At 38.4% G+C, this 72,089-nt stretch overlaps 4 protein-coding genes across 11 annotated transcripts in view; 2 read left to right on the top strand and 2 right to left on the bottom strand.

Moving 5' to 3' along the window:
* The window catches only part of LOC110603890, a 5,020-nt gene extending 2,578 nt beyond the window's left edge, over positions 1-2,442 (top strand). For both annotated transcript variants that reach the window (XM_043951979.1, XM_021741878.2), the window contains exons 6-8: positions 817-888; positions 1,955-2,056; positions 2,139-2,442. In XM_043951979.1, the coding sequence (XP_043807914.1) occupies positions 817-888; positions 1,955-2,056; positions 2,139-2,279 (315 nt within the window). In that variant the 3' untranslated portion in view covers positions 2,280-2,442. The remainder of the gene's footprint in view (positions 1-816; positions 889-1,954; positions 2,057-2,138) is intronic.
* A 21,400-nt stretch (positions 2,443-23,842) lies between these two features.
* On the bottom strand, positions 23,843-36,715 carry LOC110604213 (jasmonate-induced oxygenase 1). 7 transcript variants are annotated; one of them, XM_021742351.1, is made up of 7 exons: positions 36,358-36,715; positions 35,567-35,672; positions 35,408-35,473; positions 35,142-35,195; positions 34,505-35,008; positions 34,017-34,338; positions 23,843-24,209 (listed from the first exon to the last, which is right to left on the bottom strand). In XM_021742351.1, exons 3-7 carry the CDS (start codon positions 35,443-35,445, stop codon positions 23,964-23,966), a joined length of 1,164 nt encoding a protein of 387 aa, XP_021598043.1. In that variant the 5' UTR covers positions 35,446-35,473; positions 35,567-35,672; positions 36,358-36,715; the 3' UTR covers positions 23,843-23,963. The 7 variants fall into 7 exon arrangements, with proteins under 7 accessions (XP_021598043.1, XP_021598044.1, XP_021598045.1 ...); XM_021742352.1 differs by lacking the exon at positions 35,142-35,195; XM_021742353.1 differs by lacking the exons at positions 35,142-35,195; positions 35,408-35,473.
* LOC110604215 (oxygen-dependent coproporphyrinogen-III oxidase, chloroplastic) lies at positions 36,685-40,623 on the top strand. The gene is made up of 8 exons (XM_021742355.2): positions 36,685-37,402; positions 37,483-37,558; positions 38,105-38,199; positions 38,742-38,825; positions 39,785-39,872; positions 39,960-40,084; positions 40,178-40,276; positions 40,381-40,623. Exons 1-8 carry the CDS (start codon positions 36,833-36,835, stop codon positions 40,447-40,449), a joined length of 1,206 nt encoding a protein of 401 aa, XP_021598047.1. The 5' UTR covers positions 36,685-36,832; the 3' UTR covers positions 40,450-40,623.
* Positions 40,624-41,869: 1,246 nt separating this feature from the next.
* LOC110604014 (ATPase WRNIP1) lies at positions 41,870-44,189 on the bottom strand. Its single transcript, XM_021742035.2, has one exon. The coding sequence runs from the start codon at positions 44,058-44,060 to the stop codon at positions 42,396-42,398; it is 1,665 nt and encodes a 554-aa protein (XP_021597727.1). The 5' UTR covers positions 44,061-44,189; the 3' UTR covers positions 41,870-42,395.
* Positions 44,190-72,089: the final 27,900 nt, after the last annotated feature.

Consider the following 72,089-nt stretch of genomic DNA (forward strand, 5'->3'; position numbering starts at 1 on the left):
CTTATATACTTCTACGAATGTTTTATCCGGCTGTACACAACGAGAGCAGAAACTCTCCTTTTATTTTGTTCATGAAAGATGCAGAGAAATCAATTGCAGGAAATCCAGACACATGCTCTACATTTAAAAGCAAACTTGAAAAGCTTCCTGATAATCTGGTAGCAATTGCTTCACACACACAAACTGACAATTGCAAAGAAAAGGTAATATTTTGGTCACAGATTAAACCCGGGGAGTGAGGGTGTTCCAAATGTATTTTGAATTTTATTTACCAATTTTCTTCTATGCTGAAGCACCAAAAATTTCAAATTTGAGGCATCTTGGTATTATTCTTCCTCAGAATTCAACTGAGAGAAAAATCGCAAAAGATATTGAAAAATTTGAAAAATGTTATTTATGAACGTGCATGTCGAAGTTCCTCTACGCATATAACAGGCAGCCTTCTGTTAAATATTGGGAGTTGCTAACTGAAAATAACTTAAAAGAAAAGTTATTCAAGTACGTGAACTGTAGATTCAATGTGCTTTATTCTTCATTGATGTAGGTTTAAGTATTCAAAAGGGAATTATATAGATGGGTGACCTTGGTCAAGAAAATTGAAGCGTTCTAGACTTCTAAAACAATTACATTTAACCTGTGGCGTTGGTGTTTAAACTCCCTTCTAATATATACTAAAACTTATTTACCCTTATTTTTGTGCAGTGAAAGTCAGAAGCCTACAAATTGAGCCTATTCTGTGATTTAAATTTGCTTTTAGTTTTATTATAAAAAATTATGATCCATTTTCAAACCCTTGAATTTGTTTTCTTCTTGCAGTCGCATCCTGGAGGTCTTCTTTTCACAAAATTTGGTAGCAATCAAACTGCACTTCTTGACCTGGCTTTTCCGGTAGTGATTCTTTCCTCTCCTCTCTCCTTTTTGGTTTCCAGTTGTAGACCTTTTCTTTTTCCACTGCAGGAGTCTTTGAACATCTCCTATTTGCACAAGATTTGCCTTAAAAGTTAATTTTTCTTTTTCTTTCTTTTCTCATTGGTTCTGATGGCATGTGGTAAATAGAAGTGGAGGTCTACAGGTGCTTTGCTGTGCAAACCGATGTAGTGATTTCATTTTTATCTTTTGGCTCAAATGTTTATTATCATAAGTATTTTACATTTCAATATACTCTGTTCTTTATGGCTATTGTTAAGCTAAAGTAGTTGATGTTTCAAGTAAGAAAGTGTAAAAGGATGACTCGATCAACAATGGTTCTAAATCTTCTAGGAATTTATTTTGCAATACAGTTCCATAAATGTTAAGTGTGTATTATACTAGAACACAATAAATTTTTGGTGTTGGCAAAAGTTGTGATGCAATGCAAATCAGCTACTATTTTTTTCCTTTTCTTTTCCTTCTTCTCAGGGCCTGTTTGCATTGCTGTTGGAGCTCCTGCTAAGAAAAACAATTTCTTAAATATAATTGTTAGAGTATTAAAAATTGATTAAAAAATAAATTGATATGTTTTAACCTTAAAAATACTAAGTTAACAAAACAGTTTTTCAAATTTCTTTTTTTCAATAGTATTTAAAATGGTATTTTTTTCTGAGAGCTGTCCTTTTTTCCCTAAAACTCAATGCCAAATAGGGTCTAACCTATTTTAGAGTTTCTCTCAACCTTCCAACTGTGGTCTGCTATTTCCATTTAGAGGGCCTGTTAAATGTTAATTCCAATGTGCGTTAGGTTTTTCAGATGTGATGCAAAAGACAGACTATGTATGAACCTTTTTCTCTGTGTCTCTTTCTCTCTTCATATAAATGCATAGCATACTTATATATATGTATGAATGTGTCTGTTTGCATGTGTCTGCATCTTCATGTGTGCATAGGTGTGATGTATACTGGTTGGTGATCAGGCATTAAAAGGTTATCATGTCACATATGCGTATAATGAGTGATCTCTTGCCATATGGTTTTATCAGGATAGCTTTGGAAGACTTTATGACAGAGGGAAAGAAGTGCCAAAGGCAACAAAAGTTCTGACTAAACTTTACCCGAATAAAGCAGTTATTCACATGCCACAGGTCTGTGTAATGGACACTGTACCATTATTACAGCTATTATATTGGGGTATGATATATTATTGAATTGTATAAAACATTGCAGGATGAGGTGCTTCCAGCATCTTGGAAGCATCAATTGGATCGAGATGTAGAAACCCTCAAAATGAAGGGAAATTTGAATCACCTTCGTGCTGTGAGAAATCTTTCATACGCTAAGCTATGGCATTTGATTGTTATTTCTTAGAACATTTTATCATTAATACAATATGTAAAGGGGCGGTTTGAAATTTGGTATGTGTAATACTTAAGAGTCAATTACTTGTCCATGTCTGGTCAGTTTGCCTCTGCTACTGAAACATTATGTTGGCTCACATCACTGGTCCTTATAATAAAATAATCTTCAATGACGTATGAATGTTCAGTGTGCACAGTAAAGGCATTAGAAATTGCTCCTTCCAGTTATCATTAACAAGTATATTGTGGCCTAGCAGATACCAACTATCAAATCTGTGAGGAGCAGCTTCAACTTAGATAACGTCTGGTTTTGATTGTCGATTTTAGGGGTCTGTTTTATATTCTTTTTCCTATGTTGTTTCTGGTTAACAGTTGAAACTTCCCATTCTACTCGTATGGCATCTTTGCTAGCTATAGCTAAAACAAGAAGAATATGAGCTGCCAGAGCCATCTGGCTTCTCGTCTATATTAACTGATTTTTCGGTTTGTCGTAAAAATCATGTTTATGCTACCGTGTTTCCTAGAATTGGTCTCTTCTCAAAGTTGGTCCCATATCAGTCATCCTGAGAATTCTTGGAATTTTTTTGTTTATAGCTGGTTGAAGTCCTTTTGTTGGTTGAGCAATGAAGCTTCTAGATTTCTGTTGTGGAACTAGAATTTCAAGATTGGAGGGCCGCGAGTAGGCTTGATAATAGTAATAAGAAAAAAACTTAGATTTCAAGGACTCAACAGATTTGAGGGCTTTGTTGAAAAGTTCAAAATTTAGGGTTGGAATATGTACTTTTGTATAAAATATATGGGTAGGAAATGAGAACTTGCTAAGAATGACAGTAACATAGTCCTGTCTCCTGTGATAGAAATAGGCCTTTGGAGGGATTAAAAAAAATGAGAAAGTTAGGTTGTAAGCTGTACATGAAATTGCAGTAAATTAAAGATTCATGTGAGAAGACTCTGGTGTTTCCTGTTGGATGGGCAACAGTGTTGAGAGTTGCAGAGATGGTCTTCTGGACTTGAGCATGTATCCTACTATTGCAGTGTTGCCTTGAGAAACTAAAGATTCATCTAAGAATCTGGAGTTTCATTTGTTGGACAATAGGCTAAATTTCTGCAGTCATCTAATGTTGAAGTGATAATCATAATCTAATTTTGGATAGTTGTATAGAGCTAGAATTCTTCATATGGCAGTCAAGTGCAATCAAATGTTGGAATTCAGCGACTGCTTTCAAGTGATTAGATTTCTCCATAATCTGTTTTCCAAGAAAATTGTCGAAGTTTCCTTTCAGTTTGAATGAAGTCCTTGTCCTATTCTGTTGGTAAAGTGAATGCTCAATGTTCAAAGATTTTTTTTATTATTATTGTTATTTCTCTTCATAGAGGAAAGCTTTTTATTGCAATGCGCTCTGGACCTGCTTTTATTTGCTTATTTTAATCCATATTTTCTTATTTCGACTATTTCACATTGATCTTTGTTTTGTAGTCTTCCTAGTCGAATATATATCCTTTTCTTTAGTTAGCAGACATGTGATTAGCACGTGATTGTTCTGAACATATAAATACTCTTGACTTTACTCTTGTAATTAATTCGATTCTTCCAGACGTAATAGCTCACTCTCAGTTTCTCTCAAACCATCAGTTTCACATCGTTCTCCGCTATTGGTGTTGTTGGACTTTGAGCAATGAAAGTGTTATGGTTCCGGGTTGTGGATCTGGTTATGGGTCTGTGGACTAAGAGTATGGGTATGACAGGAATTTGAGTGTTTGGGTTAAGAGTCTTTTTACGATCTCTGGTCATTAATAATTCAGGCTCTAAAAGAGGGAACATGAAACCTCTGAGACTTAAAGCGTTCAAGACTTGACTGATTTTGGAAGTTGTCCTCTTCATTGATGTTATTGCTTAAATACAGAAAGAAAGTATAACCGCTTCTTACATCAAATGAGCACTACTTCAAAATGGAAAAACACTCTCCTCAACTAACCACATGAAATAAGAAGTGGTTTTATATCAAAGGAGCACTACTTCAACATGGAGGAACACCCTCCTCAACTAACCACATGAAATAAAAAAGTGGAGGAATACCCTCCTACAAACAGGAAATCATTAAAACAATTAATTAAAAGATAGCTGAAAGATAACTGAAATATTTGACTAATGTAGAGGCTCAATATGCATCTGCTTTGACTTGTATCCATGACTGAATCGGATATAAATTTGCAGTGGTTTGGTAACAGAAATCTGATGGCTTGATCTTTGTTGGAATTCATTTATATATCTTCCGGTTGTTATCAATGTTGTTTTGAGTTGGCCAAGTGTTCATTTGAGGAAGCCTTTATGATTCTACTCGTACCTTAAACTTGCTTGCTGCACTGTATAGCATCATCCAAGGCTCCCCTCTTGTTCGGGATTTTTTTTCTAAACTTGCATTTCTTGATCAGGAATGATGGGTTTATGTGTATGCGTTTGTCATGCCCATTATCTTATCATCGAGTCACCAAATGATTATTTTTGTTGTCAACTTACCCACCAATCTTTATGCAATGAACTTTCTTATACATATTTTAAGGGTGTTCAGTTCATGAAATTCAATTAATGCAATTCAAATTCAAATTAACAAATTTAGTTAAATAGTTATATTGGACCGATTTGTATATTTTATTTAATTTATATAATTTTTTTATTGATTAATTAATAAATAATTATTTTATATTTAATTATATATTCTAATTTTAATTTTGTTTTTCTTTTTTTAATTTTTGTGTTTAATTTGAATATAATATTAACTATTTTTATTTTTATATTATTATTAGGATGTAATATTTTTATTTTTATTTTTATTTTTATTTTTATTTTTATTTTTTAAAAAATTAAAACTAATCATATTTTTCCACTTAGAATATATTTTGCTAAGACGTTATTTTATTTTTTTACAATTATTTCAGGTGCAATAGGTTTTTATTTTTGTAAAATTAAAATTAGCCATATTTTTTAAAGAAATTAAAATAATACATAAATTATTTATTTTTTTAATTTCTGTAAAATTAAAATTAATCATATTTTTAAGAAAAATTAAATTAATATATAAAAATTATTTTAATTTTTTAATTCATGTAAAAGTAGTCATATTTTTAAAAAAGTTAAAATAATATGTAAAATATATTTTATTTTTTATTTTATTTTTAATTTCTATGAAATTAAAATTAATTACATTTTTAAAAAAATTAAAATAATATGTAGAAATTATTTTAATTTCTTTATTTTCTGAAAAATTAAAATTAAAATTTTGAAATTAATTTTTTTTAGTTTATAAGATTCAAAAGTGTATAATTTATAAAATTAATTAAATGTGTTTTTGCTTTTTTTATTATATGAAATGTAATATTTAAATTTAATTATTTTATTTTTATTTAATTATTTAATTTAATTTTATGATATCTTTTATTTATATTTTTCAGTTGTGTTTTTATTATATTAATAAATTTATAATTGAGATCTAGATGATTTTTCATTATATTTCATAATTAATATAACGTTAATTATTAAAATTTATTTTAATGGTTAATATATGAATTGAATTAAATTTAATTAGAAAACTAAATAACTATGTGTTGTGATGGATGGAAATGATTTAGATCTAAATTTGACTCAAATTAACCATTCAACACTCTATATCGCCAACAAATATACCACCAACCAAAAATTTATTAGAATGCTGGCTTGTAAGTAGCAAAATGATAAAGGATAAAAAAACAATATTTAACTTAATTTTTTAAGAAATTTTATTTTTTTTTAGCAATCACTCGTATAAAATGATGCTTAAAAGATTATACTTATTAATGTTGTGCGCATGAACAATTCAAACAGAAATTAAATGTTTTACTTATGTAAAAGATTACATTATCAAGAAAATAAAAATTTGTAAACTACAATACTTGTGTCATAACTAACAGTTTCATTTTTATTTAGATCTTGAAGTACTTGTACCTATCATTAAGATCTTGTCATCCCCTCCTCCAATCATCTATTTGGCTGCCCTCAAAAACTCTCTGTTGGATGCCTAAATATCTGCCATGTAGAAATGAAGAAACAATACTAGATAAGAGTTTTAATAATGATGAAAAGAATATAGAGTATACTCAACCTTCAGCTCAAACTTATTCGGAACTCAATACAGTTAAGTAATTGAGAAGCACATCTACGGTAAAAAAAATTTGATATACCAAGATCTACACTGCTAGACATAAATTTAGATATTTCAAATATTTTGCATATTAAAATATTTCAAATAAAAATAACAACAAAAAAATCATAATTAGATAAAGAACATGCAAGAATTGATCCCGAAAGCAGCCCCAATTATCCTGAAATTCAATATCACTAATGTCATGGAACGATAATGGCATCACCTTGAAGCCCTTATCTGCATCATAGAGGGGATCATGCTCCATTGACTGATAAGTCAACTGCCATTAAAGTAATAGATAAAATTTTTTAGATTCATTTGCTAAGCAATAGCTCAGGAAAAAAAAAAAAAAGCAAAAATAAAAAATAAGAAGGGGAGGGAGAGAGTTCTACTTAATATAATTAACTAAAAGACAAGAATTAAATGTTGTAGCCCCAAAAAGTACCACTATTCTATATTAATCATCCTTGATAAGATGCATGTTCGGTGAATAACTAATTAAAACAAATAATTTATGAGAGAGAGAGTTCTACTTCGGCTCAACCTTCAAATTGAGGAGAAGGCTAATTATTGTGTCACTCATCAATAGATAAAAAATTGTGTGCGTGAGAGAGGGAGTTTCATTAAATAGTTTACACGTGTATGACTTTATTTTACCTCTTTAGAATCATACCAAATTTGCTTCTTTATGACTGATAGCGGTTGTCGAAACCGTCAAAAATAAATCTATTTTCAATTAATAATTAAAAACTGTAGATAATGGCAATAGGGTTGAACCACAGGAATTTAACACTACGGATCTTCCTAATAATGATTTGGACAAATAAATAATAAAAGTAAAATAAAAAGAGAGGGTTTGTTTGGATGATAGAGAACTAAAATTAAAACTAAGTAGAAAAAATCAATAATTAAATAGATGAGTAATTCAATGGGAGAAGGATTCTAGTTGAAGTATGGATCTATTTCAGTTGTTTAGAATTGATCATTGATTCTTTAATACTCCTATTTATTTCAATAAATTAGTTTAGGTTGTGGAAGACATTTCTCACAACTAAATTTCTTCTTAGTTTTAGTTTGACTAGGAAACGTTCGCTAATCAAACACTATTCTTTAATACTCCTATTTATTTCAATAAATTAGTTTAAGTTGTGGAAGACGTTTCTCACAACTAAATTTCTTCTTAGTTTTAGTTTGACTAGGAAACGTTCGCTAATCAAATACTAGTTAACAAGTTGCTAAAGAACGTTTTTGGGATTTTTTACTTTTCAACTGTTAACTGCATTAAGACTTAGAGAAACTTAATTCTAACATTGCCAACCGCGTAGTCAAGTTTAGATTATGCAACCGAATGTGCTTGTGTTCAAACAATTTAAGCAATTACGGACCTAAATTATTTAAACTAATATTTATCACTTATGAAATTAAAAGCAACAGGCCTTAATTGATTCTAATAGCAAAGCAATAATAGCATGAAGAACAAGTTGCATAAATATTGAAAAATAGGAGCTTAACAATGGAGTTTTAAATCTCTCAATTCATCACAAAACTAAAATTTTCCAATTTAAACTATAAAAGAAGATGTTTAGCCACTCACGATGGACAAAAATACACAAAAAGAAAGAAGAAAAGAGGAAGAAAGCTGCTGCCGAATTTCTGCAGAAATTGTGATGCCCCTTGCTAGTTTGTGGCTATCCCTCTTTATAGGTGAAGAATCCTAATCCAATTAGGATTTAGAATCCTAATTTGACTTGGTCTTTTGGAGTCTTTTATTCCTTCTTTGCCTTTGTATTTAATCATGAATAAATCTTCTTCTTGGAGAAAGTCTTTCTTAGGAGTGACTCTTAGAAATGTCATAGGATTGGTCTTGTGATATTTGAAGTAGGTTAGAACTCCAACACTTTTGAAATTCTAATTTTTTCCTTTTTCCTGCACTGCTGTCCTTGTCTGCGTCAGTTTGATTTGGACAGTTGATTTGGGCAAATCGCTTGCTCAAATCATTTCTGTGAGTCACTTCCAGGTTTCTGCTTCAGCCTTTTGCTTCAGTTTTCTGCGGGCGATTTGGCCAAATCACTTCGGCCAAATCAATTTTCCAGCTTTTTCTGCAATTTTTCTCCAAGTTTTCAGTTCTCTCATTTTGTGTAAAAACATCATAAAAACATGAATTAAACTAGAAAAATGTATGATTAAACAGTAATAAAAATAATAAAAATGTGGCTAAATTATGATTGATCAACTACATTAAATCTGATTCATTAGTAACGTTAAGAATAAAACCATTACATCTATGTTCTGCCTTCTTAACAACTTCATGTTATTTCACGCTTCTCAAATTCGGAAGTGAAAGCACATTAGAATAGGTTTTATATTTCAATCATTTTTGCAATCTACAGCATCACCATTTTTTAAACCAGTGTACTGATCCTTTTGATTTACTGTAATTCATATGTTGTAATACAAACTTTACTGATTAAAGGATGAAATTACAAGGAAACTGGAATTAGAAATCAAAACTTCCAACTCAAAACAAATTACCCATTTTATGATGAGGTAATCTAAGAAATTCTACAACAACATGCAAAATCGGTGTACAAACATGTGTTCAGCAAAGTATTTATAGTAATCAAACATGTAAATTTGAGGAATTGAAGGCACCTAGGTGCCCCATAATGTACCACGACTGGATAGCCTATATAATTTCCAACATTAAGTGATTATAGATTGTAAAGTAACAAGGCATATCCTTTTCAGTAATTTCTATCATCCGAGATGATATAGCAACAATAATCCAATAACAATTCAGCATAATTGGAAGGATCCAAGAAGGGGGTGTTCAAGTATCTACTCACACTGCCAATAAGATGAACATCCCAATTAGATGGAGATCTATATAACTCAAACCATATGTAGAAATCCGCAGGATTAAAGCTATTAAAAAGAACAAATAAAAAAATTAAGCAGTAAAAGACATTCTTCAATAGGGATTTTTTTAAACTTTTTCTTTGATTGTTATAGTGTCACCATCTCTTATAGATTACAGGCTAACTTATAGGATATTTGAAGATTCAATGGTTTCTTTCCTTTTATTTTAGACAAATTCCTCATGTCAATGTTTCATATCTTGAACCTTTATTTCAATTATATGTTTGAATTATGGATGTTACAATCTGAGGTCACAGTTACTTCAGTTCCTAGGAGAAATAAGTGATTTCTTTAGGATTACATAGCTTAGAGCTATGTTTGGAATTTGGTATCTTTTGAATACCTACTTCAATATTTTCAACAAACATGTCCTTGTTTCCTTATTCTCTATAGTTTATCTCTTCATGTCATTTCTTCCTTTTTGTTTGGTTTGAAACTGACCTGGAATTTGTTGCTTTCATTTTCTTATATATATCGCATATTATCTGAATTTTGTCTTCTCTACCTTTTCTATGAAATAGAATCTTCATTGCAATTCTGAGAAGAAAAAGAATTGTTCCAAAGTTAAACCCTTTGTTGATAAATAAGTTCTTGAATTTACTTATCAATTTTGATGACTGTCGGGCTTCTCCCACCCAGGGGTGAGGTCGGGCCCTAGAAAAGAACACAGGTCCAAAGCCCATATAGTCCTTCTCAAGCAGACCGGCCCAACATGGCATGTCCCAGCCCAACAACGCAAAGCAGGCTGAATTAGCATATGCATAGGTCCACCAGAAGATAGCTTAGCTCGATGACATGACAAAGGGTAGAAGAGCAAGCTCAGTCACCTTGCAGTCCTACTAGCATGCACGCCAGCGGAATTAAATGGCCACCTGACAGAGAAGGGTGCACTGGCATGTCTATACGTATGGGCCTGTGTGACAGAGATAGGTGGCACTGTAGCGGGGTAGCGGTTATATGTCACTAGAAGACAAAAGGAAAAGGAATAAAGGGGAAGGGACGTGATCTTTCCTAGCCAAGCTTACACACACTGTAACATCCTCAAACCCATGCTAGAGTGGTGCCATCATTAGGTATGAGTTAGTACACTAGAGTAAGTGGCATTAGGGGAGGTGCTAGCTTAACTCTAATCTGCTAATAACTGAATCATAGAAAACTCAAATAAAGAAATGGACGTATCCATAAATAAAGCAGACAGTGTGATTAGCGAGTCGGGAACGAGTCACTTTTGGGAGGTGCTTAGGGTTTCCCGACGTACTTGCTTGAGGTGTTTGTTTAAATCCGTCATGCTTGCTTAAGTAAAAAGGATCTGTCATGCTTACTTAAGTAAAAAGGACTTTTAAAGGCTAAATGTATAGTTTAGTAGGTCAATCTATGATTATTGAAAGTTTGAAAACTAAATTGAACCATTGCAAAGAGTTTAGTAGATTAAAGTATGAATATGGAAAGTTTAAAGACAAAATTCAGATTAGTCCTTCATGTTTTTCACCTCTTCACATATACCCTCCATGTGTCACCTAATTATGCATGAAAGAATGACCAAGCAAAATAGAAAAAGGGGTTGTCATCTTCTTTCATTCATGTTGCCGTAGGTCATCCATTTTCAAATAAGAAAACTTTACTTTTCTTTCTCCCACCAAAGCCAAGCCAAACCTCACCAAAACAACTTCTTCCTTTAACCAAAATTTACCCTAAGACCAAGAGCTAAAGGAAAAGCCATATATGGAAAGAATTGAAGAAGAAAAGTTTAGGGTTCCATATACATCAAGTTTGAAAATCAAAGGTGAGCTTTAAAATGTGTAGGAAATGGCATCTTCTCATTTCTTCATGTATGAATTTGAATTATAAAGCTTTAATTTACAATTTATTCAATCATTCCCTAAGCTATAAATTGACCTAGGTGAAGGAACATCAAAGGAAAAGGAGATAGCTAGAGATTAGAAGAGGAAAAGAAAAGAAGAAATTCAAGAAAGGTTTGGTGTTTCTTTAATTCTGTTTTCCTTGAATTTTCTCATGGACATATGAAGTTGGAGATTGATTTTACTTGCTGTAAATGTTGCTTTGATTGTATAAATATGTTATATGAATGTTATAATGGTGTTTGAAAGGCTTAGAGTAAAGAAACGTAACATGAGAGCTAAAAGTGCAAATCTGGCAGAATAGGTTTTAACAGGGCAGCTTGTGTTAACAAGTTCATAACTTATTGTCTATTTATTAAAATTAGGCCTAAGATATACCAAATGAAAGATTATAAAAATATCTAAAACTTTTATGAATTGAGAAAATTCTGAATCGGTAGGTAAAATGATGAAAATTTCAAGTAAACCTAAACTGGACACAGAGTTAGTGCATCCGGAATAGTGTGTATTGAGTATACCATAACTAATTATGTACTCAGTAAAATTTATTAAGACCAGTGCCAAATAAATCTTAAGAAATATACCTAAAACTTTATAGAAGACACTTAAGCTTGAATTTGTATGAAAATGCATGAATCTGATATGTTTTGTGATTCTATAAACAAGTACCAATACTGGACTGATTAAGACATTATTGAGCAGCTTGTAAAGAAAAATTTATAACTTAAGTTAGAGTAATCACATTTTCATGAACTATACCTTGTTAGAAATATAAGACATAAATGTACATTTCTTATGAAGAAACTGAAGTCAAATTGTAACTCTACACTGCTTGAAAAGTTTATGCAATATATAGCAGAATGTAGTTTTCTATATTGAAATGCTAAGTCAATAAAGTTTTGCACTATTTGACATGAGTTTTCCATATTGTAAACCTTGGCATATGATATATGTACTTTAGAAAATGAATTCAAATAGCTTCAAATGACATGCATTTACATTGACACATTGAATTAATAAAACTTGGCCCTGGTAAACTCAATAGGAGTCGAGGTTAGCTTAAGGGTATGGCATGCCATATAAACATACAGAGTTCGCAGTACTGCTACCGATACATGATTTATATTTGAGGTTACATATCTGGTACCTCATAAGCATGGCCACAGAGCTCTACTATCATAGTTTTGGCCCCTGAGCCTACCGTTCGGCACCCTGTGCCTACTGTTATAACTCCTTATCTACCTAGTCGATCCTACTATGTGTTTATAAGGGCTAAGATCTTAATTAATATTGATACTTGATTTTGTGAACTTATTAGTGAGTGTTAACATGTTTGCATCTACTAGCTTATAATTGTTTACCTGATTATCTGTATACGTGAACTTGTTTGCTCTATTTTGTTATTTGTTTGCAATCACCCACTGTGTAATACCTGGCTAGACTCCGGTATCGAAATTCTTACCGTCCGGTGGAATCTTGGATGTTGGAGATTTCTAGAAGAGTAAATTCATGTTTTTATAAAATGTTTTAATGTATTTTAAGGTTTTAAGTAAGAAAGAAATTGAATTTTTAAATGAAATAGACCATGGAGGGAAATCCAGGTTCGGCCGCCGAACTTGCATGAGTTTTGGAGGTATCTTCGGCTTCCGAAGGTGGCCTGGCTAGCCCCTATAAAAGACCCCATGGCCGAAAATGGGTGAGTTTTCTCCCCCATTTCCGGCCAGAGGTGAGTCCATGCCCTCCCATGGTTGGTTTTGAGTATTTTCCTCCAATCTTTCAAGTTTTAACAAGTGGTTGCTTGGTTTTTGAAGATTTTGGAACTAAAGAGCAAGCTTTTAAACTTGGAGACTCAAGGGGCTAAATCTCTCCCATCTCCAAGTTAGGATCTTTCTCCTCTCGATCTTTAAGAGGTAAGAGTAGATCTTTAGCTCGTTTTATGTTTTAAACCAGTTTTATGAGGTTTGTGGGGTAGAAATGCATGTTTAGGTTGTTATTGAGTTTATGGATAATGTAGGTTGTTTTTTATGTTTGATGTGTTGCTTTTGGGGTTTAGGATAGTTGAGACCCCTATATGCTTGTTGGTATGTGTATGCATGTTGTAGAATGGTTTAGGGCATGTTTGAATGGTTTGGGAGGCAAAATGTGCATGAAGAGGCTGAGTTCTGCCCTTTGGAAGAACTCAAGTTCGGCAGCCGAAGGCCCTTTCGGCCGCCGAACCTGCCTGTGGAGGCAAGCTTTTGGCTGCCGAACCCTGCCCCCGAAAGTGGACTTTTGGCTCTGGAGGGCAGTTTCGGCCGCCGAAGGTGCCGCCGAAAGTGGCTGAGTTTCGGCTCTGGAGGAACTTTCGGCCACCGAACCTGCCGCCGAAAGTGCCCTGTTTAGCCTTCCTTTGCATGATTTCTATGATTGTTTTATGATGTTTTAGGGGGTTTTTGAGGAGTTGTTTAGAGTTATGTTAGTGTATGTTTGGTCCCTCATTTGAGTCCACCTGTGTAAGTTCGGACCCGAGAAACCGAGGAACCGAGGACCCTAGCAGTGAGATAGTTGCTCCAGAGTCTTTAGAGCATCAGCCAGAGGTGAGTAGAATAACTCCTTATGTTTCAAAGTAAATAAATAAATCTTGACCACGTTCATGCATCACGAATAATATGAGATATATTAGGTTGTTTGCATTAGAATTCACGAATATGTTGCATTGCATAATATGATGTTGATGTGGGTGAACATTGGATGATCCATTAGCCCTCGTATGGAATGATATGATATGATAATGATACGGTATGAAGTCCAGGAAGACCCATTCTACGTCCCTGGCACTATGTAAGAGAAAAGTCCAGGAAGACCCATTATACGTCCCTAGCACTTTGGAATGTTATGACATGTTATGTAAAGGGAAAGACCAGGACCCATTCTACGTTCTGGCACTATGGAATATGTAGAGGGCTATTGGTGATAGGTTCATCCTTAAGGTGAATTGTTTGTGATGTGATGCATTTCATGAAAGCATTAATTTTAAATTAATGTTTTGCTATTCTGCTCACTGGACTCTTGTAGCTCACCCCTCTCCCTTAACCCCCAGGTTTGCAGGTACAGGGTAGACCAGGAGGTCAACAAGAGTAAAGTCTTGTTTATGTAATAGTTAGCAGTTTATGGACATGTATTGAATTATGTTAAAGTATTGCAATGTAATGTTAAAAGGTATATTGAGGATAGAATTGTGCTTGGCCCTAGTGTATATTAATTCCCTTTTTGTACATGATCTTAAATGTCTTAATGATGTTTAAAGATGTTTATGTAAACCAAGCTTATGATATGATATGTTACTCCATTGGAGCATTTGATGAGGGCTCCAGTGTGGGGTTTTATGGTTGAGTTGTGCATGCACAGGTTGAGCTTGGTAAAAGAAAGAAAAAGTTTAAAATTTTATATAAATGGTTGATCATGTATGGGATTAAACAGGTATGCAGAATGTATGTTAGGCTTGTTACGGGTCCCGGCGACCTTAAGTCGATTTGGATCCTAGCGCCGGTAGCGATCCGGTTTCCGGATCGTTACACATTGAGCATTAGCTCAGCGTGTTGGTTTTTACCTCACGCAGATTGTAGATAAAGTAGGCACAGTGGAGGTCATCAGAGATCTACATCAGATATCAAAGCCATTATCATAGCTGGTTGTTTTGAGTCTCTGAGATATAGTACAGTTATATTTTGGCATGTACATATTAAATAGAGTGAGTTATGAAAGTTATGTAAATCAAAGAATAGTAAGATGTCAAATATCAGTTAATAATTTTTCATGTGTTTTTCATATGTGCTACAGGTTAAAATATTGATGAAACAGATGAGACTCTGCTAAGTTTTTGGTTTAAAATCTCACATTTATTTTAATCACTTGATGAAATTTACATGCATCACCTAAAAACTTGATATTTACAGATAAAAGAAATTGTTTAGTTTGGATATTTCTAAACATGCATAGTTTGTGGCATTCCTTGCTATGTCTACACTTTGATAGAGTAAGGGGTGTTACACACACACTGTAAACCCTATTTTTTGGATCTCAGAACATCAAATTTGAAAATTTTTTTTCGTCATGTTCAACAAATTTTAAGTTATAAATTAATGGAATTTTAGGAGAAGAAACTAAAGTTAATATGTTTATCAAGAATGCAAGAGCCTGTAATGCATCGAAAAGTACTCTACGACTACTATTATGTCTTTTCTCTAACTTGAAGTCTGAGGAAAAGGTGGAAGGATATCAATTCTCCATTGAGAGAAAGGCCAAGGGGCCGAGATGCTAGTCTGAGTTACTGCTGAAGTATTAATTGCTCTTCAGAATCGTTGACAAGTATCACACTTTTTCACGAATCCTTCTATGTCTTTTTTCAGGGTGAGCCAATAATATCCCTGCCTGAAGATCTTGTTTGCCAAAGTGGTTGCCCCTTCATATGTACTGTAGATACCCTAATGAATCTCTTTGATAACATATGAAGCTTCCTCTGGTCCCACACATTGGAGCCATGGCATGGATTTCTCCTTTTGAATAGCACTCCATCTTTGTATAGATAATTCCCAACCTTGGAGATAATTTTCTTTGCTTCATTTTTATCCTCAGGCAATTCTCCTTGGTCAAGGTATCTTATGAAAGGATCCATCCAACAGGTCTCCATATAGAGCTGCATGATGAGGGCTGGCTTTTCAAAAACTGGGTTGTGATATTGTTCCAATCAATACCTCCTGTGGCAATTGTCCTAGCTCCTCGTGGGTTAGCCGGCTCATTAGGTCTGCTTCTTCATTTTGAGCTCGAGAAATGAGGTCTAAGAAGTGGGATTCCCTTTAACTCGAATTCATGTTAGAGACTGTGCTCCCGAGTCAAGTACCGCTTCATTGACTTGTCCTGTGCTTCGTACACTCCTCAGACCTGATTGACAACCAGCTGCTAATCACTGAGGATCTTTAGGTCTCTTATTCCCATTTCCATTGCTAACTGTATATCGTTAATGAGAGCTTCATATTCTATCATGTTATTGGAGACTAGAAAGTCAAACCATAATGCATACGATACAACTATCTTGTTTGGTCCCTCTAAGATTGCCCCCACCCCATTCTGAATTGGCCTAGTAGCCCCATCTACGTGCAGGTTCCACTGGTATATGTGATTGATTGTCTTCGCTTTCTTCTACTGTCTGACCTCTGCCTTCCGCTACCTTTTGGCCTGGATCCTCTGACTCATCTTTATTGAACGAGCAATCAGTAATAAAATCTGCCAAAGCTTAGGCTTTTATTGTCATCCGAGATTTGTACTGTAAGCAGTAGGGCCCCATTTCCACCGACCAAGCCAACATTCATCTTGACATTTTTGGCTTTTGGAAATTTGCCTCAGAGGTTTGGTCAGTCACTATAATCCTTTGGTGGTTCTCTAGGTAGACTTTGAGCTTCCGAACAGTCAACAATAAGGCTAAAGCGACTTTCTCAATATTTGGATATCTTATTTCTGCTCCCTTTAGCACCTTACCTAGAAAATGGGCTTTTGAACTCTGTCTTCCTCTCGTATCAGAACTGCACTGATCGCCTAGTCGGAGGCTGCTAGGTATATGTATAGGTCTTCCCCTTGCACAGGTTGGCTAAGAATCTTCGAGGATCCCAAGTAGTCTTTCAATTATTTAAAGGCCTTTTGACATTCTTCTGTCCACTCAAAGTTAGGTGACCTTCTCAATTTCTTGAAGAAAGGCAAACATTTCTCTGCCAACTTTGATATGAACCTTTTCAGGGCTATGATACTCCCCGTTAATCTCTGAATGTCCCTAATGCAGGTTGGTTAAGGCATGTCCATAATAGCTTAGACCTTCTTAAGGCTTGGCTCTATACCTCGGGCGCTGACCATATAATCCAAAAACTTTTCTTCCCTTATGAAGAATGCACACTTGGAGGGATTGAGATTCATCTAGTACTTATTAAAGACTGCGAAATTTTTTTCAGATCTTCCATATGTCTCTCGAACGACCTATTTTTTATTATTATATCATCTACATATACTTCTGTGTTATGACCTATCTGTTCTTTGAAAATTTTATTCATTAGCCTTTGATAAGTCGCCCCAGTGTTCTTTAGCCTAAATAACATCGCCGTGTAATAGTATCTGTCATCTTCAGTTATGAATGAAGTTTTTTCCTCATCAGCCTTATCCATTGGGATTTGATGATAACCTGACATAACTTCTAGAGAAGACAAATGCTTAAATCCGGTCATAGCATTGATCAATTTATTAATATCAAGGAGAGGGTAACAATCCAGGCTTGGTTAAAGTTCGTAAAGTCTATACACAAACGGTATTTATCATTGGACTTTTTTACAAGGATTGGATTTGCTAATCATTCAAGATATGCTACTTTTCTGACAAACCTAGCCTCTACCAGCTTTTCTACTTTTGACCTTGTTGCTTCTCTTTTCTCTGCTTCGAACATTCTCTTCTTCTACTTCACTAGCTTTGTATCAGGGGTATACGTTTAGCTTATGGTATATGATATGAGGGTCAATGCCCAACATGTCTACTGGTTTTCAGGTGAAACTATTTGCATGTCCTCAAACTAGGGCTTTGATCACCTCCTTTTGTTTAGAACCTAGGTCTGCATTCACGTTGAATGTTTTCCAGGAATGTTCCTTGCCCAAGATGAAGCTTTTGAGCTCTTCAGCAAGTTGGGTCCTTTGTTCTTTTTCTTCATCTCTTAGCTCCATTACTTCTCGGTGTACCTCCTCTTCCTCTTCTTCGACCATTATCGCCAAGTACACAACTCACGACTCATTTTGTTTTCCTCTTACCGTGGCTATTCCTCCTTCGATTGGAAATTTCATGAATATGTATCGAATGCTGGTGGCCACTTCAAAATCATACAGGACCGATCGGCCAAGAATGGCATTATAGATTAGCAGCAATTTAACCATAAAAAACTAGGCATATTGAGTCTGAGTTGTTGGAGGTGCGCCAAGAGTCAATAGCAGTTTGATTTTCCCTTCTACTTGCATTGGTACTCTGCCTATCCATTTTATTGGAGCTTGGTCTCTTACTACAAGTTTTTGTCCTGTACTACCATTAGGACTTCTACCATGGATATATTCAAAGGGGTGCTCTCTCTATGCAAAAGGGGTATGGGTCGATGATCGACTTCTCTGTGATGAGTATACTTGTTCAGAGCCTCAGGACCTCAATCAGGTCTTCTGTTTACATGCTCCCTTCTTTGGTCTTCAGAACATCTGCAAAATGTATCTCTTTCTCAGGACTCCATGAATCGGCTAGTCATCAGAGTGTTGTACTACCTAATGTACTTTTTTGAACACTACATCAAATCTACCAATGTATTGGGTGGTTTTCTAATTAAGGACCCAAAAAATTCTGCTGAGGTGGTCTCCTTCTGAATTGTTTTCATGACCTTTGGTTCGTCGAGATTAGGAATCTATAGGGCCTCGATGTTGAAACGAGCTACATATTCATGTAAGGTCTCATCCCTCCTCTATTTGACAATTTCCAGGTAATTGATCTTCCATTGAGCTAGGACACTGGCTATGAATCTTCCCATGAATGAATTTGCCAGGTTGCCAAAGGTTCTGATACTTATGCTTCCAGGTTGTTGAACTATGTCAAGGTTGCTTCGGTTAGTATGGTCAGAAATACCTTGCAGAACAATGCATCAAAGTGAGTCTGTAGTTTCATGAAGGTCTTGTAGTTGATCACATGATCCCCAGGATTCCTAGTGCTGCCGTATGTAGCCATGGTCGACATCAAAAATTTTTTGGGGATAGTTTATTCTTGGATATGGGTCATAACTAGTGATGATGTCCTCAAACTAGTTTGAAGCCCTGTCTGACTTTTTAACTCGACTAGCAGCTCTTCTTTCAACCTTTCTAACTTCTTCTTCACTTCTTCTGTTGCTTCAGAGTTTTTGGCTCTAACTGAGGACTTGCAGCTGGTTCCTTTCCCTTCGCTTTCTATTTCATATTCTTCCAGCATCATGCTCTTACTCATGTCCACGTCTTCTTCTATTAAACTCCTCACCACACAACTTCTAGACTTAGTTGGTGGTTCCCTGGATATTTCATTGTCCCTTCTTCTCCTGGCTCCTGCTGTGATAGTTATTGGCTCATGATTTTCCAATCCAAGGACAAGTGTTGATGTTGGTTCCTAGCTAGGAGTTATTATTGGTGTTGGGTTTGCGAGCATAGGCTGTATGAGGCATTATTGCTGCATGATTTGGTTCATCCATATCGTGGTTTGCTGCAACTGTACTGACATAGTTTGTAATTCTTGGTTGGACAATGGGGTTTGTGGGGTGGTGTGTATCAGTGCAAGTTTATTGACAGAGGGAATGGTGAATACCATTAATGTGGATGAGTGTGGAAACAGGGTCATCGAAAATCCCTGAGGACTGAGAGTTTCCGGAATTTGATTTTCATTCCCAACGAGAGTTAGTTTATTACTTTATTGGTTGGCTACGTGGATCTCAATGGATTTTATTTGAAAACTTCAGTGATATAATAATCTCCTTCATTTCCCACAGACAATACCAATTAATGAGTTAAAGATTTGGGAGATAACATGAGTGGGACAGTGGTATAATTCAGTGAGGAAATCAATGAACTGGGATTGGTTCAATAAGGAGTAAATGCTAGTAGTAAATAAAAGTAATGAAGCCAGGTGTTATGTTTGGGAAAGTTCAGGTATTTTCTCGGATGCAAAGTGGTGGTTTTTTGTGAGGTTAAAAAAGAATATCCTGTTCGGGTTTGGCAAGGGTATATATCCCTAGTCATTCTAACCACCTCTGCGACATGTCCCATCGAACTGGTCAAGAATGCTTTTTGCAGACTTTTTAGGCGATTCATTAATGATAGTTAATTAGCTAGTAAATGTTGAGTTAGCTAACCAATACCTTATCTGTTATGCGTGTCACTTCAATCCTGTTTATTGCATGCACATTTATGATTTTACAAATATACAAAAAAGAAGCCTGCATTCATGAGAGGTCGGCATCCAATGGGAATTTCTTTAAATCATGCTCAGTCTGAATCATAGGAGGGTCGTTTAGTTTTAAGGCTAAAAGATCGGGATATGTGTTTTGATCTGAATGATGTTTATATTTTATATGTTATTAATATCAACCTATGCATACTTATCACCACTTATTATATGATCTAACAACTCCGGAATATTAAATAATATTTTTATTTTAATTTTGGTAGGTATAACCATTTGTACATGGTTACATCAACCTGAGTATAAAATATATATCACTTGGCCATAGAGATCAAGTTGATTCTATTAATCAATTATGCCCACCTCAACATTCTAATTGTCTCCTATGTAGACAGTAAAATATATATACTGAATATACATTCTCATTCAATTGTCTGGTAAACCAGCTCAATATAATTATAATTATCTGGACATATACTTTAATAATTTAAGAATCTTAACTGAAAATATCTTCTTATTTTAATTATGGTAGGTATACCTATCTGGACGTCCATATAACCATTTGTATATTAAATATAAACCACTGGCCATATAGGGTCGATTCATTAATAAGGTATATCCGCCTTTTACATACTTCTTATGACCTTGATGTACAATAAACATATGCACTAAAAAATGGCTTCACATTTCAATTAAGTTTAGCAAACAAGCTCGACATATATAATTATAACTAAATGGATATATAATATAAGTATATGAGAATACCTGAAAACCTCTTTTTAGTTTAATTATAATAAGTATGCCCATCTTGAGATACTTATCACTATCTTAATATATAATATAACAACTTGATAATATTAATTGGAAATATATTTTTTTTATTAATTATAACAAGTGTACTCATGTTAAAATACTTATTATTACCTAAGTACATAATATAAACCACTCAACTATAGAAATCGGGTCAATTTTATTAATCAAGTATATCAATTTCAAAACACTTATTGCGACCTGCACAATTAAAAAAGGAGTATTTGTGATGGCAAAAGTTTTGTACTAATGATACTTTTGCCATTGCTAAAAGCTTTAGCAACAGATTCTTAGCAACAGATTTTGTTGGTCAAAATCCCTCATTGAAGTTAGCGATAGATGTGAGGACAATAAAATCTTGTTGCAATTGGAAACCAATTGAATTGCAATAACATTTTGAAAATTTTTTGGACAATTTTGTCCATCGCTAATGTGCTGAAAAGTCAACAATTTCGTTGTTGATGTTAATATATCTTAAATATTTATAAATATATAACCACACGATGGACAATGAGAATATTATGTGGTCATCCAGTTGAGGCTATCAAATACTTTTTATTATCTTAATGCAAAGAAGATCTGAAAGTATATTTGGGTTGGGGATTCCTTTTGGCTCTTCTCTTCTATAGCCATTGAGGATTGGTTTCTTAATGCTTCCTGTTTGACTCATAATATTGGATTTGGTTGTTCACAACCTATTCAGCTTCTATGTATTACTTTATGGTTTTCATGGTGTTGATGCAATGATTTGGCTTTCAATAATACTCGATGAATTGAGATCCAGTGAGATGACCAGACGGAGACACCTGGACAGTGGCTCAATTTGAAGGGTTGATCATTAATCCGTGATTTTGGTTTTGTATAAGTCCTTCATATTTAATCTTGAGAGAAGAGACCTGCAAAATATGAGAGGAAGGTCAGGTCTATTGGAATGTTCCGATGGAAACCTTCCATCGCTCAAGTTGGATAAAAAATTATTGAGATTCATTAATATAAAGAGAAAATAAATAATAATAAAATATTAAAGAGAAAAGAGGAAGTTTCTAAAGTGAGAAGAGAGAGAGTTCAGAGGGGAAAATTCTTCTATGAGTGTAACAGAGAGAGAGATTAACTTCCGTGATTTTGAGTTGGTTTTGGGGTTATATACCCTAATCAGTTCAATTGATGGCCTCTAGTGCCAAGTCCAATGAGATAGAACGTGACACCTTTTTGGCAGATGTGTTAGACAACTCATAAATGTGGAGTAGGTTTAGCTCATACCTTGTCTATCGTGTACGTCACGTTAGTTAGTCAGTTTTTCCGCATGTGCATTTAATACTTCGGAGGGGCCTAGAGAGGTCGACTATTGTATTGGAGGTCGACACTTTACTCTGATCTCATCAGGTCGTGTTCGGCTCACCCAACTTATATAAAGACAGGTTCCATCCGATCGCTGAGATCGGCTGTGCCTTTATTCAATTGCCTAATTGTAGTACGAGCTTTGAAGAGATTTGCCTGTCTACTATAGATTTTGAAGAGATCGATTAAGGTTTATACTTATCTTTAGACCGTATCAAATTATGCTCAGCTTGCTCGGCCTTCACTGAGGTCAGTATATCCATATTCAATTCCTGTTTATAGTACGAGTTTTGAAGTGGTTGGTATGTTCATTCTAGGCATTAGTAAAATCAGAGGTGTTGGTAGTCTGATTTTCATATTTCATAGATTGGATTTTTTGCTGTTCGGTTGGACCAGACAAAAAGATTCGTATGGGCCCTATTTTTTATATATTATCAACGCTCATCTCTCAATTGAATATAAGATACTCCAATTAAGTTCTCATATCAGTGTTAATGCCTCCACTTGAGAAAATTTCTCGTTTTAAAGGGTTATCATAGTTTGATTTCGGTATCTTGACGACCTCCAATTGATGAGTTTGTGAAATTGAATATTGATGGTGCGGCAAAGGGCAATCCGGGTCCAGGTGGTGGTGTGCTCCGTAATAGTAGAGGTTATTAGCTGAGAGGCTTTATGTTACGGCTGAGGATGTGTACCTCAGTGCAAGTAGAACATAATGTTTTGTCGTGTGGCTTAACTTTAGTTTGGAATCGGGACTATCGTTAGGTTCAAGTTGAAATTGATTCTAAATTCATTTTGAATATAGTTTCTATCGCCAAATATGAGGATAACCTGTAAGAATTTGATTTTACAATGTCGTGTGTTATTAGCTCGGACTTGACAAATTCGGTTGTTACATTATTATCGAGAGGCCAATATGGTTGGAGATAAGCTTGCAAAGCTGTGGTCAGTCCAGTACATTTGGTTTTTCTTCCCACACCGCCAATGCAAGTGTTAGGACACCTTCAATGGGATATGCAGGAAGGTTTTACTCTTAGGATTGTTCTGGATAATTGTGTTTTATTTTTATTATTTGGCTTCCTAACTTCTTTTGTATCCAACAAAAAAAATATTTATAATTAATATGTATAATATATATAGTATATAAATTTAATATAAAAATATATAATTATAGATATATATATATATATATATATATATAATTCAGAATATTAAGTGATTCATATGTACCATCTTTTTCTTTTATCAAGGATTCTACTAATTTATATACTTTAACAAATAACTGAAATTCAATTACTTAATATGATCAATGAATGCATCAAATTTCTCAAATTATATCTGATTAAATTCAAATATTAGACATTTTCCCCATTTTCATCATCGAGCAATTTTTATTCCGTTCAATTTTTTAGTTAAGGCCGGAAAGCGGTCAGCCCTACCCATCGCACAAAAGCTTATTGCAGGTTTGAAAGCATAAATTTTCAAGATCGCCGTACGCATGCAACTCATGAGAACTGGACTAACCATTAAAAAATAAAATGAAATAAGTTTACATTAATACAAATAGGATTATGAAAACTTTCATGATAATTCTTAATGTGCCCTATTAAATGTAAGGCCAATAATCTAACAATTAATTCGAAGTACATCAATGTTTCGTTTTCCTTCTGGGCCTTTAGTGTACCATGATGACACGTAGTCTTCATAATTAACCTCACGGTAGAGAGGGGAAGACTCGTTAACAAGCTGAAAAGCAGGGGATATTTTCCTAGTCTTCGCTGGGTCGTGAAAAGTCGCAATGGAGAGTCTTGGCCGACTTGAATTAGTTATGGCTCGATGTTGAGCACTCTTGTACTTCCCGTTAGTTATAATCTGCAAGCAACAGGGTCACATTAACAAGGTACCAAAAAAGAGTCGTCCATTTGTTTCAATAGAATATGGTTCCGCATATAAAACGAGTAAAAGCATTAAGGGTGATGATCAGTGACAATATGCTTGAATAGCTACCAGCCTACAAGTGGAGTGAACATCATATACAATGCTGAATTCATTTATTTTGGTAACAATTTGGACTTGCTAGAAGTCTTTTGGTTTGTAAATACTGTCTACGTCTTTTTAAAGCAATGATCCAGTAAAAAGTACTCAAAACCATATGTAAGGCCAAAACAAACTGAATTTAAATCAGCAAAACATATGAAGTATGTGTTATCACAGTTGAGCAGCTCAATTATAAAAGAAGATATAATACAAGATAGAAGAGATCCATTCATACACAAAGATATGTTCTTTTTTCCCTCCTATACAACAACAAATAATTCCTCCAAAACTACTGCTCTTGGACCAACCTTGTGACCAAACATGTCAAACACTAAAAGGAATGTGTTGCCACGGCACTAAAAGGCACTGCAGCTAAAGTCTAAAAGGAGATATCCATGGACAGGTCCAACAGGAGGTATCACTCTATAACAAATACTTGTTTCCCTCCTACTCAGAGCCAACGGCTACTCTTAGACTGACCTTGTTGACCAAAACATGTCAAATACTTAAAAGGACCAATCCCAAAATCCTTTTGCTTCAACTACACCCAAAAACAAGTGATTTGAAAATAAAATTTGCAAAATCAGATCTAATCATCAATTGAGAGAATTGCAAGGTGGCCTCCACAAGAATTCCGAGGAAATTAGCAATAAAGGATGAAATGATGTGTATTAGGGAAGAATTGGTTGCAAATACTGCCAATATCGAGATGCTGTTCTAGATGAATTAAAGTCTTTGTTGATCCATTTGGTGGGAAATAAGGGCAAAGGAGTTATGGATGCGGATGGAGAAGCCACAATGGTGAAAGTTGAGGTATTTTACCTATGCCTAAGGAGCAAGTAAGGGGGCATACGGAGCAAGGCAATAACTCTCAGCCTGTAGTAGCTGCAACTGCAACCAATCCAGGGTTCAAAGGTAATCATCTCCCTAAAATTAGGTTGATTACTTTTGATGGCAATGAACCTAGGGCATGGATTAGAAAATGTGACAAATACTTTGAAGTTTATAATGTTCCTAGGGAACAAATGGTAGGGACCGCAAGTCTTTTCTTAATTGAAAGGGGAGATGTATGATATCATAGCTGGAAAAAAGGGTGAAAATTATGATGTTTGGGAAGTATATGAGAAAGCCTTTGTGCAAGATTTGGAGAGCCAAGGCTGGAAGATGTGGTAGAAGAATTTATGAGAATTAGGCAAGAGAGTAGTGTTGGGGAATACCATGATAAGTTTGAGGATTTGAGGGTTAGAAGGGAGACTTTGAAGCCTGGATTGGAGGAACCCTATTTCCTGTCAGTCTTTATTGGAAGTTTGAGGGATAACATTAGGCCTATGGTGGAAAAAAGTAGGAAACCTAAACATTCTTTAAAACCTATCAATCTAACCCAATGACCTAAAAAGGGCACCTATAACCAGAAATACGCATCCTCCAGTAAAAGTACCCTGCCTAACCAAAACTTCTCTTGCGCACCTAAACCTCCCAATTCAGAAACACTGCAGCCTTGGGAAAACAAACTGTTTCTGTGACCAAGCCTGCAAGTACACAACCTGGCATGGTTCTACCTCATTTAACCAAAACCAAAACACCATGAACCTGCAGCCAACCCAAACTGAGAAGAGAGCTCTCAATCCCTGTTTCAGATGTAGAGAGATATTTTCCTGGGCACATTTGTAAAACAAACTCAGTTATGGTTGTGCAAGTTGAAGAGGCTCAGAAGGGGTGTGATGAAGAGGTGGGGCAAGAATTAATACCTGCAGAGCAGATGGAGGACTGCAGTAAAGAAATGACTTTATCTGTTCATGCATTGAAGGGAAGCCAAGGAGCTGACACTATTAAGGTGCTGGGAACTTATAGAAACAGACAGTTGGTGATTCTCGTTGACAGTGGTGATTCTCGTTGACAGTGGAAGCACCAACAGCTTCTTGTATAAGAGGATAGCTGAAGAACTAAGATTGCCCGTGATTGCAAGTCCCATTTCAGCTATCGCTGTGGCTGATGGGAGAAAAATATCCAGCTAAGGAATTTGCCAAGGTTTTGAGTGGAAAATTCAGAATTTCACCTTTTCATTTGACCTGAGAATTTTGGACCTTAGAGGGTTTGATATCATCCGTGGAAGGGATTGGATGAAGAGCTTCAACCTCATCCTCTTTGATTTTGAGGCAGCTAGAATCATCCACAAGAAGGATGGGAAATTGGTGACTTTTCATGGGTTGACTGATGCTAATCCTCCACCTTCATTGCTGCCTTGTGAGACTTTGTCACTGTTAATGCACAAGAAAGGAGCTAATTTCACCAGTCGCATTTTCTGCATTCAAATTTGGTATGCAGAAAAAGAAAATCAGCCTTCAACAAACTACGATGCTCTTCAAGTAGATTCATCTACTACTCTCTCCCCTCTACAATAATCGTTGAAGAAATATGACTGTATATTTGAGAAACCCAAGGGACTACCACCCTTTAGATCTCACAACCACACAATCCCTTTACAGCCCAACTATAAACCTGTGAATGTAAAACCATATAGGTATCCTAATTATCAAAAGGGCGAGACTGAGAAATTAGTGAATGAAATGTTGGCCCATTCTATTATTTAACCCAAGTAAGAGCCCATTTCCCTCTCCTATGTTGCTAGCGAAAAAGAAGAATGGGTCTTGGCGCTTAATGATGGAACAGTTAGGGGTAAGTTTCCTATCCCATTATTGATGACCTTTTGGATGAACTACATAGAGCAAAGTTCTCCAAAATTGATTTTAGGACTAGATACCATGAAATATGAATGGAACCTGCTGATATGGTTAAATAAGTTAAATAAACATATAATTTAAAGTAAGAAAATAAGAATGGAACCTGCTGATATAAATTATTTAACTTAAATTAAATAATCATATAATTTAAAATATGAAAAATTAATATGTGGAAAATTAAGTTAAATAATCAAATATTTTAAAATAAAAAGAAAATCAATATGTAGAAAGATTAAAATTTGAAAACTAAAATAAGAAAAATCAATATGTAGGAAGATTAAAATTTGAAAAATTAAAATTTAAAAGAGAAAGGGAAGAAAAAATTTAAATGAGAAACATGTAGGAAGATTGAAATTTGAAAGGAAAATAACTTAAAAAATATTATTTTTGAAATTGCTGAAAAGTGTATATTTTCACTTTTCAACTAACGAAAATGAATTGAAAAAAGAGAATAAAGGAGAAAGAGAAGGATATAAAAGAAATTTAATTCTGGTAAACGGCATCGTTCGTTAAGCCTGCAAACTGCAAAACTGCAAATCAGGGGCCGATGTACATCGGCTAACGGGTAATGGTCCCATTACATAACGGCCATTACACTATTTAAAACCATGGGTCAATCTTCTATTGACTATCTAGGACATGTGGTTAATGAGGAAGGGGCGTCCACTGGTCCTCCCCAATACTTAGACTTGTTTCAGCATGCTACACCGGTGTCAATACGACACGACGATCCGGAATACGCGTCGGACACGCGTGCATGCAGCTGGACACGTCAAGAAGAGAAATTTCTAAAGATGAAAAGCAAAAGATGAGGATGAAGAAGCTTTTCCATGATACAAACGAAACAATATTTCAGCAAATTGCAAAAGCCGGTAAAGCTAAATAGAACCATTATATCAGCTGAAAAAAAAGCATGAAGGACGTTCTTGATACACAAAGAAAATTGTTCATACGCTGGACACAGTTTTGAAAGTGCTGAAATAAAGTAGAAATAAAGATGAAGAAACAGAGGAAGATGAAGAACCAAAGGAAGATGAGTGGAGCTTGAAGTGGAACGAGGTATACAGCTGCATGCAATTAAGAGCCCTCAAACTTCCTTTTGTGGCTGCGAAAAATGATTAGTTAATTGTTTTTAAAATAATACATTATTAAGATGGCAGATGGCAAAATGAAAGTGCTTATGTAGCTCCTTATTTATTAGTTAAGTGGCTGCCATAGTGCCACTTGTAAATTTGGGTTTAATTTTGATTTTTCTTTACAAATATCTGGCCATTCAAATTCAAGTTCCAATGCATCATTTTCTCTTCCCATGCGTGATTGAAGACTAAGCTTCAAATTCTAAGTGCCAATCCTATTAACTAAAGTAATAAAAATGAGTTACTTCTATAACATTGAAACATGAAACATGAAACGGCAGTAATATTAATGTATAATTAGAATATTTAATAGTGTTGATTTACTTATGTTTTATTTGGTTGTATTTTGGATATTGATTATATATAGACAATGGTTATTTTTGTATATTTTTATTATGTCTTTTATTTTAATTTATTTTATAAGCATATTCGAGTACACATGCCTGAATTCAAATTCATATCCCATATCTTCTATTTAGAAAGTTCATGAATCCGACACATGAATATGCATCCATCTTCGACGCTGATACCCGAGTAATACAGTAGGTCCTGAAAAAATAAAAGCTATGGTCTCTTGGCCGAATCCGACACATGAATATGTATCCATCTTCGACGCCGGTACCCGAGTCCGAGTAATACAGTAGGTCCTAAAAAACATAAAAGCTATGGTCTCTTGGCCAACATCTCAGAATGTTAAGAAGTTGAGAAGTTTCTTGGGAATTGCTAGTTATTATAGAAAGTTTGTTAGAAATTATGGACTTATCGCTAAGCATCTTACTGATCTGCTTAAAAAAGATGGATTTGTGTGGACTGGTGTAACTCAGTAGGCCTTTGAGGAACTCAAGAAAGCAATGGTCTCTGCTCCTATCTTGGTGCTCCCTGATTTCCAGCAGCCTTTTACAGTGGAAACTGATGCAACTACTAGATGAATGGGAGCTGTTTCACAGCAAAATGGGCATCCTATAGCTTTTATCTCAAAGACTTTTGGACTTGGGGCTCAATCTCTGTCAGTCTATGAGAAGGAATTGCTTGCTATAACTTTTGTTGTCTCTAAATGGAGACACTATCTTGAGCAAGGAAATTCTGTATTAAAACTGACCATGAAAGTAAAATTTTTGTTAGAATAGAGGTTACACGCTCGATTGCAACAGAAAGACATCTCTAAATTGCTAGGCTTGGATTGCAAAATCATCTATAGGAGAGGAATAGATAATAAAGTTGCTGATGCATTATCTAGAAGGCGTTGCTCTCTGTAATATCCGGCTAGACCCCGGCATCGAAATTCCTACCTTCCGGCGAAATCTCGGATGTCGGAACTCTAGGTAAAACATGTTTTTATAAAATATTTTTACATGTTTTATGGTTTTAATGAAGACAGAAAATGAGTTTTTGAAAGAAAAAGACCAAGGAGGAAAACTCAGGTTCGGCCGCCGCTGAACATGGGGAGCTTGCGGAAGCTCTTTCGGCCCCCGAAAGTGGTCTGGCCAGCCACTTATAAAGGGCCCCTGTCTGAAAATGGGTGAGTTCTCTCTCTCCATTTTCGGGCAAGGTGAGTCTCCGCCACCCCCTTGATGATCTTGTGTTTTCTCCTCAAATCCTTCAAGATTTTTATGAGTTTTTACCTTATTTTGAAGATTTTTAAGCTTTGATCAAAGTTTTGGAGCTTGGAGACCTTCGAAGCTCGTTCCTCCACATCTCCAAGTTTGGGATCGCATCTCCTCTCGATCTACAAGAGATAAGTGTAGATCCTCATCTTTTTATATGTTTTAAATAAGTTTTAAAAGGGGTTAAGGGTATATGATGCATGTTTTAGAGTAGATCTAAATGTTAGGGTTTATGTAAGTTTGATGAGAAATGTATGTATAATGTGATGTTTGTTGGGGTATAGGCTAGTTTTATGCCCCTAGATGCTTGAAAATGTGTTTATGCATGCTTTTGTGTAGGTTGGTGTGAGTTGAGAGGTTTTGGGTGGCTGGTTGTGCATGTGAGGCTCGGGTTCTGCCATTCTGGAGAACCCAGGTTCGGCCGCCAAACCTGCCTGGAGGCAGCTTTAGGCCGCCTAAACTCGCCCCCGAAAGTTTGGACTTTCAGCTTTGGAGGGGAGTTTCGGCCGCCGAACCTGCCTGGCTTTCGGCTCTGGAAGGACTTTCGGCCGCCGAAGGTGCCTGACTTTCGGATCTGGAAGGGGTTTCAGCCGCCGAAGGTGCCGCCGAAAGTCCCCTGTCCAGCCTTCCTTTGCCTATTTTCAATGCATGTTTTGTGATGTTTTATGGGGTTTTTGGGGAGATGTTTAGTGTTATGTTAGAGTATGTTTGGTCCCTCATGTGAGTCCACCTGTGTAGGATCGGACTCGAGGAACCGAGGTGTTCAACAGTAAGATAGCTGCTACAGAGTTAGCTCAGAGTCAGTCAGAGGTGAGTAGAACTAAAACTAATCTTTTATTTCAAGAAATCAAATGCCTCAAGCATGTTCATGCATCATATATATGTAATAGGTTGGTTGCACTAGTTTTCACGAATATGTTGCATTGCATAATTGGTTGTTGATGTGGATGGACAACAGGACGACCCATTAGCCCTCTAGATATTATGTTATGTAAAGAAGTCCTGAGGAGCCCCATCGAGGGCCGAGCACAGAGTTTATGTATGTAAAGAAGTCCTGAGGAGCTCCTTCGAGGGCCGGGCACAGAGTAGAGGGATTTTTGGGTCAGTCCATCCGTGATGTGGATTGTTTGTGCTGTGATGCATTACATGAAAGCATGTAATTAATGAACTGCTTTTTATTGTTATGCTCACTGGGCTTTATAGCTCACTCCTCTCCCCTAATCCCCAGGGTTGCAGGTCAGAGATAGCACAGAAAGTCAGCAAGGGTAATAGCTATGTGTATGTAATAGTTAGTAGTGGACATGAGATGAAATGTAATGAAATGACATGTAATGTAATGTAAGGTATTGAACAGTGATGTAAAGAGGATTAGTATTGTGCTTGGCCCTAATATATGGTTAATCCCTTTTGATACATGATCTTTATGAAATGTTTTAAATGATGAGATGTGAACCAAGCTTGATATATGTAATGTTGACCCAACTAGAGCATTTGATGAGGGCTCTAGTATGGGGTTTTTATGTATACAGTTATGGTGCATGCACAGGTCAAGCTTGGTAAAAGAAAAGTTTAAAGTTTTTATGAAAATGTATGATCATGTATGAGATTTTATCAGGTACACAGAATACATAGTAGGCTTGCTACGGGTTCCGGCGGCCTTAAGCCAACCTGAATCCTAGCGCCGGTAGCGGTCCGGTTTCCGGGTCGTTACACTCTCCACATCAGCAAGTAAATTCCCTCACTTCTGCACCTCAGCCTACATGGATACTCTCAGTTTTGGAGAGCTATGATTAGGACCCAAAAGCTGCTAAAATAATTACACTTAGCTGATGCAGCTGCAGATAGTCCTTTTCAACTGAAGCAAGGACTACTGTACTATAAAGACAGAAGTAATGTGGGGATTTCAACTGACTTGAGAAAGCACCTAATATCCTTGTATCATGACTCAGGCTTAAGAGGTCATTCAAGGGTTAATACAACCTACCACAGACTGAGGAAGCACTTTAATTGGCCTGGGATGCAATTAAAGGTGTTGAGATGGGTGAAACAGTGTGACCAATGTGCTAGATGCAAGGGAGAGCATTGTGCTTTACCTGTTTCTGGTTTGATGCAGCCTTTGCCAGTACTCTCTCAAGCTTGGCAACATATTTCAATGGACTTCATTGAACAATTGCCAAAAGCTAATGACAAGGATACCATCTTGGTTGTAGTATGCAGATTTTCTAAGTATAGACATTTTCTTCCTTCAGCAGATCCTTTCTCTGCTATAACTGTGGCAAAAAATTTACTAGATCATGGCTACTATCCTCCTATGCTCCCTGCTATTCCCGCAGATGGGTTGACAGGGGGTCATTACAAGAGCTCTTCAATAGCATACAACAGATGAATGAGATTTTGAAAAGCAATTTGAGGTAGCCAGAAATAGAATGAAGCAACAAGCAGATAAAAGAAGATCTGAAAGAGAATTTCAGGTCGGAAATTGGGTGTATCTTAAGCTTCAACCATATAAACAGACTTCCTTAGCTCTCAGGAAAACTCTAAAGCTCTCAGCCAAGTGTGGGCCTCTAAGGGTTGTAGATAAAGATAGGAGTTGTTACCAATAAGTTGGACCTTCCCCTTCTTCTATTCATCCAGTCTTCCATGTTTCATTGTTAAAAAAGAACATTGGAGACAATGTGGTTCCAATGGTTGAGCTGCTAAGCACGCAAGATAATGAGATGATTGTCGCTCCACAGGAGGTCCTACAAACTAAAGTAGTAAAAAGAGGAGGGCAGCAAGTCTCTCAAGTGTTGAACAAGTGGCAAAATTCGTCTCCTAAAGATGCTATACACATGGTTTCAAATCACGGTCCTAGTTGCAGTGACGAGTAATGGAAACAGGCCTATAATGGTTATAAAGTACGCAAATTTTTTAAAAAGATTTGCAAAGTTCATGAAATTAGCAAATATTTGAAGATATAATCTAAAATTATACATCTTGATAACAAGTACAAATATATCTAATAAACACAAAATCTATAATTTTAAACATCATACATAATAACTAACCTCAATTACCATTAAAATGAGCATTTAGCATTTACATTATGCAAAATCATTTAAATTATTTGAAGAAATTACATTTTAATTTAAGGGCATGTTCTTTTTTATACTTACTACCTATTTTTCATAGATTTTAATCTTGCAAATTTTATATTTATATTTTATAATTGATACTTAATACAAACCGTGAAATAACGGCCTTAATGGCCATAGCTCCTTTGAAAATCTTGAAATAAAGGCTGTTATATAATGTAACGACTGTTATTTAAAACCATGGCTACATAGGAGGACAAGTCTTTTACCCTATCTCAATTTGCAAAGTTCACACATTCCTTGGGACAATAATGTGCCAAAGGGAGTGGTATTGTTACATATAGAAGGAATAGATAAAGGAAGAAACCGTAGTTGACTGGTGGGAACAATTGTCTTAAGTGATTCTTGTACATAAACAAAAAAGGTCAGCTTATTCAAGGCGTTCAACGATCAATAAAATCAACTACTTCCCCCCCCCCCTCTCCCCTTCCTTTCCATTAAACTCAGCAACCATCACTGAGATCTCAAATCTGTTAGAGTTCCACCTAACAGAACTGTATATATTGCCCAAAAGCAATAGAATCAACTACCTTCAAATACACTAGGTGAAAAATATCATTTTATCCCTATCACACATACCCTATAATCTATTTTAACCATCTCAATAATCCAACCATTATGCTCCAAACCACATTAAAACTAACAATCAATCTCCTAGATTGTTGCACTCTATCATTGACCTCCACAACCAATTATGCAATGAAGACAATAGGGGAGACACAGAAGATAGGAAGAATAAATATAATATGTCATACTACTAAGCCTCCCACCTTTTTAGTAGTAATGCCTCTTTCAGAAGTCAGCCAAGCTAATTTCAGCCCTAATGTTTCCATTTTTGAAATCCACACACTCGTCCCTAAATTTAATTCCCACAACTTTGCACAGAAAAAACTCCCAAAGCTATGCTCGAGAAGAAAGGAATTACCCCTCCTCACAACCAATTACATGAAGGCAAAACTCTGTTAACCGTACCAAATGGATAATACCAAAATAATTCAGATGATGATAAAGGTTGAAAAAGTAATACCTCAGTTTGATCAGAAAGAATGACAACAATGGCATCACATAAAGGCTGCACGGTGAACCACTGAGATTCCTTCAAAACCTGAAGACCCTCAACTTGATCTTGAATCAAAAGAGTGATGGCACCCATATCAGAATGAGACTGAAGTCCTAGTGTAAGGTCAGGTTGAGGACAAGGGGGGTAATAGCTGATGGTAATATTCTGATAGAATTCACCAACCGAATCCTCAATGCAAGATGATGGTAGTCCCACACTTTCTGAGATGAGGCCCAACAACTTCTGAGCTAGCACCTTCATTTCATCACTATACTTCCCCACAACTTCCCTGTCATTTATCAAATGGCTATCAAATTTGAACTAAACTCCAACTTAAAGTCCAGATAGCAAGCAAGTAGAAAAATAAATATAAAGGCATCAACAAATGACATAACAGAAAAGAAAAAAAAAGAGAGGGGAGGATCAGTGTCCAGGGAGGAAAAGGTTGCAGACACCTGTAATTGGGAAGGAAGTTAGGCCAACGAGATGGATTACGTCGGGAAAGAGGTAGAGTGTGATGGTCGAAGTAGTCCCTCCAATCCAAGACACTGCAATTGTCAACAAGCATCTTGCTCCCGTATCCTTCGGACGCTGCAGAAGTGGGATCACATGCATACTTGAGCTTGTCTTTGAAGGGGCAATCATTGAAAAAGGATAAGCCAACACTTCTTATCTGGTTCATTAATTCGATAGGAACCCCATGGTTGGTCACATGGAATGCCCCCCATTCCCTGCAAGCCTCACCAATTGCCTTTCTAACTAAATCTCTGTGATTCAAATCGAACCCAAACAGGTCAATCACTGGAATATCCATAACACCAACACCATTTTCTTTCTTAACGATGGGCCGGTTCTCATGAGGCTGGATATATTGGGAAGGGATCTCTGCTAGGCCTGCTTGTACTAGGCTTTGGACTCTCATTATGGTGTTTCTTCCTCCTGCCTCCATTTGTTTAATTCTAGTTCAAATAGAAAAGTATAAATCATTAGAAGTCGTTTACTTGTGGAAACAATTTTCCACTTTCTAGTTCAATTTTTCTTTTCTATCGGAAAAATTACTGCTCAAAAGAAAATTTTGGAGAACACTTTTACTTTAGGAAACCTTTTTGTTTGTTGAGTTCAAAAACCTTTGCTGTGGTCTGAAATCTGAAAATTAGAAAATTGTCTCCATAAGCAAAACTAAATTAAATAATTCACTTTGAAGAACACTTTTTTATATCATTAAAAAGGATAATTATCTGCTGCAAAAGAAATTTAAAGGGGAAAAAAGTTTGGGCACTGCTCACAAAAATGATAACATCTCCCTGGTAAAAAATTCAAAACTGCAATTCACATTTTTTTCATGCAAATATACAAACTTAGCTTCCCATTGATGTATGGACGACCAGCTAGCCATGCAAGTGCAGTTTATTCAAAGAAGTCGACTGAGAAAATCAGTCAAAATACTGTATTAGACAGGTTGGCTCCTCTAAGTAAATTAATTAATATCTCTTCACATGAAATTCTTATTCACAAACCTTTTGTTGTGTAGTAAAGTAGAAAGAAAAAGCTTTCAGCAGTGTGAGATGCACCAGCAAGTTCTTCCCCAACTCATACAGATTTCACAGTCAAGGCAGGCAGAACCTGTCATACATAAGTATGGCTTTAGAAACTATTGCATAAAATGGACATATAGATGTGATAGTATATCAGACAAAATCGCCTCAGTTTAAGTATACAAAGGAACTGTTTAAGAAGAATGGCGGGAGGGGGGTTCTGCTGCATAGTTTTGGACCTATAGTACAGGTTTAAAAAAGTCCCATAAGAATGCCAATTGTTAATTAATTTTTACCTATACGTCTGCTTAGTTTACTGAAAAAGGAAAGCATGAATAAGAAAACAAATGTAAAACACAACAAAACTAGAATAGTGAATCAGAGGCTTCAAACTACAATGTAATGCTCTGTCAGCTAAGATGGATGCTCGTGAAACCACACGAGTTATCAACCCCAATTAGCTAAAGATGTAAGGAAATCAATTTAAATTTCTCATTTACAAGCTGTATCATTCCAAAATTCCACTCATGTTGCTTCCTTAAAAAATATTACAGAAAAACTCTCATATTCGACGGCCTTAATTGAGAAGGAAACAATAGAATCACCAATACAGGCTATATTTCAACAAAATACAAGCTAAATTGACTTTATTTTCACAAGATTTAACATGTAAAGCAGCTTATATTAGATTAATCTCACTGTAACAGAGGAGCATTTATAGATCTGGGTTAACCGACGATAAAAGGCTCAGAAACCTCGCAATAGAAACAAACCATTAGTTCCGTCTCTTTTGCCGAAGCTCCGACTTTTAACCCAAAGTAGGAAATCAAATGTGACTACCCTGAATTGAATAATTATGAAGAGTGATGGCCAGCTAAAGAGCAGAGAAGAGATGGAGATCAAGGTCGGCCGATGGAGGTAATCTCAGATGCAGGTCGAGATGGGCGCAGCGAGTAATAGATTGTTTTTTGACCAAACAGAAAATGGTTTTGCGACGCGTGGGGTATTTTTTACTGCCGTACATTTACAGTGGGCGCGTGAGTGATGGTCAAAAACGGGGATCCTTATCCTGGTTCCGCAGCTCTTGCTTTCTTTACGCAAACCTAAACCAGACCATCCCACTATTATATCTACTCTTCTCCTTACTTGTATATGGTTGACGATTGACATTGTCTGCCGCACTGGTATAAGATAGATCCAGTCCAAGGAGAAGAAAAGCTTAAAGCAGTGAAATTGATTGCATTACAAATGCAAATGCCTCCTACAGCCTCATTCTGTTCCACCTGTCCCTTGTCCCTTTTCTCTCCTTCTTCTGTAACTTCTCCTACTCCTACTTCTATTTGCTGTTTGGCCAAACTCACTACTAATTATTATCCCAAGCAACTGGTCTTGCCCTTCTCCTCACGTTTCAAATTCCATACATCCTCTAATCAACAAACCTTCATGATTCGAGCTGCCGTTTCTATCGAGAAGGAAACTCCAGAGACCCAGCGGCCCCAAACATTTCTCCGGGAATCTGAAGGTGGAGACATCCGAGCGCGCTTCGAGAAGATGATAAGGGACGCACAGGATAGTGTGTGCGAGGCCATTGAGGCAGTCGATAAAGCGGGTAAATTCAAGGAGGACGTCTGGTCCAGACCAGGGGGTGGGGGCGGCATCAGCAGAGTCTTGCAAGACGGCGCCGTTTGGGAGAAGGCTGGAGTCAACGTGTCGGTCGTCTATGGTGTCATGCCCCCTGAAGCTTATAGGGCTGCCAAAGCCGCTTCTGCCGATCACAAGCCTGGACCCATCCCATTTTTCGCTGCTGGGATCAGCTCTGTAACTTCCCCACCTCGATTGACATTCCGTCCATTTCTCATATATTTGTTTTATTTCACATAAACTCCATTGCTTTGCAGGTGTTGCATCCAAAGAACCCATTCGCACCAACATTGCATTTTAATTATCGTTATTTCGAGACCGATGCTCCCACAGGTATTAATACTATTACACGCTTCATGAAGCAAGAAAATGCAATACATCATTTCTTATCTTCAATTGCTGATGTCTTTTCCCTCCATTTGGAATAAATCGTTGAATCCTTACGCCAACAATCATACACATTATTTCTATGTCTTTTAAAATAATTCTTTTAGGTTAAAAATAATTGAATTATTCTATTTAATATATGAGAGTTAACAAAATAATTAATTGAATTGAAATTGCACGACTAATTGGATCATGCATTGTCGGAATTAAAGAATAGTTGAACCACAAAATGTGTATACAATTTACAATTTGCACTTATGAGGAAACTATTACCACCATATGATCAAAAAGAAAGTTGGCATTCTTTTCCTCTTGCACAAGTGGTAGAGAGACGGACTTGCTATCAAACAGAACTAAATGGCAAAAATCTACCACAAATAGTCTGGAATTAACGCATAGTTGTTATTATTGTTGTTGAGAAGTAGCCAGCCAGAAAATTTTCCTCCAAACTTTGCTTTATCTCTTGTTTGTTTGTTTGTTTTTTGTATGCAGACGCCCCTGGAGCACCTAGGCAATGGTGGTTTGGTGGTGGGACTGACTTGACGCCAGCGTACATCTTTGAGGAGGATGTGAAGCATTTCCATTCAGTAAATTCTCGAAATAGATAACTTGTTCTCCTTTTCCATGTGTAAAAACTGCAGCTTCTTTGGCAAATGACACAGATCCTTTTTATGATTTATATTGGAAGTTATCTTCTTTTTAGGTTTTATATTCATACACTGACATAATGAATTGAGTCCGTACAGTCATTTTTTATTTTGCTATTGGAATAGTTTTCCGCACTTTACTTTCTGCTACTCCACCATTTCATAAAGTATTCTACTTGGTTTAATGACAGCTACCCAATATTCAAGAGATGAACCCATAATTGTTTAATTTTGCTTACTTCATGCTCCTTTTGCAGGGAGAAAAACTGAAAAAAATAGAAGTTTTTCCTTCCCTCTTTTTTTATTTAATTTTCTTTCAAAGGAATTTTCTTTAATTTTCATAGGTTATTCGCCTCTGAAACCCCATTTTTTGTTATAGCTGCTGCTTATATGAATGGAATTTTATTACGTGGTTGTAGAGTTTTCATTTCTTCAATGTTGCATTTTATCTTCACTTCAATTAATTCTGTCTTACATTGTAGATTCAAAAAAAAGCCTGTGACAAATTTGAACCTACTTTTTATCCCCGATTCAAAAAGTGGTGTGATGACTACTTCTATATTAAGGTAAGTGTCATGTTAGACATGATTGAAGTTTGGATATATTGAAGTTTATTTTAGAAACGCCCCTATGTTATTGACTGTTCCTACTCTCTTTCTTTAATTTTATTTGTGTTTATGTGTTTGTTTTGTCTTTTCTTTTCTCTCTCTCTTCTTCTTTTTTTTTTTTTTTTTTTTTGAGGGGGGAGGGGGAGTGGGGAGAAAGGGGGTCTGCCATTGTCCTGCGGCTTTGGAGGAGTTGAGGGAAATGGAAAGTTACAGTTAGGGTGCTATTTGGATCTGCTGATGTTCTAGGTTTCTCACATTTGATCCTTATGTAATCTTTGAATTTCTGAAATGTAAATCATGAAAAAGTGAAATGGACATATCCTGTTCTTTAAAATTCTGAGATATTTTCTGTTCCTCTGAAATTCTGATTGTTGAAGTTGATCTCAGAAATGCTTATATCGACTTTTCCCACTCGGTCTTTCTTTTATTTTTTTTATTTTTTATTTTTGTTTGTGTGTGTTTGTTTGTGGGGGGTTTATGTCATGGGGTAGGGGAATGGGAAATTACAGATGCTATTTGGGATCTGGTGATGCTTCTATGTTTTTCACATTTGATCCTCATCTAATCTGTGGGCTTCTGAAATGTAAATGATGAAGATACTGGACAAATCCTGTAGTGTAAAGTTCCTTGATATTTCTGTGCCCCTTGTTTGAGAAAATAAAATGTTGAAAAAAAAAAAGGCTACAAAAAGGCTGGTTTCAACAATGACATGCCTAAATGGTGCTCCTACTAGAACTAATGTTTAGCCGCCCTTTTTAACTAAGTTTATTTCTTGGTGATTTTCTCCATTGTGCATTTGTGTTCTTGTTTCTTATAAAATTTTACTAGGTAATTGTTTATCTGCTTCAGTATTTTGTAAAATATTGTCTTAAACCTTTTACTTGGATTTTTTTTTTCATTGTTAATTCTATATGCAGCATCGAGGTGAGAGGAGGGGACTTGGAGGAATATTTTTTGATGATCTAAATGACTATGATCAAGATATGCTTCTTTCCTTTGCCACAGGTAATTAATATATCAAGAATTTATTTTCCTTTTTCAAGTTCTAGGTGTTCAAGGATCTCCATGTGCAAACATCTTGTTAATTTGCAGAGTGTGCAAATTCTGTGGTACCTGCGTACGTTCCCATTATAGAAAAAAGAAAGGATTTGCCATTTACTGATCGCCATAAAGCATGGCAACAGTTACGTAGGGGACGCTACGTAGAATTTAACTTGGTATCATACCTGAATCTGAATATCTGATTTTTTTTTCTTTAAATCATAAAACTATCTTGAAGGTCACGCCTTGATTTATTTTTTCAATCATAGGTTTATGATCGGGGTACAACATTTGGCCTGAAGACAGGTGGTCGAATTGAAAGTATTCTTGTTTCTCTACCACTAACTGCCCGATGGGAATATGACCATGTAAGTTTTCAAGATCATTCTGCTTGTGAATGTTATGTGTAATATCAAGGGATTGGAAAATTATGAGCCGACAGTGATAACTTGGTTTATTGTTTGGCTTACAGAAACCTGAAGAGGGAAGTGAAGAGTGGAAGTTATTGGATGCTTGCGTCAATCCAAAAGAATGGATCTGATTTTCTTCCAAATGAATATCATGTACTTTAGCCCCTTCTCCTTTCAATTTTTCCCTCTTTTCCTATCGTTATTTTTCTTTAGAGTTGGGAAATGTTCTTGTATCTGAAATAAGAAGTCTAGTATAACAGCTGTAATTTATTATGAGAGGTAATAGAATATTTGGTTGCAAAATATACTACTTTGGTCCACATCTTTTGCAATTGAACATGAAAATATCTGGCCAATGATTGAATTCATTTTGCTCTGCTACATGCTGCATTAGTTAGATTCGGGTGAGTGTAGGCATATCTATTAAGCGTGGCTAGGCAAGATAGGTTCAGGTCAGGACCTTTAATGTTTAGGCTCACATATGACCAATGACCTGAGTAGTTTTTTTTTTCGTTTAAAATACGGTTTTTTATTTTATTCTCATAGGAGGAGCCTACTCTATTAGTAGGTTAGTAAACCTGGTTGTCCTGGTTCTGTTCATTTGAATAAAATTATTGGCCCAAATGTTAAGAGTTATACACCGAAAGAAGTCGGTACAGTCGGTGTAAATTATAATAGCCGTCCCTTAATTTTGAATGTCATTAAACCTTAGTCCCTCGTACTCCAGTTGTTATTAACTGATATTGAGTAGTGTTATAATGTAAATTTAAAAGCCTAAAAAAAACATTTTTAAAAATGTCAAAATATTAATGATGTTCACGGGCTTTTAATTTCTTTAATTTTTTTTATTACATTATAAATAAAAAAATTAGAGTATAATTGTGGTACTATGAATGATGTTTATATGGTATAACTAATAAAGTAAAGACATTTATATAAAAATAATTTTTTAAAAAAAACTGCTAGTTATATTTTTTTAAAATTCACTCGTCTATTTCTAAAATATATTTATCTATTTATTCAACTACCTAAAATTCTCCTAACGTTCAGTTAATTCGCCCTCCAAGCTTAGAATGTTTAGCTTTGGAAACTAACATTGAATTTCAACAATATTCGATCAAATATCATGTCAAAGTCAATGTGCCAACTAGGTACGACAAGAGAGACTTGCATGAAAATAAGTTTATGGCGGCAGAAGAGGGGCTCACTTGATTAATTGATAAAACCATGCAAGAAAGTCCTCAAACTTGTCCTAAAATGACGCATTGAATTAGATGGGCGAAACGAAACAGAAGTCATATGTCATACAGTAAAAGAATGCATCAAAGTAGAAAACTGATCTGCTTCTTATGCAAATTTATTAATAGAGATAGCAGCCACTCGCCAGCAAATGATGCAACAGGCAACTATGTAACAAATAATCCATAACCAATATGCTCAATCAACCAAAATAAAAACGAGATGAATAACAAATTAACAAACAGCAGCTATTACATGGCTTTTACGCAAGCATGTGCTCATTAGAATTCCACTTCAAATGGAGGGCGAAATAAGAACTAAGTGTCAAAACATAAACAGCGCATGAGACGCCACAATAAGTCAAATTCCCAGAATGACAGAATGCCTCTTCAAAAGCTTACAAACTGCAATGGTATAATTTATATCTACTGCATAATATATAAGTCATAAACCTTTGCTGGTTACCAGACGATTCTAGAAGACCTATAACTCGCAAAGTTACCGAATGTTATTGCATATTTAGAACATTTTCCTGTTTCTAGTCACTACTATATTTACTCATACAAGATAATCTTCAACCCAAACAACTGCTGTCAAAAATTAAGACATCCCCGAAAATATCAATAGAACTCCTGACTGAAGCTTTGTCCATTTATAACTTGAGAAAGCACCTACTACACTGTCCTCCCCCACTGGTTCCTGGCCGTGCTTCTATCCGTTTACAAAAGGAAGACGCTAAACTTTTAAGGCTACCAATCATACAAACGCATGAAAGAAAAACAAAAGGATTTCTAACCAAGCAATAGCTATGAGGCAGAAAGTTCCAGTAGTGATCAGATTAGTTGGTTTCCTGCCAATCTTTGGCATTACTGACTGACCAATCAAGGAACTTGTAGCCCTCAAGTGAGGATGGTAGATAGGTCTGTGTTGACAGCGGGTTATCAGGAGTGTAGATGTAGCCCTTCCCATACCCAAGCTCTTTCATTACCTTAGAAGGTGCATTTCTCAAATGGAGCGGCACTCCCTCATTTTGTCCAGTGGATTCCCTAACAACCTTCTGCGCAGCCTCTATTGCTTGATAGACAGAAATTGATTTTGGAGCCAAAGCCAAATAAGCCACGCACTGAGCAAGAATTACATTGCACTCAGGCATGCCCAAGAAATGGCAAGCTTGGTAGCAAGCAACAGCCTGGTTAAGGGCCAAGGGATCAGCCAATCCAACATCCTCACTTGCAAACCTAATCAAACGCCTAGCAACATAGAGCGGCTGTTCACCTCCTTCTAACATTCGCGCCAACCAATAAATGGATGCATCTGCATCACTTCCTCTCATAGACTTGTGAAGTGCACTGATCAGATTATAGTGCTCTTCCCCTGCTTTGTCATACGCAAAATGCTTAAATTGAAGTGCCTCCTTAGCATCATCCAAAGTAACATTCGCCACCAAAGAGAAATTATCATTGGAATTTGTTCGGGTAGATGCAGTGATAGCAGAAATTTCTAAGGCATTCAACGCAACGCGTGCATCCCCGTCACAATTTTCAGATAAAAATTGAATAGCATCCTCAGTCACTTCAATTCTCATCCCTAAGATTTGAGTTAGTCCCATGTCGGAATGATTAATTGCTCGGTTGAGAATTTTTTGAACATGTTGAGGCTTGAGGGGGCAAAGGGTAAGAAGTCTACAGCGTGAGAGAAGTGGCGTAATCAAATGGAAGGATGGGTTCTCAGTGGTGGCACCAATAAACACAATACTACCGTCTTCAATAACAGGCAAGAAAGAATCCTGTTGGGACTTGTTAAACCTATGAACCTCATCAACAAACAACACAGTTCTTTTCCCATTCTTTACTTTTACCTTCCTAGCATTTTCAACGGCATCCCTCACATCCTTAACCCCACAAGTGACCGCCGAGAAAAAAACAAACCGATAGGAAGAGTTCTGATCCTGGGGAAAGGAATTCGCAATTGCTTTAGCAATGGAGGTCTTACCTGACCCAGGTGGGCCCCAAAGAATAATGGAAGGTAGGCGATTGCAATCTATAGCGGAGCGGAGGATACAGTTCTGGGCCAGAAGGTGATCTTGGCCGACAACGTCGTCAATGGTGCGAGGGCGCATGCGCTCTGATAAGGGCTCATGGGGAGGATGATGCTTGTTGTTGTGGACAGCAGGAGAGCACGGATTAGTAACTGATTGAAATAACCTGGGACGCTTAGAAGGAAGAAGGATTGGTCCATCCTCTTCTTGTTGTTCAGCGGGTATTGGGATGGAAGGGGAACCGGAGGAGGAGTTGGGTTTCGATTGCAAATGGAAGAAGCGGTCTAGCTTTGGCTGGAGTGGAGAAGGGGTTGGATTTGAGGGTGGCTTATTGCTAGTGTCACAAGATTTATGAGAGAGAATCCACTCGGTGGCCTTGAGGGTGGATTTCCCCCCGGTAGCCGCCAGAGCTTGGGCAGCCAAGTCGCTTGGGAAACCCATGCTTAGCAGCTGCTCCATCTCCATCTCCTTTTCCCAGTGCTATCTTCACTTTCTGCGCACAAATATAGAGTACCATCCTAAAAGAATGACATGTACCGGTTGGAATTGCCGACTTGCCGAACTCCAATCTTCAATTTTCTTTTTAATTTAATTTATTTTTGGATGCCATGAGGCATGAGGTACCCCTAAAATGGCCATTATTAAAAATTAGGATGTTTCTATAACTTTGTTATAAAAAGACGAAAAAAAAAAAAAACTAAAGTTTGTGATTTTTTATATTTGTATCTTTAATTTTAAAATTTTAAATAATAAATTAATATTTTTATATTTACTTTAATTTTAACATTAAATTATACGTTATGTTATACGATCAATTTTTAAACGAATAAAATATTTAAAATATTTATATTAATTTATATTTATATTTAAAATGTCAAATTTTAAATAATTAAATTAAATTTTTTTATTTTATTTTAATTATAATTAATAAAATTAAATGAAAACTGAAAAGTTATTTATAAATTATAATATAATTCTTAAAAATTTTTAACTAATAAAATAATCATTAAATATATTTTTATTTTAATAATATTTTTTATTAATTCCATTATTTACCCTTTTTATTTTCATTTTTATATATATTGTAGTTTAATAAAAATTTAAAATATAAAAAAATTATAGTACAAAATATATAATATTTTTATTTTATTTAATATTATAATATGATATAATTTTTATTAAATCAGTCAATAAACTAATATTCTTTCCCAATTTATTTATATAATAAGTTAGTAAAATAAAAATACTAAATATTTTAAATAATTTATTAAAAATATAGTTAATATATTTTAATTTTTATAAAAATTATAAAGAGTATGATTTTGTATATTAAAATATATAATATTTTATTTTATTTAATATTATTAAAATAAAATATTTCATTAAAAGTTTACCATTACTATTATAAATTATGTATACATTTTCAAAAAATTATATATTTTTTTAATATATAAAATTATACTATAATATATAATATATAATATTTATATGTAATATTTCATATAATAAATATTAATATTATATATGATAAATATAAAATAAATATAAAAAATTATAAATATTTGAATTTTTAATAAATCTTATAAAAATAAATTAAACTTTATTAAATTATATATTTACCTAAAAGTTAGTAACTTTATAAAAATAAATTAAATTAAAAAAAATTAATTTTTCAACCACATGAATATATTTTTTATAAAATAATTTAAAACGATTATATTAATTTTTTTTGTATTAACATAATAATATTATTATTATATATCACTCACTCATTAAATGAGCTGTTTTTTAGTGATATTTGCTTTATTTGTGTCTAAGGGTCTATGACCCACTCTTATTTTTTAAAGTCAAGTTCAGAAAGATGCAGTGATATTTGCCTTATTTGTGTCTGAAGGCTCTATGAGCCACCTCTTATTTCTAAGGCTCTATGACCTACTTTCGTTTCTTTAAGCTTTTATGCAAGGACATCAACAGAATGTTTATTAATTTTCAGTGGGGCTAAAAAGAGAACCAGAAAAAGCTACACTAGATGCGTGGAAGCATCTCTGCAGCCAAAGCAAATGGAGGCATGAGTTTTCAGTACGTAGAAGCCTTCAACATGGCTCTTTTGGCCAAATAGGTATAACTCATTTTATTTAAATCAAATTCTCTTTTAGCATGAATTCTTAAAAGAAGGTATTTTTTATAACTTTTTTTTGGATGCTAGCATTGAGAACAACTTTTCTTAGGATTAGTGCAATTTATGTTGATTGAGACAGATTCTAAATAAGAGAGTCAGATGGCACTGTGGAGATGGAAAAGATATCATGTGTAAATTGGATAAATGGATTCCTACTTCATACCCATCACTACCAAAGATTAAACCAACTCATGAGGAAGATGTCTTTTAGACTAGTCAACTTATATTACATAATCTCTCATCTTAGAATATCCAAAGGTTAAAAGCAAACTTTGAAAATGAAGAGGTCCAGAACATTCTTGCTATACTAGTTTTGATCACCAAACCATCGGATAAGCTCAGTTGACACCTCAAGAATTGAGATTACACAATAAGCTTTGGGTATTATATGGCTGTAGAGATTGCTAGAACTCATTCTAACCATGGTTTAGCGGGGCCTAGGACTTCAACAAAATCCAAGTTAACTTGTTTCTAGAAAGAGTTTTGGAAGCTTTCCCTGCCAAAGAAAATTCAAATCTTCTTGTGGAAATTCTTCCTTGATAGACTGCCTTCAGCTCAAGTTATGAATCAAAGATTTCCCAAGTTCCCTAGAGAATGTCATAGTTGTAGTGGTGTGAAAACAACTCGCCATATTCTATTTGATTGCCCGCAGGCAATAGAAATCTGGATGCACTCTATTCTTAGATTAAAACTAACCTTGCTAAGGAGTGTCACTGTTGGGGATCTCTGGACTGAAATTCTTTCCTTTCTTAAAGATAATTAGCAGGGTCAATAACTTTGCATGGAGGCAGCTTTTCTCATGTGGCAGATCTGGAAGAGACGGAATGCAGTATTGTTCAATAACCAGTCATCCCATTTCAGTAAAGTCATCAATTAAGCAGCTAAGTATCATGAAATATTTGATCTAGCTAACCTTAAAGAAAGCTCATATGGGAATTCAGATCATCAATTGATAGCTACTCCTGCCTCAATTCTTGAAGGTTAACATAAGTGAATTTTGATGCAGCAGTAAAGGTTCGAGAAAACAGAGGAGGAGTGGCTTCCATTACTCGAAATCATGCTAAGATTATTTATGGTTGAACGTGCAGAAGAATATCTTATCATTAGGATCCTCTCATTTTGGAATGGTTAGCATGCCAAGATGCAATCTTGTTAGCCAAAAATAAAGGTTTTCGGAATGTAATCTTAGAAGGAGACTCTCTCACAATCATTAATGCTTTAAATGGTAAAGAAGCTCTGACATCTGTTGCCAATATTATCCAAGATATCAAAGATATTTCTTTAAGCTGTACAAGAATACTTTTCTCTTTTGTTAGAAGACCATGTAATAAGGCAGCTCTTGTCCTTGCTGCTAAGACTGTTAGAGATCCTTCTTTCTCTTGTAATCCCTGGCAACAATTTGACTTTGTTTTTTCTAGTCTTCCAACTTAAGGCTAATATACATCTTTTCTTCAAGAAAAAAAAAAGTTACGAGCAATACAAAGAGAAGAGGCTTTTTGCTTGCGGAGATCAAAGTGTGGGTGAGAGAGAGGGAGGGAGCAACGAGTTTGCCAATGTGATGTTTGCCTTATCTACTTATGTACCACCCATTTTCAGCAAGCTCCATCCATTACCAACAATTGGAGAGAAGATATTTGCCTTATTCTTGATGCTTGCCTTATTTGTTTGTGTACTATTCATTTTCAGCAAGCTCCATCCATTACCAATTAGTGCAAGTGAACAAGCCTACGTAAGAATGCTCTTGGTGCTCAACAGCGATGAATGAGGTAGCAGTTAGGAAACTGGGGAAAAGGGAGGAATGCCACTACTTTGAAGCCCAATTTTGACCTCCAATTGGTGAGTTTTTAGCGGCTCCCGAGTCTTCCATTTCCGACTTTTCAAATTTAAATATGTTATCTTTCCTCCAAATTTGTCATAACTTTTATTTATAGTTTGATGTCTCTAGAATAAATATACAAGAGGTAAATTTGTCTTATGATCTCTACTACTTTTTCCTGCATAAAATCTAGTGGTACTAATGGGATTTTGATATTAAAAGGAACTATCTATGCTTACAACCGCCTATGATCGAGTTAGATGAATGTGAATTTAGAATTTTTCATTCTTGATATGTTGCCTCTGTCATAGATTTATTGGTATTATTATGTAATCTGCATATTGATAGAAGCAAGGTGGGAAGGAGGAGCCATGGCGGGTGATCCCAGTGGTTGTGGGTGATCCCGTGATTATAGGCGTAATGGGATTACGCTGGACGGTACCTGATAACAGTAACTTTGTACTGAGACTCATTTTATCGAAGGGAGGACGAGTCTTGATGATGAACTGGGTGTTTGGTGTTTGGGTCTTCCTTTCCTCGGGTGGGACTGCATTTCCTACTTATCAGATCTTTGCCACGTGACGCTATCTCGTGGTGACAGCTCATGGCTTATTTTGGGCAATTGTTATGTAGCATTAAATCTCCCCCCACTGGTCTTCGATTCTTGAGATTCGAAGGAGATAGTTTTTGTAACAGCCCGGAAACCGGACCGCCACCGGCATTAGGATTCAGATCGGCTTAAGGCCGCCGGGACCCATAGCAAGCCTATTATATATCTATACATCTGGTATAATCCCATACATGATCAAACAATACCATAAAACTTTAAACTTTTCTCTTATCAGGCTTAACCTGATCTTACTCTGAAACTTTAGCTTTTACATTTACCAAGCTTGACCCGTACATGCCCTATGTCTAAAAACATAGAATCCTTTACTGGAGCGCTCATCAAATGCTCCAGGTGGGTCAGCATAATATACATCAAACTTGATTCATCATTTCTTATCATTTCTCTTAAAATATTTCAAAAAAGATCATGCATAACAAGGGATTAACCAAACACTAGGGCCAAGCACTACTCTATCCATTACATGTCAACACATGCCTTTTTCATTACATAACTGTAACTTTACTTAACATCATTTTACTTTACATCATTTTACTTTACATCATGTCCACTAACTCTATTCTATTACATGCACTATACCATAACCAAAACCATAGCCATAGCTTTACTCTTGCTGACTCTGACTTCCCATAGCTAACTCTAGCCCTGCAAAACTGGGGTTAGGGAGAGGGGTGAGCTATAAAGCCCAGTGAGCAGAACTATAAAAACATTAAAACATATGCCATCATGAATGCTGTAACAGCCCGGAAACTGGTACCCCTCTGTAACGGCCCGAACCGCCACCGGCGCTAGGATCCAGATCGGCTTAAAGCCGCCGGGACCCGTAGCAAGCCAAACATACTCCTATCACCTGGTTAAATCCCATACATGATCAAAACATTAACATGAAAACTTAAACATCTGATGTACATCCCAAGCCTAACCTGCATGCGACATAACTGGAAACATAAAGAACCCCTTACTAGAGCCCTCATCAAATGCTCTAGCTGGGTCAACATAGCATACATCAAGCTGGGATCACATCCAAAGAACTAAAACCTGGCCTGTGCATGCATTGAAACCATAGAACCATAAAACCTCCACTAGAGTCCTCATCAAATACTCTAGCGTGGTAATCAATCACATGCCACAAGTTTAGTTCGCAACTCAAAATTAAAAACATAACATATATCATGTACTAACAGGGACTAACCAAGTCTTAGGGCCAAGCACAATACTAATACATATAACAACTCTACTATACTTACATTACATTACCTTACAATTCATTATATCAATTTATAATACATGTCCACACTAACATACTAATATGATACAAGCCATAGCTTTTACCCTTGAGACTTCTCAATCTTCCTCAGACCTGCAACACTGGGGTTAGGGGAGAGGGGTGAGCTAAAAAGCCCAGTGAGTAGAAACAGTAAAAACAGTTCATTAATTACATGCTTTCATGAAATGCGTCACAGCACAAACAATACAAACAATTCACATCACGGATTGGACCTGACCACCAACTCCCTCCAGTATCAGTATGCCCGGCCCAGCCAGGTCTTACAACCACAGTATGCCCGGCCCAGCCAGGTCTTACAACAACTGAATGTGTATGCCTGGCCCGGCCAGGTCTTACAACATCACTAGGGCTATTGGGGTCGCCTTGGTCCATCCACATCATCATATTCATCATAATATGCAATGCGCCATATTCGTGAAACTAGTGCAATCAACCTACTAAAATCATCATGATGCATGAACATGCTTTAGGCATTTGATTTCTTAAAGTAAAAGATTAAGTTTAGTTCTACTCACCTCTAGCAGACTCTGACTGACTCTGCAACAACTATCACTAATGGCCTCCTCGGTCCCTCGGGTCCGATCCTACACAGGTGGACTCGAATGAGGTGCCAAACACACTCTAACAACTCATAAACAATTCCCCAAAAACCTCCTAAAATATCACTTAAACATGCATAGAAAATGCTCAAGAAAGGGCTGGACAGGGCACTTTCGGCGGCACCTTCGGCAGCCGAAGGTCCCTTCCAGAGCCAAAAGCCATGCAGGTTCGGGGGCACTTTCGGCGGCCAAACCCTCACTCCAGATTCGAAAGTTAGGCACCTTCGGCGGCCGAACATTACCTTCGGCGGCCGAAAGTCTACTCCAGACCCAGAACACAGCTTTCGGGGGCAAGGTTAGGCGGCCAAACCATGCAGTCAAAGGCAGGTTCGGCGGCCGAAACTACCTTCGGCGGCCGAACCTGAGTTCATCAGAACTCAGCCTCTCGTGCACTTCAGCCTCCCAAACCATACCAAACACCCCAAACAAGCATCTAACCTTCTAAAAACATGCATAGACCTTTAACTAAGCATAATGGAGCTTAAAACTAGCTTAAACTCCAACCAAGAACATCAAAATACATACATAAATAGCTTATGACCCACATAAGCCAAAACCATGAAAACAACCCATAACCTCACTTACTCTTTCCCAATCATGCATACACTCTCCCTCATGCATATAGGGCATAATCAAACATAAACTCCTCAACACAAACACCATGTAAACATACATTGGGCATAAAACCCACAAAAACCTAAACATACATATCTACCCATACCAAGCATTAAAACTTCATAAAAGTCCCTTAAAACTCATTAAATTATAAAGGAAAGCCAAGATCTACACTTACCTCTTGAAGATCGAGGGTTGTGCGATCTCTAACTCGGAGGTGTGGAGAATCCGAGCTCCAAAAGCCTCCAAGTTCCAAAACCTCTATTTAAGCTTCAAAACTTCAAAACAAGGGTAGAACTCATGAAAACTTGAGGGATGGGTAGAGAAATCATGAAAATGACCAAAGGAGGGCTTAAACTCACCTGAGCTCGAGAATGGGGAGAAAACTCGCCCATTTCCGGTCTGAGGGCCATTTATAGGTGGCCAGCTAAACCTCCTTCGGCGGCCTAACGTGCCTCCTAATCTCATGCATGTTCGGCGGCCGAACTTGAGGTTCGGCGGCCGAACCTGGTTTCTGCCCTCAACACTTTCGGAAGCCTAAAACACTCCCGAAACAGCCCCATGTTCGGCGGCCGAACTTGATTTTTGGCGGCCGAACCTGGCAATTGCCTCCTTAGCCTACTCTTTTCAAAACTCAATTTCTTTTCAGTCAAAATCATAAAATCATGTGAAAACATTTTAGAAAACACATTTTACCCCCTCTAGAAGCCTCTGGCGTCGTCAGAATTCCAGATTCCAACGGAGATTCCACCGGAAGGTAGGGATTCCGATGCCGGAATCTAGCCGGGTATTACAAATGCATCACATCACAAGTACATCACATCAAGGATAAACTTGTCACCAATAGCCCTCTACATGTCATACATGTCCAACTATGCCAGGGGCGATACGGCCTCACCTGGTCTTCTCTTACAGTCCAACTGTGCCAGGGGCGATACGGCCTCACCTGGTCTTTTCTTACATATACACATTGCCAGGGGCGATACGGCCTCACCTGGTCTTCTCATCTCATATCATATCATATCATATCATCTCATACGAGGGCTAATGGATCATTCAACATCCATCCACATCAACAACATAATATGCAATGCAACATATTCGTGAGCTCTAATGCAACACAACCTAATACATATCATGGCATTCGTGATGCATGGAACATGCTAAAACATTCATTTACTTTAAAACATAGTTTAGTTCCACTCACCTCTAGCAACTGCTGGGCTAACTCTGCACTAGCTAACTCTGGGGCAGCTCACACTGCCAAACACCTCGGTTCCTCGGGTCCGAACCTACACAGGTGGACTCAAATGAGGTACCAAACAAACTCTAACAAAGCTCTGAACATCTCCCCAAAAACCCCCTAAAACATCATAAGTATGCATGGAAAAACAGGCAAAGGAAGGCTGGACAGGGCACCTTCGGCTGCCGAACTCCCTCTCCAGAGCCGAAACTCAGGCACTTTCGGCGGCACCTTCGGCGGCCGAAAGTCTCTTCCAGAGCCGAAAGTCCATTTTCAGGGGCAGGTTTAGGCGGCCAAAGCAAGCTTCCATAGGCACGTTCGGGGGCCGAAACCACCTTCGGCTGCCGAACCTGAGTTCATCCAGAACTCAGCTTCGTGCACAAGCAAGCCTCCCAACCTTCCAAACACCCAAAACATGGATCCAACCTCTCAAAAACATGCATAACCTCAACAACAAGCATAAAGAAGCTTAAAACAACTTAAACTCCAACAAACAACCTCATATAGCATACATAAAGTGTAATACCCGGCTAGACTCCGGTATCGAAATTCCTACCGTCCGGTGGAATTTCGGATGTCGGAGACCTCTAGAAGGGTAGAACCATGTTTTTATGAAATGTTTTAATGTGTTTTATGTTTTAAGCATGAAAGAAGATGAGTGTTTGCATGAAAATAGCATTGGAGGAAAACTCAGGTTCGGCCGCCGAACCTCAAGTTCGGCCGCCGAACATGCATGCATTGCGGGTGTGCTTTAGGCCCCCGAAAGCATAAGTGAGGGAAGTCCAGGTTCGGCCGCCGAACCCCAAGTTCGGCCGCCGAACATGGCATGCATGCGGAGGCACATTCGGCCCCCGAACGTGGTCTGGCCAGCCACTATAAAAGGGTCCCTTAGCCGAAAACGGGCAAGCTTTTCCCCATTATCGGCCAAGGTGAGTCTCCGCCGCCCCTCACCCATCTTTGACGTCTTTCCTCTAGATCTTTCAAGATTTTTATTTGTTTTAACTTTATTTTTGAAGAATTGAGCTTTTGAGCAAAGTTTTGGAGCTTGGAGGTTCAAGAACCCAATTGCTCCCAACATCGAGTTTAGGTCGTCTCTCTCTCGATCTTCAAGAGGTAAGAGCCGAAAGTCCATTTTCAGGGGCAGGTTTAGGCGGCCAAAGCAAGCTTCCATAGGCACGTTCGGGGGCCGAAACCACCTTCGGCTGCCGAACCTGAGTTCATCCAGAACTCAGCTTCGTGCACAAGCAAGCCTCCCAACCTTCCAAACACCCAAAACATGGATCCAACCTCTCAAAAACATGCATAACCTCAACAACAAGCATAAAGAAGCTTAAAACAACTTAAACTCCAACAAACAACCTCATATAGCATACATAAAGTGTAATACCCGGCTAGACTCCGGTATCGAAATTCCTACCGTCCGGTGGAATTTCGGATGTCGGAGACCTCTAGAAGGGTAGAACCATGTTTTTATGAAATGTTTTAATGTGTTTTATGTTTTAAGCATGAAAGAAGATGAGTTTTTGCATGAAAATAGCATTGGAGGAAAACTCAGGTTCGGCCGCCGAACCTCAAGTTCGGCCGCCGAACATGCATGCATTGCGGGTGTGCTTTAGGCCCCCGAAAGCATAAGTGAGGGAAGTCCAGGTTCGGCCGCCGAACATGGCATGCATGCGGAGGCACATTCGGCCCCCGAACGTGGTCTGGCCAGCCACTATAAAAGGGTCTCTTAGCCGAAAACGGGCGAGCTTTTCCCCATTATCGGCCAAGGTGAGTCTCCGCCGCCCCTCACCCATCTTTGACGTCTTTCCTCTAGATCTTTCAAGATTTTTATTTGTTTTAACTTTATTTTTGAAGAATTGAGCTTTTGAGCAAAGTTTTGGAGCTTGGAGGTTCAAGAACCCAATTGCTCCCAACATCGAGTTTAGGTCGTCTCTCTCTCGATCTTCAAGAGGTAAGAGCCGATCTTAAGCTCATTGCATGTTTTAAGTAAGTTTTCAGTAGATCTATGGGGTAGAATGCATGTATAGGTTATGGTTATGTTTATGGGTATAAATGTATGTTCATGAACAATGTGAGCTTCTTGATGTGTTGTAGATGGGGTTTATGTTGGTTTGAGGCCCCTAGGAACATGTATGCTTGTGGTTGTGTGTTGTAGAATAGGTTTGTTGCATGTTGAAAAGGTTTGGAGGCGAAATGTGCAAAGGGAGCCTAGTTTCTGCCCTTTGGCAGAAACCAGGTTCGGCAGCCGAAGGACTTTCGGCCGCCGAACATGGCTGGGGAGGCAGCCTTTCGGCTGCCGAAGCTTGCCCCTGAAAGGGAGACTTTCGTCTCTGTCTGGCAGTTTCGGCCGCCGAAAGTGCCGCCGAACCTGCCTGACTTTCGGCTCTGGAGGGACTTTCGGCCGCCGAACCTGCCGCCGAAAGTGCCCTGTCCAGGCCTTCCTTGCATGTTTTTGTATGGTTGTTTCATGATGTTTTGGGGGGTTTTTGGGGAGTAGTTTATAGTTATGTTCAGGTATGTTTGGTCCCTCATTTGAGTCCACCTGTGTAGGTTCGGACCCGAGGAACCGAGGACCCCAGCAGTGAGTTCAGCTGCTTCGGTGTTGTCAGAGTCAGCCAGAGGTGAGTGGAACTAAACTTAATCTTTTAAATTAAATGTTTTATCATATTCCATGCATCATGATTATGCAATAGGATGATTGCATTAGTTTCACGAATATGCCGCATTGCATCGATTGTTGTTGATGTGGGTGAATGTTGGATGACCCAATTAGTCCATGACAGGAAGACCAGGACCCCATTCTACGGCCTGGCACAGAGTAAGGAAAGACCAGGACCCCATTCTACGGCCTGGCACGGTAATGGGACTCGAAGACCAGGAGCCCAGAGGAGGCCCTGGGATAATGGTGAGTAATGTATGTAAGACAGGAAGACCAGGACCCCATGCTACGGCCTGGCACAGAGTTAACTTGGACTAATTGGTGACAAGTTCACCCAACCCTTATGTGAATTGTCTGTGTTATGATGCATTTCATTGGAGCATAGTGTTATTACGTTTTATAGTTCAACTCACTGGGCTTTTAGCTCACCCCTCTCCCTTTTAACCCCCAGGCTTGCAGGTACAGTATAGAGCAGGAGTCCGGATAGAGTAAAGAAGTCATGTTTATATAATAGCTAGCAATGGACATGATCAAATTGTAATGTAACGTCTTAATCAGTATAGATATGTATGAGATGATGTTTATGGATATTAGAGGTGTGCTTGACCATAGAATGTTGTTATCCCTTTTTATGCATGATCTTAGAGATTTTATGATGTTTTTGTAAACCAACTCAGCATATGTTATGTCACCCATTGGGGGCACTGATGAGATCCCACTGAGGGATCAATGTTATGATTATGATAGTGCATGCACAGGTTGAGTTGGCATATGAATGGAAGAAAAGTTTTAAATTTTTGTGTATGTTGTTGATCATGTATGGGATTATACAGGTTTACAGGTTAGATGTCAGGCTTGCTACGGGTCCCGGCGGCCTTAAGCTGACCTGGATCCTAGCGCCGGTAGCGGTCCGATTTTCGGGTCGTTACATAAAGCATGAAGGGTACATAAACCCTCCCATGCACAACTCATGCAACTCATGCAATTCTAACTCTTTTCCCTTCATAAAACTCACTTAAAACATCATAAAACACAAGGATCAACACTTACCTCTTGAAGAACGAGAGGAGAGATGATACCAAACTTAGAGATATGGAGAAACCAAGCTCCAAAGTCTCCAAAGTCTCCAAGCTCCAAATCCTTGCTCAAAGCTCAAACTCTTCAAAACAAGGATAAAACTCATGAAAACCTTGAAAGATTTGAAGAAAAAGCTTGAAATCAACTAAAGGAGATCAAGAACTCACCTATACCCGAAAAGAGAGAGAAACTCACCTCAAATCCGGATAAGGGGCCTTTTATAGGTGGCCTGGTCAACCATTTCCGGCGGCCAAAGCTGCACCCTAAACTACCCCATGTTCGGCGGCCGAACCTCACTTTCGGCGGCCGAACCTGGTTTGTTCCGCCAAAACTTTCGGAGGCCAAAAGCGCTCCCAAAACCTTCCCATGTTCGACGGCCGAAGCTTGGCAAAAGGCTCCTTGGTCTTTTCTCTTCAAAACTCAAATCCTTTCTTACTCAAAGGTTTGGAAGCTGTTTGTGCATGTGGAGGCTGAGTTCTCCCACTCTGGAAGAACTCAGGTTCGGCAGCCGAAGGGACTTTCGGCCGCCGAACCTGCCTGTGGAGGCAAGCTTTTGGCTGCCGAACCCTGCCCCCGAAAGTTGGACTTTCGGCTCTGGAGGAGAGTTTCGGCCGTTGAAGGTGCCGCCGAACATGCATGAGTTTCGGCTCTGGAAAGGACTTTCGGCCGCCAAAGGTGCCACCGAAAGTGGCTGAGTTTCGGCTCTGGAGGGACTTTCGGCCGCCGAACCTGCCGTCGAAAGTGCCCTATTCAGCCCTTTCTTGGGTATTTTCTATGCATGCTTTGGTGATGTTTTAGGGGGGTTTTTGGGGGGATGTTTAGAGTCATGTTAGTGTATGTTTGGTCCCTCATTTGAGTCCACCTGTGTAGGATCGGACCTGAGGAACCGAGGTGATCAACAGTGAGTTAGCTGCTCCAGGGATAGTAAAGCGTTAGCCAGAGGTGAGTAGAACATAATTTCTTTTATTTTAAAGTAAATGAAAGTTTTAGCATGTTCCATGCATCACGAATGCCATGATATGTATTAGGTTGTTTTGCATTAGAACTCACGAATATGTTGCATTGCATATTATGTTGTTGATGTGGATGGGTGTTGAATGATCCATTAGCCCTCGTATGAGATGATATGATATGAGATGATATGATATGACATGACATGATATGAGATGAGAAGACCAGGTGAGGCCGTATCGCCCCTGGCAATATGTTATATGTAAGAGAAGACCAGGTGAGGCCGTATCGCCCCTGGCACAGTTGGACATGTTATGATATGTTACATGTAAGAGAAGACCAGGTGTGGCCGTATCGCCCCTGGCACAGTTGGACATGGTATTTTATGTAGAGGGCTATTGGTGACAAGTCCATCCTTGATGTGTATTGTTTGTGATATGACGCATTTCATGACAGCAAATGTTTTAATATAATGTTTTACTGTTCTGCTCACTGGCTTTTTAGCTCACCCCTCTCCCCTAACCCTAGGTTTGCAGGGTCAGAGATAGTTCAGGAGGTCAGTAGGTTATGGCTATGGTCAGGTTTATGTATAGAAGTATGGAAGTGGACATGAAGTAATGTAAAGTTATGTATTTATGTAAAAGAATAGATATATAATGTCATGTAATGGATAGAGTTGTGCTTTGGCCTAGTCTATGGTTAATCCCTTGTTATGCATGATCTTTATTGAACGTTTAATGATGAGGCATGATAAGCCAAGCTTGACGTATGATATGTTGACCCAACTGGAGCATTTGATGAGGGCTCCAGTAAGGGGTTTTATGTTTTCAGTGTTAGTGCATGCAGTCAAGCTTGGTATATGTGAAAAAGTTAAAGTTTTTATATTATGTTTGATCATGTATGGGATTATACCAGTGTTACAAGATGTATGTCAGGTTTGCTACGGGTCACGGCGACCTTAAGTCGATCTGGATCCTAGCGCCGATAGCGGTTCGGTTTTCGGGTAGTTACAGGAGAGGGGTGAGCTAAAAACCTAGTGAGTAGAAACAATAAAAATAGTTCATTAATTACATGCATTCATGAAATGCGTCACAGCACAAACAATTCACATCACGGATTGGACATGACCTCAAAACTCCCTCTGTCGGTGCCCGGCCCCCAAAGGAGCTCACACAGGACTTTCACTAGTGCCCGGTCCACAAAGAGCTCACACAGGACTTTCAATCATAACATGGTGCCCGACCCTAAAAGGGCTCACACAGGACTTATCCATCTAAATGCCCGGCTCTCAAAGGACTCACACAGGACTTTCAATCATGACAGATCTATGGGCTATTGAAGTCGCCTTGGTCCATCCACATCAACAGTAAATAATGCAATGCGTCATATTCGTGAAACTAGTGCAATCACCCTATTACATATAACATGATGCATGAACATGCTTTAGGCATTTGATTTCTTAAAATAAAATATTAGGTTTAGTTCTACTCACATCTGGCAGACGCTGGACTGACTCTGCAACAACTATCACTGATGGCCTCCTCGATCCCTCGGGTCCGATCTTACACAGGTGGACTCGAATGAGGTGCCAAACACACTCTAATAACTCATAAACAACTTCCCAAAAACCCCCTAAAACATCACCAAAGCATGCATAGAAAACACCCAAGAAAAGGCTAGACAGGACACTTTCGGCGGCCGAAAGTCCCTCCAGAGCCGAAACTCAGCCACTTTTGGCGGCACCTTCGGCGGCCAAAAGTCCTTTCCAGAGCCGAAAGTCCAACTTTCTAGGGCAGGGTTCGGCAGCCAAATCAAGCCACCACAGGCAGGTTCTGCGGCCGAAAGTCGCTTCGGCTGCCGAACCTGAGTTCATCCAGAACTCAGCCTCATGCACAAACAAGCCTCTCAACCCTTCCAAACACCCAAAACATGCATACACTCTCCCACATGCATATAGGGCATAAACACTAGTCTACACCCCTAACAATCATTACATAAACATACATTGGGCATAAAACCCACATAAACCCTAACATGCATATCTACCCATACACAAGCATTAAAACCTCTTAAAACTCCATTAAAACATAAAGGAAAGCCAAGATCTACACTTACCTCTTGAAGATCGAGAGTTGGTGCGATCCCTAACTTGGAGATGTGAGAAATCAAACTCCTCGGGGCTCCAAGCTCCAAAACTTCGATTTAAGCTTTAAAACTTCAAAACCCAAAAGGAAACTCATAAAAACCTTGGAAGATTGAAGAAAGAACATGAAATCAACCAAAGGAGGACATGAACTCACCTTAGCTCGAGAATGGGGAGAAAACTCACCCATTTTCGGTCTGAGGGCTCTTTTATAGGTGGCCGGTCAACCACCTTCGGCGGCCAAAGTCGCTCTCGCAACTTCACCATGTTCGGCAGCCTAACGTGCCCCCTAAACCAGCCAATGTTCGGTGGCCTAACTTAAGGTTCAGTGGCCGAACCTTGGTTTGTTCAAACAAAGCTTTCGGAGGCCAAAAGCGCTCCCGAAACAGCCCAATGTTCGGCGGCCGAACTTCACTTTCGGCGGCCGAACCTGGCAAATGCCTCCTTGGTCTTTTCTCTCCAAAACTCAAATCCTTTTCATTTAAAACCATGAAATCATGTGAAAACATTTTAGAAAACCTTTGCTTTACCCTTCTAAAAAGCTCCGACATTCGAGATTCCACCGGACGGTAGGAATTTCGATGCCGGGATTTAGCCGGGTATTACATTTCTCATTATTCATTACTTTTTATTTAATTATTTGCTTTCCATTATTATTCTCATTATTAGTTTACTACAATCAGTCTCAACCCTCCCCCCTGTTATTTTGTTGACAGTTTTTAATCCCAATTTCAGTTTAACTCGTTTTATCCCTCTTTCAGTTTTTATCTCATTTTTAGTTTATTTTCAGTTTGTTTTCTTGGTCATAAAAAGAGAAATAGGTAAGTTCTCAATTCTATGTGGATTTGATCCTTTCACCACTATCTGCAAATATAAAATTGTTGATAATCAGAAAGGTTATTTTTGACCGGCTTCGACAACCGCGGTCAGGCTATGACCAAATCAAAGGGCGTGCTACACTTTTTGATCAATGCAGTTGGGACTCTTTTCCCTTCCCCAATTACTTGAGCCTTGATCAAATGGATTGCACCATGCACACCTCACCCAGGGGAGTACTCAGTTTCCTTTTGCATTTTAATATTTCCTATACATTGAGGACAATGCATGATTTAGGTGTAGGGGTGCATATCTGAACTTTTATTTTCAGTCAGTCTTTCAATTTTAGTTCCATTTTTGCATTTTTCTTTCTTTCAATTCCATTTTTGCGATTTGCTTAGTTCTGAATAGTCACAGTTAAATTTTTTCATTTTTGCTTTCAATAACACACACAACCACAACCTTCTTCTTCTTCTTTTTGATTTGCTCTACTCAAACTGATGAACTATGTTGGATGAGCTTTTTTTTCCATGACCCCATTGATGTGATGACTCTTTGAATTTATGTTGAATCAATTGCAGTGAGTTATATTCATGTTTGAGAATTGCCTTTTGAATTGAATCTTTGAGCTTGCCATGGTGAAAAATATATTGATGATCCTCATTAGAGAGAATAAATTGAAAGTTGTGTGAATGAACTTAATGTGACTTGTTTTAGCAATTGGTGTTGATTTGCCCAAATCATTGAGAGAAAGAAAATTCAGCAAAGGCAAAGACCTCAAAAGCACAAATCAAAAACTGTTCCAATGGTCAAAAGACTAAGAACAGAGCTAGTAGCCACTTGGAAAGGTGACCAACTGAGTAATTGGGGGTGGGTATCACCAATATGTACCTTCACGTCAAAAGGTTGGTGACTTTTTCAAGAAAAATTTAAGTGCAAAAGCCTGAATAAAGTACTTCAAGGTAAGGGCAAGTCACTCTGAAAGCTAGAAAAAGTCTTAACAAAAATGTGCATGTATGGTCTCTCTTGAAGAAAACAAATCCTAGCCATGGTAAGTAAAGGGAAACAAGGAAAGAATGTGAGTAATCTTCATGCATATATTCTTCACTGCATAGATTCAAAATAGGTGTCTTGAGTAAGAGCTAAAAGTGGAAATAAGGATCAAGTAGTATAAAAAGCTTATTTGACTATATTTATTTGCTTGAGGACAAGCAAAAGGCTAAGTGTGGGGGTATTTGATAGAGCATAAATTAGTCCATTTTATCTTGATATTATTGATGATTATTTACATGATTTCTGCTTAATTTAGTGCTTTTGATATTATTTTGCAGAAAATGGTGTAAAAGGACATTTTGGAGAAAATCCCCCTAAAACTGCCTTAATTGGAGCAAAAGAGTGCAAGTCTGCCAAGTTGAAATCATGTGAAGCTAAATAAGGAAAGTGGCAAAGAAGGAAAGAACATTTAGCCAAAGCAATTTGAAATTCAAATTTCAAATTTCCAAGTTGCATTTTCCTTATTCAAGAAACCATATCTCAAGTTGCCATAAATGGAGAGCCAATTGAGGAAAGTATTTTGAAATTCAAATCTTCAAGATTCATATTCAAATTTTGAATTTCAAGATCCAGCCTATTGAGGAAGCCAAATCTTGAAGATCACATGCTTGCCACCTCATGCCATGCACATTCAAAATTCAAATTGCAAAAGAAGGCTCCACCTTCCTCTTTAGTGCATGGGCGGCAAGGATAATGTGAAGAAGGCAAGCCTTGGGCAGCAACTTGAAGACCTTGGACAGCAATTAAAAGACCAAAGAGCCCATCCCTTGTAATTCAATACATCCTCCACGTTTTTCCCTTCACACATGCACATAGAAGGCACATATTGGACCAAGGGCACTTTGGGCAGCCTCTAAAAGACTCATGGACTGCCATGAAACCCTAGGCAGCCTCCCAAGACATATTTAAAAGATTCAAGAAGACAAGAAGAGGCAGAATCCTCTCCCCCCATTCGGCCAAGCAAGGACTGGCGCTCCCTCTCCCCTTTCAAGCAATTTGGTTTCTTCTTTCTTCTTCTTTTCGTTAATTTTCTGTTTTGGTTCAGCCATGAGAGGCTGAAACCTTTTTATTCTAGTTGAGGATTGGTTAAAACTAAGGTTGTTTTATGGATTGTGAGATCTGAACATAAACTATTTGTCTTTGATTAGTTCAATATTCATGCAATTGTGTGCTTAAATCTATGATTGCTTTGTTGTTTTGATCAAATTGGCCACTTGATTATTGATTGCAAGGTAATTGATTGTTAGTTGGGATTATTTTTAGTCCGTAATTGCTGGAAATATTCTGACCTAAGAACACTTGGTGTAAAAACCAAAGAATTGTGTGATCTAGCAACATCTCATGCCTTTGAGTAGCTAGGATTGAATCTCTCTATTTCTTCATGCAATTGACAATTGTTTTGATGCCTAAGGCCCAAGGACGTTCCTTGGAAATTTGTTGATTAGTAATTGATTAGAGGACGTTCCCTAATTGATTTAATCATAAGGAGAGACATGGTGGTGAGAAGCGTTTTCCATCTCCATAACTAATCTATTGAATCAATCAAGAGAACATAAGTTTCAATGATCAATCCAAACAACCAAAGTGGATCCATCTCTTCAACTAGACCTTTCTCATATTAGATTTATCTTCTATTTAATTATTACTTAATTTCTGTCCGTAGTTAGTTAATCAAATCAATCTCAAACCCCTCCTTTTTACTTTATTGCACTTTATTTTTGTTCCGCTTTCAGTTGCGCTTTCAGTTAATTCTCTTGATCTTGTTGAGGAAAATAGGTAAGTTTACAATTCTCTATGGATTTGATCCTTTACCACTATTTGCAGTTGTAAAATTGTTGATAACCGGAAAGGTTATTTTTGACCGGCTTCGACAACCGCGATCACTTCTTTTAGGTTTCGAACTACTTTACTTTGTAATTGTTGCAGATATGGCTAGGTCTAGAGGCAAATTTGCTGAGGCAGCGCACACTGCTCGTAACGGCAAAGCTGTTGTCGGGAAAACTGATCCTCCTTCCAAGCATACTCGTCAAATAGAAGTGATCATGCCTCCTCTTCCCCCCTCCCCTAACTTATAGAAGAGTCAGTTCACTTGCTACCCGAGTCTCCTGCCATGGGCGCCTTTGGGCCTCCCTCCATTTTCGAGCCTACTATTGCCATCCCGACTTCTACCGAGCCTGTTCCTGTGAATGTGGGGCTGACTCCTTATGGCCTCCTAGAATCCAGCGCCTGGCTTTGGCACTAAACTGGGTGTCATCCCTCCTTTGTGATCCTACCCTAGCAATTCTGTTGACAAAAAATGCCTTAAGGCCCAAGGACTGTCGCCACTTGAATGAGCTTGAAACAGAGGACCTTTTTGATAATGCTATGTGCTCTGCCCTAGAAAGTGCCCTTTGTGCCTTCGTGGCCAAAGAGCATAATTGTAACGATCCAGAAATTGGATCGCTACCAACGCTAGAGTTCAAATCGACTTAAGATCGTCGGAGTCCATAGCGAGCCTACTATACATCCTTTTACACATGATATAATCCCAAACATGATCATACAAACATAAAGAAACATTTCCATCTCATGAACCCAAACTAAATATATTCATATATCATTACTGAAAATATAAAATCCATACTAGAGCTCTTATCAAATGCTCCAGTATAGTCAATATTACATGCCTCAAGCTTGATTCAAATATAGCTTAAACTTTAAAATTTTTACATAAAAGATCATAAAGTAGGGATTATAAAAGGAAATCCGGGCAAAGCACACTTCTAATTCATAATTTAATATATGTCCATAGTTATACTATTACAACAGAACTATACCAAACAACTCTGCTAACCTCCCGAGCTTACTCTGATCCTACAAACCTGGAGTTAGGGGAAAGAAATAAGCTACAAGAGCCTAGTGAGCAAAAACATAACCAAAGGCAGTTTAATAAAATATATGATCGTATGAATGCGTCACAACATAAATAATTCACATTAAGATAGATTTGTCTCCAGTAACCCTCTATAAAATCAAATAGTGTCCGGCCCACAACGGGTGCTTCTTAGGACTTCCTCTTAAATATAACATAATATATCCATAGTGATAGGGGTATAGAATGTGTAACGACCCGTAAACCGGACCGCTACCGGCGCTAGGATTCAGGTCGGCTTAAGGCTGCCGGAACCCGTAGCAAGCCTACTATGCATTCTGTGTACCTGATAGAATCTCATACATGATTATACATTTACATAAAAATTTAAACTTTTCTTTTACCAAGCTTGACCTGTGTATGCACCATAACTGTATACATAAAAACCCCATACTAGAGCCCTCATCAAATGCTCTAGTTGGGTCAACATTACATATATCAAGCTTGGTTCACATCTCATCATTTAAAACATTTTATAAAGATCATGTACCAAAAGGGATTAACCATACATTAGGGCCAAGCACAATACTAATCCTCATTACATCACTGTTCAATACCTTACATTACATTACATGTCATTTCATTACATTTCATCTCATGTCCACTACTAACTATTACATAACTATGCCATTACCCTTACTGACTTCCTGTGCTATCTCTGACCTGCAACCCTGGGGGTGATAGAGCATATTTTAGCCCATTTTATCATGATATTCTTTATGTTTATTTGCACCTTTTCTACCTAATTTTGTGGTTTTAATCATGTTTTGCAGATATTAGGTGTAAAAAGACAATTTGGAGAAAATGCTCTTAAAAATACCAAAAAGTGCCAAAAATGTGAAGAAGACCTTCGGAAGCACTTTCGGCCGCCAAACATCCTCTCCAGAGCCGAAACTCGCCTACCTTCGGCAGCACTTTTGGCCGCTGAACCTTAGTTCCAGAGCCGAAAGTCCACTACCTTCGGCCGCCGAACTCAGCACCTTCGGCCGCCGAACCTTCATTCCAGAACCGAAAGTCCTCTTCCGGAAGCAACTTTAGGCAACCGAAAATGCACCCCAATGCACTCTTTCCTCATTCAAGAAGTCATATCTCAAGTTGCCATATTTGAGGAGCCAAACAAAGGAAGTATTTTGAGATCCAAATCTCTAAGATGCACATTCAATTATTGGATTTCAAGATCCCCCTTATTAAGGAAGGCAAATCCAAAGATCACATGTTTCCCACTTCATGCCATGCACATTCAAAATTCAAAAGGAGGCTCCACCTTCCTCTTTAGTGCATGGGCAGCCACTTGACTCTTTGGGCAGCAACTTGATGACCTTGGGTAGCAATTGAAAAGACCAAAGTGCCCCCACTTGCCTTCCATCACATGCACCACGTTTTTGTCTTCACCTATGCACAAAGAAGGCACATGCAACATCAAGGGCACTTTGGACAGCCTCTAAAAGTCTCCTGGACTTCCATGAAACCCTAGGCAGCCTCCCAAGACATATTTAAAGGCTTCAAGAAGACAAAAGAGGCAAGCTTTCATCTCCCAAACTCTCAAGAGGATCGACAGCCACTTCTCCCATCTCCACTTGGTTCTTCATCTTCTTCTTTATTTTCTGTTTTGGTTAAGCCATGAGTGGCTGAAACCTTTATTCTAGTTGAAGTTTGGTTGAAACTAAGGTTGTTTAATGGATTGTGAGATCTGAACATAAACTATTGTCTTTGATTTCATTCAATATTCATGCAATTGATGTAATACACGGCTAGACTCCGGTATCGGAATTCCTACCGTCCGGTGGAATCTCGGATGTCGGAGATTTCTAGAAAGGTAAAATCATGTTTGTATAAAATGATTTAATGTATTTTATGATTTTAAGTAAGAAAGAAACTAAGTTTTGAATGAAAAGGACTATGGAGACTTTTCCAGGTTCGGCCGCCGAAAGTCAAGTTCGGCCGCCGAACGTGGGATGGTTTAGGGGGGCAAGTTAGGCTTCCGAAAGTCTCAAAGGTTCGGCCGCCGAACCTCATGTTCGGCCGCCGAACTTGCATGAGATGTGGGGGTACGTTCGGCCGGCGAAAGGTGGTCTGCCAGCCCTATATAAGAGCTCCATGGCCGAAATGGGCGAGTTTTCTCCCCATTTCCGGCCATGGTGAGTTCATGCTCTCCTATGGTTCGTTTTTTATGTTTTTCCTCCGATCTTTCATGTTTTAACAAGCTTTATGTTGATTTGAAGAGATTTGAGCAAAAAGAGCAAGTTTTGGAAACTTGGAGACTAAAGAGCGGATCTCTCCCATCTCCGAGTTGGATCGTCTCTCCTCTCGTTCTACAAGAGGTAAGAGTAGATCCATAGTTCCTTTCATGTTTTAAATAAGTTTTATGAGGTTTTATGGGGTAGAAATGCGTGTGTAGGTTTATGTGAAGTTTATGGGTTTACTGTGAGTTTATGAACAATGTATGTTGGTTATGCATGTTTGATGTGTTGTAGATGGGGTTTAGGATAGTTTGAAGCCCCTAGGAGCTTGTATGCTTGAGTATGCATGTTGTAGAATAGGAAAATGCATGATTGAATGAGTTGGGAGGCGTTTATGCATGTTGAGCTGAGTTTTTGCCCATTTGGGAGAAACCAGGTTCGGCAGCCGAAGGGACTTTCGGCCGCCGAACCTGTCTGTGAGGCAAGCCTTTCGGCTGCCGAACCCTGCCGCTGAAAGTGGACTTTCGGCTCTGGATGGGAGTTTCGGCCGCCGAAGGTGCCGCCGAACATGCATGACTTTCGGCTCTGGAACTCACTTTCGGCCGCCGAAGGTGCCGCCAAAAGTGGCTGAGTTTCGGCTCTGGAGGGACTTTCGGCCGCCGAACCTGCCGCCGAAAGTGCCCTGTTCAGCCTTCCTTTGCATGTTTTCTATGATTGTTTTAAGGTGTTTTAGGGGGTTTTTGGGGAGTATTTTAGAGTCATGTTCTTGTTGGTTGGGTACCTCATTTGAGTCCACCTGTGTAGGTTCGGACCCGAGGAACCGAGGACCTCAGCAGTGAGTTAGCTGCTTCAGAGTCTTTAGAGCTATAGCTAGAGGTGAGTGGAATAACTCCTTATTTTTCAAAGCAAATAAATAAATCTTGAACATGATACATGCATCACGTATGCCATGAGATATACTAGGTTGTTTGCATTAGAATTCACGATTATGTTGCATTGCATAATTTGATGATGATGTGGATGGATGTTGGATGACCCTTTAGTCCTCGTATGTTATGGTATGATGATGATACGAAGACTAGTGAGGCCCATTCTACGCCTTTGGCACTATGTTAAGAGAAAGACCAGTGAGGCCCATTCTACGCCCCTGGCATTATGGAATGTTATGTTATGTTATGTTATGTTAAGAGAAAGACCAGTGAGGCCCATTCTACGCCCCTGGCATGATTGGACTATGTTGAGGACTATTGGTGACAAGTCCATCCTTGATGTGATTTGTTTGTGATGTGTTGCACTTCATGGAAGCATGAAATTTAATATAATGTTTTATTATTCTGCTCACTAGGCTCTAGTAGCTCATCCCTCTCCCTTAACCCCCAGGTTTGCAGGTACAGGGTAGACCAGAAGGTCAGCAGGAGTAAAGTCATAAGTTATGTAATAGCTAGATGTGGACATGAATATGAAAATGGTGTAATGTAAAAGTATGGTCTAGAATGTAATGTAATGATATCTATGGATGTTTAGAGTTGTGCTTGACCATGGTATGTTGTTAAACCCTCTTTCGTACATGATCTTAAATGATTTATGATGATTAATGATGAATGAGGATGTTTAGGTAAGCCAAGCTTAATAAATGTTATGTTACCCCATTGGAGTAAACAGGATGAGAGGAACTCGTCGATCTGCACGATTGACTGAAGTACCGTCGGAGGATGAGGGCATGAGTGCCCGTCCCCCTGCATTGCCAAGGGCAATGTCTAGCAGGTCTAGCAGGGAAAGAGCGGTGAGAGACCCTAGAAGGTCTTTGGATATGAACAGAAGTAGATCAGTAAGGGGAACAGTTCAAGGTGGAATGTCAGAAGATGTGGGGGATGATATGGATGTAGACCAGAGAAGGGATGGCAGTCTTGGAGTGAGTATGTCTGAAGAGGGTATGGGAGAGTCCCAGGGAGGCACTCAGGCCTTGGGATTTGTTCAGCCACCCTAGTACCCACCCTTTTCGCAGCATCCCGGGTATTCGATGGGAGGTACATCGGATTACCCCAGTTTTAACCCTTACTCTTCTCACATGCCATACCCACCTTTCTACCCACCATACCCACAATACCCTATGTACCCACCCCCATCTTTCTATCCAGGCACAACAGACCCTAACCCAGGAAATGTTGCACCTCCCCCACCACCAGCAGAACCTCCTGTCCCAGAAACCCAAATGCCTAAACCTAGCTCATCTGGAGGGGGCAAGGTCAAGATGACCGATTACATGAAGTTGGGTGCTCCCCAGTATGAAACAGGTGATGACCCATTCGAGTACCTCGGGAGGGTCAAGATGATTACAGATGAGATAGGAGCTGATGACAGTAGAGCCATTCAAATGGCTGGGTTCACACTGAAGTGCAAGAAGGCCAGAGAGTGGTTTAAGAACTATGTGAACCCGAGGTTGGAGAGTCTTTCATGGGAGGAGTTTGCGAATGAGTTCGCAGGATGGGCTTTCCCTGACAGTTCCAGGGAGCTGAAAATGATTGAATTTGAACAGTTGAGGCAGACAAAGGAGATGAGTGTTGATGAGTATACAGATAGGTTTTTGGAGCTGTTGCCGTTTGCTGGGCAGAATCTAGACACAGATCTGAAGAAGTCAAGGAGGTATATCATGAGGCTCCATTCCAGGTATTCCTCCTTGATTCAGTAAGCAGAGAGGGAGAGTTTCCATGCCATAGTGGATATGGCTCGGAGAATGGAAAGTCAGGTAGTCAGTGGCACAGTCTTCCGGTTTCAAGACCCCTGGTGGGGGCAAGTTAGATCCTTCTACCTTGAGTGCAGCAGCTTCAGGCAGTAAAAGGTGGAGTAGTACCACCAAGAAGTCAAAGAAGAATAAGTTCTGGAGCAAGATCAAGTCAGGTCTGGGATTGGGAAGTGGCTCAAGTTCTGGTGCAGATAATGCAGCTTGCAGGAAGTGTGGGAAGCCGCACAAGGGAGTATGTCTGGTTGGGACGACAGCCTGCTTCAGATGTGGGCAGGAGGGACACATGGCACGGGAGTGTCCTAGAGCAGCTTTTGTGGCACAGTCTCAGCAGACAGCCTCTGGTAGTGTGGTTCAGCCAGTAGCTCCAGCCGCGACTCAGGCCAGTGGCAGAGGCCAAGGGAGAGGGGCAGCCTCTTCCTCAGCGGGTTTCAGGGGTGAAGGTCCATCAGCTCTGGCACGGATCTTCACGATGACACAGCAGGAGACAAATGCATCAAACACCGTGGTGGCAGGTAATCTCATCATTGGTTGCTCTGATGTTTATGCCTTAATGGACCCTGGTGCATCTCATTCTTTCATTGCTCCGAGGGCCGTCGAGAGGTTGGGATTGATGGTCTCTAGGTTAGAGTGTCCCCTATGGGTCAGTGGACCCAAGTGTGACTCGTCAGTGGCAGAGTCAGTCTGCCAGTATAGTCCAGTTTTTGTTGAGGGAAGATGCCTTTCTGCCGACCTTGTGGTTCTAGATTTGACAGATTTTGACGTCATTCTAGGGATGGATTGGCTATCTACCCATGGTGCTACCTTGGACTGCAGAGACAAGGTAGTCAAGTTCAGATGTTAGGATGGGTCAGAGGTTGTCTTCAGAGGAGACAGGGGGAGTACACCTAGAGGTTTGATATCAGCCCTACAGGCTCGTAGGTTGCTCAGGAGAGGTTGTCAGGGTTTTCTGGCTCATGTGAGAGAGCTGGATAGTCATGTTAGAGAGCCCGCCTCAGTGCCAGTGGTCAGAGAGTTTTTAGATGTCTTCCCAGATGATCTTCCAAGACTACCACCTGCTAGGGAGATAGAGTTTGAAATTGAACTGATGCCTAGAACTAGACCGATCTCTATCCCTCCCTACAGGATGGCGCCAGCAGAATTGAAGGAGCTTAAGGATCAGTTGCAAGAGCTGGTAGACAAGGGTTTCATCCGACCGAGTACCTCACCTTGGGGTGCTCCAGTGCTGTTTGTGAAAAAGAAGGATGGATCCCTTAGACTTTGTATCAACTACAGGCAGTTGAACAAGGTCACTACCAAGAACAAGTACCCGTTGCCTAGGATCGATGATCTATTTGACCAGCTAGCCGGAGCAGGCTGTTTCTCCAAGATAGATCTGAGATCCGGGTATCATCAGCTGAGGATAAGATAGGAGGATGTACCGAAGACGGCATTCAGGACCAGATATGGGCACTATGAGTTCCTTGTAATGCCGTTCGGGTTAACAAACGCCCCTGCAGCATTCATGGATCTCATGAACAGAGTGTTTAGCCAGTACCTGGATCACTTCGTTATTGTCTTCATTGATGATATCCTAGTGTATTCCAGGGATGCAAAGGAGCATGCCCATCATCTGAGGACGGTTTTGCAAACCTTGAGGGAACACGGCTTGTATGCCAAGTTCTCCAAGTGTGAGTTCTGGTTGAGGAGCATCTCATTCTTGGGGCATGTTGTGTCAGAAAATGGAATAGAGGTAGACCCCAAGAAGGTGGAAGCTGTAGCTAACTAGCCTAGACCCACTACAGTGACAGAGATCAAGAGCTTCTTGGGTTTGGCAGGTTACTACAGGAGATTCGTGCAGGACTTCTCAAGAATTGCCGCTCCTATGACCAAATTGACTAAGAAAAATCAGAAGTTTGTGTGGACCGATCAATGTGAAGAGAGCTTTGAGGAGCCAAAGAAGAGGTTGACTTCAGCACCGGTGTTAGCTCTGCTAGCGAGTGATGAAGACTTTGCAGTGTATTGTGATGCGTCCCGTGTGGGACTGGGTTGTGTGCTGATGCAGAATGAAAAGGTGATCGCTTATGCTTCTAGGCAGCTGAAGAAGCATGAGTTGAATTACCCTACACATTACCTGGAAATGGCAGCAGTAATCTTTGCACTCAAGATGTGGAGGCATTACCTTTATGGGGTAAAATGTGAGATCTTCACATATCATAAAAGCTTGCAGTACATCTTGAGTCAGAGAGAGTTGAATCTGAGGCAAAGGAGATGGGTAGAACTGCTTAGTGACTATGATTGTAAAATTCAGTACCATCCGGGTAAGGCGAATGTTGTGGCAGACGCCCTAAGCCGGAAATCACTTGGCAGTCTATCTCATATTTCAGTAGAGAGGAGACCGGTGGTGAAGGATGTTTTACAAGCTCATGGATGAAGGACTTCAGCTGGAGTTGTCTGGTACAGGTGCTTTAATAGCTCAGATGAGAGTGACACCCGTGTTTCTGGAGCAGGTGGCTCAGAAACAGCATGAGGACCCAGAGTTAGTGAAGATTGCCGGGACTGTTCATTCAGGCAAGAATGATGAGTTTAGATTTGACAGCAAGGGGATCCTCCGCTATGGGAGTAGGTTGTGTGTACCAGATGACGTGGGATTGAAAGGAGACATTATGAGGGAAGCTCACAATGCTAGATACAACGTTCACCCTGGAGCCACCAAAATGTATCAAGATTTGAAGAGAGTGTATTGGTGGCCAGCAATGAAAAGAGAAGTGGCACAGTTCGTGTCAGCCTGCGAAGTATGTCAGAGGGTGAAGCTGGAACATCAGAAGCCGGCTGGAATGCTTAACCCACTGCCGATTCCAGAGTGAAAATGGGAGAATATTGCTATGGACTTCGTAGTGGGGTTACCGGAGGCGTCCAACAGATTAGACTCCATATGGGTGATTGTGGACAGATTGACCAAATCTGCTCACTTCATTCATGTCAGGAGTGGCTACTCTGTGGATAAGTTAGCGCAAGTGTTTGTGGATGAGATCGTCAGGTTGCATGGGGCTCCTGTTTCAATAGTGTTGGATAGGGGACCCCAGTTCACCTTCAGGTTTTGGCGAAGTCTGCAGAATGCCATGGGTACCAGGTTGGATTTTAGCACTGCTTTCCATCCTCAGACGGACGGACAGTCAGAGAGGACCATCCAGACTATAGAAGATATGCTCCGAATGTGTGTGCTAGATTTTGGCGGTTCTTGGAGGCAGCATCTACCTCTGGTGGAGTTTGCCTACAATAACAGCTATCATGCTAGCATAGGGATGGCTCCATATGAAGCTTTGTATGGAAGGAAGTGCAAGTCACCTATTTGCTGGGAAGAAGTTGGGGAAAGGGCCTTGGCAGGGCCTGAGCTAGTAGAGATCACCAGCAGGGTAGTACCCATTATCAGAGAAAGAATCAAGACTGCTGTCAGCCGGCAGAAGAGTTATGCAGACATCCGCAGAAGGCAAGTTGAGTTCTAGGAGGGAGATTTGGTATTGCTTAAGGTGTCTCCTATGAAAGGGGTGATCCGTTTTGGAAAGAAAGGTAAACCTGCTTCCATGAAAAGAATCCATCCGGTTTTCCATGTT

The sequence above is a fragment of the Manihot esculenta genome, chromosome 16 (genome assembly GCF_001659605.2).
Source record: "Manihot esculenta cultivar AM560-2 chromosome 16, M.esculenta_v8, whole genome shotgun sequence".
In the NCBI taxonomy this organism is placed as follows: Eukaryota; Viridiplantae; Streptophyta; class Magnoliopsida; order Malpighiales; family Euphorbiaceae; genus Manihot; species Manihot esculenta.

Bases quoted from the DNA above. Each gene is read 5' to 3' on its own strand.
- LOC110604014 (XM_021742035.2), bottom strand. From the start codon at position 44,060: ATGGAGATGGAGCAGCTGCTAAGCATGGGTTTCCCAAGCGACTTGGCT.
- LOC110604213 (XM_021742351.1), bottom strand. From the start codon at position 35,445: ATGGCTAGCTGGTCGTCCATACATCAATGGGAAGCTAA. The intron at 35,009-35,141 runs GTAAAAGTGTTC...TATTTGAACTAG, and splicing joins AAACAAAAAGGTTTCCTAAA to AATTAAACAAATGGAGGCAG. The intron at 34,339-34,504 runs GTGTCTGCAACC...GATAAATGACAG, and splicing joins AACTTCCTTCCCAATTACAG to GGAAGTTGTGGGGAAGTATA.
- LOC110604215 (XM_021742355.2), top strand. From the start codon at position 36,833: ATGCAAATGCCTCCTACAGCCTCATTCTGTTCCACCTGTCCCTTGTCC. The intron at 40,085-40,177 runs GTATCATACCTG...TTTCAATCATAG, and splicing joins GCTACGTAGAATTTAACTTG to GTTTATGATCGGGGTACAAC. The intron at 40,277-40,380 runs GTAAGTTTTCAA...TTTGGCTTACAG, and splicing joins CCCGATGGGAATATGACCAT to AAACCTGAAGAGGGAAGTGA.